Below are 72,089 nucleotides of genomic sequence, written 5' to 3' on the forward strand. Positions count from 1 at the left end.
CTCGCTTGGGTTGTTGGGAAGCCTCAGGTGTACCAGGACAAGTGTCCTGGTCAAAGAGCCTGGCTGAAGCCTCAGGTGTACCAGGGCAAGTGTCCTGGTGAAGGGGCCTGGCTGAAGCCTCAGGAGCACCGGACCAATTGTCTTGGTGAAGAGGGAAGGCTGATGAGGCACCCACTGGCCCTGACACCTCCATGAGAGAGCTGAAGCCATCCTGAAATGTACAAAATATTGTTAGTCACTATATAGTCCCTCACCTTCCGAATCTGTTATAATGTCAGTCACTATATATATTCTCCCACACCTTCCCTCTGTATTATAATGTCAGTCACTATACTCTCTCACCTTCCATCTTTATTATAATGTCAGTCAGTATGTAGTCTCTTTCCAAACAGTTCGTATCATATTGTACTGCGTTATATTGGGACAAATGTGGCACAAAATGGTACAGTCTGCTACAGTTATTTTTATTACTTCCCGGGGTGACAGGACACAAAAGAAGTTGACTCGCCTGTCACTCTTTGCCAGATTTGTACAATTTTACATATATATTTATTTGCGTATTTTCAGAACTATAATTACTGTTGTATAAACGTATCCAGGACCATCAGTGTAAACCTCCTGACGTTCAGCTGATAATCTAATTAATAAATAATATTGTTTGTGAGCAAAGTTTTGACGTAGACAACAAGACCGAAGGTAACCTCACACCTTGGTCACTGTTGTTACCTGGAAGTCCTGCTGGTTCCACTGGGGCGCCTCCTTCCACTGGTTCTGGTTCCACTGGTTCTGGTTCCTTTGATTCTTATCCCACTGGTTCTGGTTCAACTGGTTCTGATCCCACAGGTTCTGGTTCAACTGGTTCTGGTTCCATTGATTCTTATCCCACTGGTTCTGGTTCCACTGGTTCTGATCCTACAGGTTCTGGTTCAACTGGTTCTGGTTCCACTGGTTCTGATCCCACTGGTTCTGCTGGTTCCAATGGGGTTCCTGATTTATCTGGGGGGTCTGGTTCCACAGCATCTCCTGGTTCCCATGGTTCTCTTGGTTCAACTCGTGCACATCCTCAGCCTCGTTCGGCAGGTTCCACTCAGCACCATCGTCCAAATCATCGTTGACGACATAGTCAACCAAGTCTTGTATGGACGGAGGCTCATCCAAATCTTCCCCCGTCAGGTTGGCAACCAAGTCAAGATCTATGGACTGAGAGTTGAGGGCGGTGGGTGGGATGGAATGGGCAGTGGGCGGGTCCGGGTGGCTAGTGAGAATATCTAGGTAGGAAGTGGGCGTTTGGAAGTGGGTAGTGGGCGGCAGGACAGTAGAGAGGGCGTGGAGCAGGTCGCTGGTGGTGTAGGGGTCGCCAGGCGATGAAGGTTGGCTGTGTGATGTATTACTGTCTGTTGGACACTGGAAGTCTTGCGAGGCTGGTAGACTTTGTGGTGGTGGTAGATGGTGCACTGGTGGTTGGTGGCCCTGGGATGGTGGTAGATGGTGCACTGGTGGTTGGTGGCCCTGGGATGTGGTAGACTCTGGGATTGTGGCAGGAGGCGTCTGGGCCGTCTGGTTCGTGTCCCCCTGGCATTGAAAATACTTCTGTTGTCCATGTTGCTGGCTTCTGAGCGGTGGAAGCTGCGGTAGAGGGTGGTGCCAACTGTGGTAGGAAGTGGTGGTTGTGGTGGCAATGGATGGTGAAGCTATGGCAGTGGATGGTGGCAGCTGGTGGTGGAGTGGTGACAGATGGTGGTGGCAGAGAGTGGTGGCAGCTGTGGTTGTCAGGTTATTCCTGTTATCGACAGTGATAACTCCAAGGTGGTGTCAGTGGTGGCAGCAGTGTTGGTATTGTAATGGTTGGTAGTTGTGCTCGACATTGCCTGAGTTGGTATGCCAGTTTCCGCCATGGCATACACTTATATACGCCGCTGAGGCCGTATCAATACGTATGAACAATTGTACAGGGACGCACGCGGCTTGTACTGGTTGGAGTGTGTGTACTGGTTGGTGACTGGTGGGTTAATGCAGAAATGAAAATAGATTGATCAACAGACATACAGTTACAGTAGATATATTTATAGATAGATATTTATGTATTTGTGTGTAGTGGTTGGTGACTGGTGGGGATATGCAGAAATGAATATAACTTGATTAACAGACATACAGTTAGATATATTCATAGATAGATATTAATGTGTTTGTGTGTACTGGTTACTGACAGCAATATCTGACTATCTATCTATCTGTCTTTATCTAATTTGCTGTCTGTTTATCTGGCTGTCTGTATCTGCTTTTGTATGGCCTGTATGATTCTTTAAATGTATGTATGTAAGTATGTTTGTATATATTTATGTATGTATGTGTGTTTGTCTGTCTGTGGTGGTATATATAAACAGGAAAATATATGATTGTGTAAACAGCAGCAGCATTTTTTTTTTTTTTTTTACGTGGATGATGATGATGATGATTGTGTGTGTGTGTGTGTGTGTGTGTGTGTGTGTGTGTGTGTGTGTGTGTGTGTGTGTGTGTGCGCGCGCACTGCCTTCACCAGCTAGTCATGCATTGGTTAGGACATTCATCTCTCAACCATTAGAGCCCAAGTTTGGTTCCCGTGCCGGTCAGATTAGTGGACAAAGTACGTTTAGTCCTTATCCCAGTTCATGCCACAGGTTGACTTGAGATGTGGACGTGATGTGATTGTTGTGGTTGTGTTCCAGGTACGATTGTAACAATGATGACAATCCCAGTCTGCCTTAACGACCCTACCTACTTACCTACCTACCTACCTACAATCCCAGTCTGCCTTGACGACTTTCGTGTGGTTAGCAGGCAGCAGTGTTTACCGTTTCGAATGAAGAGAGAAACCTGTACTTTGCACAGGAAAAATCATCCAATACAGTAGCAATATGCCGGGAATCGAACCCGGGACTCTCAGGTGAGAGCCAGGCAGCATACCACTACACTACGACCAGGTAAAAGTTATCTCACATCGTCACAATCTTGTAAGCAATGTCCCTCCGCCCCCACTGTGGGCCTGAAGAGGCAGAGATAACCCCCTGGCACTCGGGCAAGTACAGCAGATGCTTTTAATCTATCCCAATCACTGACGGCAGGTCATGTGAGATAACTTTTACCTGTCGTGGTGTGGTGGTATGCTGCCTGCCTCTCACCTGAGAGTCCCGGGTTCCATTCCTGGCATATTGGTAATATACTGGATTTACTGTTTCCTTCACCATATATACCTACCTACTTACTTACCTACTTACCCACCTGCCTGTCTACGTACCTGCCTACTTACCTGCTTACCTACCTACTTACCTACAACCCTAGTCTGCCTTAACGACGCACGTGTGGTTCATAGGCAGCATTTTTTACTGTTTCGTCATATTTACCTGCCTACCTTTTTACCTAGCTGCCTACCTGACAGCCTACCCACATACCTACTTCTTATCTTTCATACCTACCAACGTACTTACCTCCTTACCTACCTACCCTCTTACTTACCTACCTACCTACCTACATTTCCATCCGCGTACTTACCATTTTTCACATCTATCTACCTACCTACCTACCTGCTTACCTCCTTATGTACCTACCTGCTTACCTCCTGATTTACCTACATGCCTACCTCCTTACCTATATACCTGCCTACCTCATTCTTACCTACCTGCATACCTACTTACCTACCTACCTCCATGCCTTCCTACATGCACACCTACCAACCTTCTTACCTCCCAACCAAGCTACCTGTCGACCTACCTACTTCCCTCCCTACCTACCTACCTACATACCTGCCTACGTACCTGCCTACCTACTTCCCTTCCTACTTACCTACCTACCTACCTACCAGTCTTCCAAACTACACAGTCTCGTCATGTCCTCAACGTGATCGTGCCAAACGTACAGTAGGCTGACGCAAAACGAGAGAGAGAGAGAGAGAGAGAGTTTATTTTCACATACATGACAAATCTGTGTCTCTGTGTGGTGGGCTGTGTAGTACACTATGTGTGTGCTCAGTGTACATGTGTGTATTTGTTTGTTCTGTTAGGTGTGTGTACGTTTTTTGTGTATATGTGTGTGTGTATCTGTGTATGTCAATGTGTTTGTGTTTATGTGCCCTTATGTATATGACCGTGTTTGTAGGTGCATATCTAGGTGTGTGTGTGTGTGTGTGTGTGTGTGTGTGTGTGTGTGTGTGTGTGTGTGTGTGTGTGTGTGTGTATCATGTGCGTTGTGTGAATCCCTCGTCAAGATCAGCGGTACCGTCAAATCACGTCACTTCCATATCATGTGTGTGTGTGTGTGTGTGTGTGTGTGTGTGTGTGTGTGTGTGTGTGTGTGTTTATCATGTGCGTTGTGTAAATCCCGCGTCAAGATCAGCGGTACAGTCAAATCACGTCACTTCCATATCATGTTTCCCTGACAAGATCGGGGCATTTTCGCGAGACTGATGCGTTCCCCACCACACAGGCCTTTACCATCCTATCTTACGCACCCTCCACAGCACTTCTTCGTGACTAGCAAATCTTTATCTATGGTACGTTAATCTCGCTTTGGATATTTCTCGCTGTGTCGATAGGTGATCGTTGTAATTAATGCAGCAGGAAATATAACCCTTCATTACACTTCTTCGTGACTAGCAAATCTCTATCTATAGCACGTTAAGGCCGCTCTGGATATTTCTCGCTGTGTCGATAGGTGATTGTTGTAATTACTGTAGGAAAAAATATAACAATACAATATGTTAGGTCAATGGCAACAACAAGTGCCATTGAACCGCGTAACTGTATAAGAATTTGGACCTTATTGCCACACAGCAGGCTCCCTAGCAACTGATCCTTAGCGATTTGTTTTGTGTAATGCATGTTTTAATTTTATGCAGGTTATGTGCGGTGTTTTTATGCATGTATATTTCCTGATAAACAAGAAACTAAACACAGACAAAAAGGTGTTAAGGAAGACGTGCTGTAGATCTTTCACCTTAACTTGGACCAGAGTTTTGTCCTTCGCATCTTACCTCTCTCTCTCTCTCTCTCTCTCTCTCTGAGTGAGTGAGTGAGTGAATGTGTGTGTGTGTGTGTGTGTGTGTGTGTGTGTGTGTGTGTGTGTGTGTGTGTGAAGTAGTTTACTAGTGTTGGCCATAACTTCAGTCTTACACAAAATTGAAACAGTCAGGCATAACGCGTTCTGTTAGCGCTAAGAACTGGATTAGGGACCTTGATGTTGAAGTGAACAGTTGTGCGTCTTAATCAGAAGGAATGTTTTGGTGCTTCTCTTGTCAGGGCTTCAGCGGAACTTCATGAACCCCCACCCGTTGTCTAGGTAGTACAGAAGGCTTCGGAGCACCTCTTTCTAAGCAATTTATTGTGCATAACGCGTCACCTCTGTAGCTGTTTCTTCTACTGATAAAGCAGAACTCTTCGCTCGGAATTTCTCCTTCAGTTCCACCTTAGACGATTCTGGTGCTGTTCCTCCATCACTTCCCCCCTCTGACTTCGTCATGGCTGACATTAACATTTCTTCAGTTGATGTGTTCTCTGCCATCACAGGCCTCAATACTAACAAGGCATATGGGCCTGATGGGGTCCCTCCTGTTGTCCTCAAGAACTGTGCTTCTGTGCTTACACCCTGCCTGGGTAAACTATATATTTCACCTTTGTCTGTCAACTTGTACCTTTCCCTCCTGCTGGAAGTTTGCTCTCATTCAGCCTGTCCCAAAGAAGGGTAACGATTCGTTGCCCTCAGACTGTAGCATAATTGCTTTAACATCTTGTATTTCTTAAGTTTTTGAATCTGCTGAAGGAAAAAATAATAATTTAAAGCATCTTTCCTATCACAACCTTCGTTTTGATGGTCAGTATGGATTCCGCCAGGGACGCTCCACTGGCGATCTTCTCACCTTCTTTTCAGACTCCTGGTCATCCTCCTTTCGGAGCTTTGGCGAAAGTTTTGCCATTGCACGTGACATCTCAAAGGGTTTTGATCGAGCCTGGTATAAATCATTAATTTCCAAAGGCCCTCTTAAGGTTTCTATCCTTCTGTCTGTGCCTTCATCTCTAGCTTCCTTCCTGGTCGTTCTATAGCTGCTGTTGTAGACGGCCACTGTTCTCGTAGAGCTATCAAAAGTGGTGTTCTTCAGGGCTCTGTCCTATCACCAACTCTTTTCCATCTATTCATCAACGACCTAAGCAGTACATCGAACACTATCCACTCATACGCTGAAGACTCTACCCTTCACCTTTCCATTTGCTTCTCCAACGTCCATCTCAACAGCTACTTCGTCAAACAAGAGATCAGGCTGTGGCACAACTGATGTCTGACTTGGCTATTTCTGACTGGGGTAAAAATAATCTTGTTTTTATGCGTCAGAAACTCAGTTCTCACATCTTTCGACCCATCAGATCTGCAGAAGTATCCTATAATTATTAGCAACCTCCAACTCAGTCCTGCATCACCACTGAACATAATTAAGATTTCATTCTCTCGGGATTTATCATGGAAAGGTCACATTACCTCACTTAAAATCAGCTTTAAAAAGTTTAGGTGTGCTAAGCCGACTCCGTTTCTTCTTTACCCCTGCACAGTTGTTGACTTTATACACGTGTTTTATTCGCTCCTGTGTTGAGTACAACTCTCATGTTTGGGGTGGCTCTCCACATGCAGCTCTTCGCAGCAAGGTGGAACCAAAGGCTTTTCATTCATTAACACTTCTCCTCCCACTGGCTCCCTGCAACATCTGTCTCTTCGCTGCACTGTTGCATTTTTATCTCTTTTCTTTCTTTAGTGGTCACAGCTCCACTAAAGTTCTGAACTGTCTGCTTGCATCCCTCCACCACTTCGGCGTTCACGTAGCATCCTTCTTGTAGCAGACTCTCATCCCTTTTCTGTCCAACTCTCTAATGCAAACGTTAACCGTTACTCCCAGTCCTTCTTGTATGCAACAGGTCAACTCTGGAACTGTCTTCTTTTGTCAGAGTTTCTTACTGCCTATGACCTCCAGTCTTTCAAACTCAGTGTATCCAGGCATCTCGAAACGAACGGATCTTGAATTTGTCTCTCTGTTATCTTGTTTTTGTTTTTTCTTGGAGGGAACACTCTTGTAGCCCTCTGGCCTTTGATTCCTTCCTCCTTGCATTGAAAAAAAGAAAAAGTATCGTCTTCTCTGTTAATTATATTGACAGAATTTGCATCAGTAACACCCAAGGATAAGGAGCAGTTGGTAGGAAGGTTCCTTTGGCCACAAAGTACAAGCGATGCAGCCAGACCGTAGTCTTTGGCCAAACCACTACGGGTACCAGTGCTAATGGAGGAACCCATGCAAGTACCATATCACTTGTTGTTTTACTTGTACTAAATACCTGGACGGCAATGGACCACCGTCCTGAGTGAGGGTGAGGCACACTGATGGTTGAGTGTATGGTATGGAAATACAGTATTATACACATAAATATGTTTTTATTATACAGTATAAACATCTAGTATACAATATATTATAACTTAAAGTGAAGTAAGGAATGAGGTTGAGCTACTGCTGGTCGGACGGCTGGTGTGAAGCCATTTGGTCGGTCAGCATCTGAAGCAGCCTTCTGTTGATATGGGGAAGGAGTTGTTGCACTGCTCGCAGTCTGGTGTTCTCATGTTCCAGCTCCTGCTTTTGCTGCTCCAGTTCCTCCTGTTGCTGCTGCTTCTTCTTGTTTCTGCGGTTGCTGGCTTCGTTGTTGAGGAGTCTTCGCCTCTGTTGCTTCTCTGGCCCGTCAGGCAGGTACACTCGCGTGTGGTGGTGCTTGTAGCCCCTCCTGGTGCCTTGGGCGGCTTCCTTGGGTTGTTGGGGCAAGGCTGAAGCCTCAAGTGTATCAGGGCATGTGTCCTGGTGAAGGAGCCTGGCTAAAGCCTCAGGTGTTCCAGGACAAGTGTCCTGGTGAAGGGGACTGGCTGAAGCCTCAGGAGCACCGGACCAATTGTCTTGGTGAAGCAGCAAGAATGGTGATGCACCCACTGGCTCTGACACCCCCATGACACAGCTAGAGCCACCCTGAAATATACAACTTAATGACAATATTGTCCCTCACTTTCCATATCAATTATAATGTCAGTCAGTACTTAGTCTCTGCAAACAATTCGCTTCATGTTGTAATGCATTATATTGGGACAAATCTGGCACAAAATGGTACAGTCTGCTACAGTACTTTGTATTACTTCCCTGGGTGACAGGAATTTGTGTAATTATATATATTAATTCATTCATCAGAACTATAATTACGGTACTGTTGTATAAAAGTATCCAGAACCATCAGTGTAAACCTCCTGACGTTCGGCTGATAAACTAATTATAAACAGTATTGATCATGAGCAAAGTTTTGACGTAGACAACAAGACCGACGGTAACCTCACACCTTGGTCACTGTTGTTACCTGGAAGTCCTGCTGGTTCCTCTGGGGTGCCTCCTTCCACTGGTTCTGGTTCCATTGATTCTTATCCCACTGGTTCTGGTCCCACAGGTTCTGGTTCCACTGGTTCTGGTTCCATTGATTCTTATCCCACTGGTTCTGGTCCCACTGGTTCTGGTCCCACTGGTCCTGCTGGTTCCACCGGGGTTCCTGATTCCTCTGGGGGGTCTGGTTGCACATCTGGTTCCAATGGTTCTCTTGGTTCAACTCGTGCCCATCCTCAGCCTCGTTCGGCAGGTTCCACTCAGCGCCATCGTCCAAATCATCGTTGACGACATAGTCAACCAAGTCTTGTATGGACGGAGGCTCATCCAAATCTTCCCCCGTCAGGTTGGCAACCAAGTCAAGATCTATGGACTGAGAGATGAGGGCGGTGGGTGGGATGGAATGGTCAGTGGGCGGGTCCGGGTGGCTAGTGAGAATATCTAGGTAGGAAATGGGCGTTTGGAAGTGGGTGGTGGGCGGCAGGACAGCAGAGAGGGCGTGGAGCAGGTCGCTGGTGGTGTAGGGGTCGCCAGGCGATGAAGGTTGGCTGTGTGATGTATTACTGTCTGTTGGACACTGGAAGTCTTGCGAGGCTGGCAGGCTTTGTGGTGGTGGTAGATGGTGCACTGGTGGTTGGTGGCCCTGGGATGGTGGTAGACTTTGTGGTGGTGGTAGATGGTGCACTGGTGGTTGGTGGCCCTGGGATGGTGGTAGGCTTTGTGGTGGTGGTAGATGGTGCACTGGTGGTTGGTGGCCCTGGGATGGTGGTAGATGGTGCACTGGTGGTTGGTGGCCCTGGGATGGTGGTAGGCTTTGTGGTGGTGGTAGATGGTGCACTGGTGGTTGGTGGCCCTGGGATGGTGGTAAACTCTGGGATTGTGGCAGGAGGCGTCTGGGCCGTCTGGTTCGTGTCCCCCTGGCATTAAAGTTACTTCTGTTGTCCATGTTGCTGGCTTCTGAGCGGTGGAAGCCGCGGTAGAGGGTGGTGCCAACGGTAGCAGGAAGTGGTGGTACTGGTGGCAATGGATAGTGAAGCTATGGCAGTGGATGTTGGCAGCTGTTGATGGAGTGGTGGCAGATGGTGGTGGTAGAATGGTAGCAGAGAGTGGTGGCAGCTGTGGTTGTCAGGTTATTCCTGTTATCGACAGTGCTAACTCCAAGGTGGTGTCAGTGGTGGCAGCAGTGTTGGTATTGTAGTGGTTGGTAGTTGTGCTCGACATGACCTGAGTTGGTATGCCAGTTTCCGCCATGGTATACACTTATATACGCCGCTGAGGCCGTATCAGTACGTATGAACAATTGTACAGGGACGCACGCGGCTTGTACTGGTTGGAGTGTGTGTACTGGTTGGTGATTGGTGACACTTGTTAGTGACGAGACACATACTGTAGAGACAGATACTCAGATAGACAGATAAATAGATATAATAATATATATTCATGTGTATTTCCATATGTGCTGGATGCTGACAGGGGTTTCTAACAGTGTATTTACCTATCTGTCTAGATGTCACTCTATCTGTATATACTTATCTATCTATGTATCTAGCTATCTGTGTATAGGTTATAAATATGTACATGTATACGTTTATGGGTAGATAAAGAGATCGATAGACATTCAGATAAACATGGAACAACCATCACCATCTTTGTTAAAATCATGCTATTTACCCAACCCCTGTTTTTCCCTTTTAATATTGCACTTGGCTTTCTACATAACCGATCAGTATTCGATATGTATGCAGCATGTATAAATAGATAGGTAGATAGATAGATAGATATACAGGGCGTCCCGGGAATTATACCACCTACCTACCTCTCCCCCTTCTTACCTATCTGTCTACCTGCCTACCTGTTCACCTGCCTTCCTACCTACCTGCCTGCTTACATTCATACATACCTTCCTTCCTACCCAACCACCTACCTACCTACATATTTACTTACCCACCCACTTACCTCCCTCCCTACCCACCTACATGTTGGCTTCCCACCCACCTACCTCCCTTACTACACACCTACCTACCTGCACACCTGCATACCTACCTATATACCTGCCTGCCTACCCAACCTCCTACCTACCTACATTCCTACCTAACTACCTACCTACATATTTGTGTACCCGTCCACCTTTCTCTCTACCCACCTACCTACTTACCAACCTACCTCCCTGTTTGCCTACCTACTTACCCACCCGGCACCTCCCTCCCTTCCTACCCACCTACCTACCTACCTTCCTGCCAGCCTACCTACCCATCGACCTACCCACCTACCTACCTACCTACCCACCCACCTACCTACCTACCCACTCACCTACCTACCTACCAACACAATCCCGTCAGGTCTCCCACAGGAACGTTGCTGAGGTAGAGTTGGCTGACGCAATAGAGATCGGCAGAGAGAGAGAGAGAGAGAGAGGATGGCAGGTAGACAGATATGCATGCCTGTAGAAAAGATTGGTAGATAGACAGACAGATAGAAATATAGACTGATAGATAAACTGATTGATATAGACAGAGGGAAAGATTCTGACAGACAGACTGACAGGTTGACACAAATATTTAGGTAGAGAAATATCATGCTCTGTGTGTGTGTGTGTGTGTGTGTGTGTGTGTGTGTGTGTGTGTGTGTGTATACAGAGAGAGAGAGAGAGAGAGAGAGAATTTCATATTTATCATCGTGTTTTATGTTTGTATGTATGTATGTGTATGTTTATGTTTAGTGTTTACACGTTTTTGTGCGTGTGGAGTATACGTACCTGTGTATATACGCATTTGTTTGTGTGTGTGTGTGTATGTGTGTGTGTGTGTGTGTGTGTGTAAGTATCGTGTTCGTTGTGGGAATCCATCGTGAAGATAAGCGGTACACAGTCAAATGACGTCATTTCCGTATCAGGTTCGGGCGACGAAACCAGGGCAATTTCCCGCGTCGAGTGCGTTGTGCCGCCCCGCCACACAGGTCTGGGTTGTGTTGCGTGTCTTTACGTTCCTAGCGTTGCAGAACTTCCGACTCGGATGGCGCGATTTTCACCGGTGGGTCTCTCGTGCACCATGCGAGAGCTGTGAATGGTTTAGATCCTGCGTATGTAGACGATGAAGTATATGTACCTGCAAGCATGTTTTTCGTTGCATTTAGTGAGTAAACGTGTTCTGAATAACTGCGTGTTTGCAATGAAATATTTGTTACAATAGTACCACCATGTACATTAAATAAGAAGTTTTTACATATTGAAAATAAACGCTTTGCGAATCTAAGATGCATGTGTTGAGGACCGTGCTGACAGTTATTCCCGCGAAAACCCTACTATGAACATCCATATCTCATCTTGGCGATGGATACCAAAATTATCATGTCGTTTCGTTTCGTTTCATTTATAAAGGCTCCAACATGCTTGTATGCGTCGGTCTTGGTCAAGTAATGGCGGCTGTCCGTGCTGCTTGAACTCTGGCAGCCTCCATATTCAGTCCCTTAACCCCGAGACTACACTCACTGACTTCGTCCCAGGTCCTCTTCGGTCTACCTCTCGCAGCCCTGCCCCTAACGTTAACACTTCTCACTTTCTGTACCCAATTGTCATCCCTCAACTTCTCCACATGCCCAAACCACCTCAATCTACCTCTCCTCATCACAACACCAACACACTCCAGTATCATCCTGCCTCTTAACTTTTCCATCGTAAACCTAGCCCCCCCCCCCAGACCTCGCACTCAAGGACGCATTGCTCATCCACCTAATCAGTGTCTTTTCTGTACATTTGAGCCTGGCAATATCCTCTTCCTTTACTGCCCAGGTCTCGGTACCATACAGCATTACACTCGTATATACTCGTACACATGCCGCATACAAAGATCCCTTAGCACGGAGTGAAAGCCTTCTCAGGGTCAGGAGAGGCAACAGCTCCCAGACCTTCTTCCAACCACTCCTCACTCTAGCGGCCTAGCACCACCTCCAGCGCATAACATGTCTCCCAAATTACAAAACTTTTCCACACACTCAAGAGACTCACCAGCAAGATCAATCCATTCATGCCTGACAATCTCCATCTGCTCTCCCTGACACACCTCACACATGAAAACACATGTAATAAGCATTATCTCGCAGTCTACCCTTAATACCACTACATCACTCATGCACCCACTTATCACAAACACTGCACAAGATGAAATTACTTGTCACGTCCTTGTGGCAAACCGCACATGGCCGCTGTCTCTCTTCTTTGACAGTAGTTATCGGTGCAATAACTGTCAGTGTTTAGTGTTTGGGCAAGAATGCCCATGATAGTCACTATAAGGATCACTAGACCATATGACTATAAACGGACGGTTTGGTTTGGTTCATCGATACAGCTTAAATATTATCTATCTATCTATCTACTGCCAGACGCCTCAATCCCATAAAGGTGGCCACAAACAAATCGCCTCCATTTCGCCCTATCCAGTGCCATTTCACTGTCCTACTTCCAGCTCGTATACCTCTCCACTCCATCCCTCCATCTCATCCTTACGATTTTCCTTGTATCATAGAAATTGTATATAATCATTTGGAAATAATAGAGGAACGTATGAAAATTGTTGTCAGTGATGCAGATCTACTCAGAATCATGACGGTATCCTTCCTATTCTGTCTAAAACGAAAATGAAATCCTGTTTCCTGTGCTTGGTGGTTGCACTACCACCCCTGCAACCCCAGGGGCGATCTTAGGCGCTACGGTCTGGTGTAGCAACACAGCCCTGTATTATCGTGGATTAAAGAGGCTCCTCGCAGTTCTTCATTACAAAGTTTTTGCCTTCCTTACGCTGATAATCAAGCCAGTGATATTTATAGCTGTGTCCATGGATAAAGGCTGTGTTTAATGCAGGACAAAATAAAACTGTGTAATATGCCGAATGGATAGGTGTTTGGAAGCCTCCCACGTCTCCTACAGTATGATTCTAATGCCTAAACGGTCATTGAGTGAATAAATTTTTGCTAAGCGTAAATCTTGCGCTAGAATAGGACACGCAGTCACTGAATACACATCAGGTGCCCATTTGTGTGAAGAAGGACAAAGGGGAGACAGTGGCCAACTGGCTGCCCGGCCTCGCCCCGTTATGATAGGCGATAGAGGGGGACGTGTGAAATAAATCTGACCTCTTCCTGTGAGGCGTAGGGCCCCAAGGCTAGGCCCTTAATACTACGTGCAAGGGAAAATGAAAAATCCATTTCTCTTGGTGATATGTGGCTTCATTAGGTGGTGGCGACCACCATCCATTCACTTGATGTACTACTGCTTACTTCTTCCTTCACCTTTATCATTCTTTTTCAGTATCTGCCCTCCTCTCTTCCTTTTTCTCCTGTTTCCTGTCACTTTTTATTACTCCTCTTTCCTTTCAGGTGACTTTACACTGAGTGACAAGCCTAACAGTTTCCTGTAAGCCAGGAAACAATTTTCAGCGTTGGGTGGTAACCATATAACCAACCCACAGGTGTTCCCTACGTGTCAACAAGTGCATCGGAGAAGGGTTAGTGCCCCTCCCCGTAAAACAACTGACTTAAACACACACGGCCACCCCTTACAGGATTATGGCGTCTGGCTGTAGATAAATAGATAGATGGATAGACAGATGGACAGACAGAATTAGTTATGCCTGTACACTGTGCAATGGTTACAAGAACAGATGACCACTGTGGATTTATGATGTGCAGAAGTGAGCTGGTTTGGCGCCCTCCACCCTCTTTACGGTCATTATACACAAAAAGATGGTTGAAAGAGAGAGAGAGAGAGAGAGAGAGCAGGAAATTGTGTGTGTGTGTGTGTGTGTGTGTGTGTGTGTGTGTGTGCGATCAAGGATGGGATAGGATAGTTCAGTAAGGCATCACTCAGTCAGTGGCCTAATTGAGTCTGTGATATTACGAGCAGAGTCAAGTAGTCCCATGAGCACCACTTGACTCTGCTCGTAATATCACAGACTCAATTAGGCCACTGACTGAGTGATGCCTTACTGAACTATCCTATCCCATCCTTGATCGCACACACACACACACACACACACACAATTTCCTGCTCTCTCTCTCTCTCTCTCTCTCTCTCTCTCTCTTTCAACCATCTTTTTGTGTATAATGACCGTAAAGAGGGTGGAGGGCGCCAAACCAGCTCACTTCTGCACATCATAAACCCACAGTGGTCATCTGTTCTTGTAACCATTGCACAGTGTACAGGCATAACTAATTCTGTCTGTCCATCTGTCTATCCATCTATCTATTTATCTACAGCCAGACGCCATAATCCTGTAAGGGGTGGCCGTGTGTGTTTAACCCGTCACGTCCCGAGGTTTTCCGCACCTCCGACATCCCCCAGTCCCGAGGTATTTTCGATTTTTTTTTTTTTGGCTAAAACCTTCGCTTTTGGTGAGAAAAATCGAAAATTCATAGAGAAATCGCTCACCTGAGGTTTAAAGTGCCCAATCCAGGTAGGAGTTCCTCCTTACCTGAGTGGGTTTTCTAACATGCTGGCACCAAAGAAAACGAGTTCTATGGAAGGGTAACTATTTTATCCACTCATAAACGGTATTTATTTATTTACTTGGTACGAATGTATATGTAGTATGACAGTATATTGGTTTTCAAGCAGTAATAAAGGCATTATAAGCATTGTTTCACTCACTAACTAATCACCATACCTGACCTGTTTTTGCCACACTACCTGATCATTATTTCTGGCTGTTTCTTCTTCTAATGCTATGTAAACATTGTCCTCCACATTGTCATCGATTGAAGAATCACTCTGGCCCTGAATAACTTTACTAGCCAGGTCACTGGTAACAGGTCCTTTGCCAAGACAATGGCGTGAGGGGGGGAGGGGGGAGGTTATGCAGTGTAAGGCATTGTCCCTGCTTGGTAACTTGTACAGGAATAGAGGAAGGTGTCCCGTGTATACATACGAAAAATCACGTGCGAAAATTGAAAATTGTGCAAATTAGGTACCTTGCAATTGCACGACGTACTGGTACGTCGCCGGGACTGGCAAATGCAAATCGTGGTGACGTACCCATACGTCGTCGGGACGGGGCGGGTTAAGTCAGTTGTTTTACGGGGAGGGGCACTAACCCTTCTCCGATGCACTTGTTGACACGTAGGGAACACCTGTGGGTTGGTTATATGGTTACCACCCAACGCTGAAAATTGTTTCCTGGCTTACAGGAAACTGTTAGGCTTGTCACTCAGTGTAAAGTCACCTGAAAGGAAAGAGGAGTAATAAAAAGTGACAGGAAACAGGAGAAAAAGGAAGAGAGGAGGGCAGATACTGAAAAAGAATGATAAAGGTGAAGGAAGAAGTAAGCAGTAGTACATCAAGTGAATGGATGGTGGTCGCCACCACCTAATGAAGCCACATATCACCAAGAGAAATGGATTTTTCATTTTCCCTTGCACGTAGTATTAAGGGCCTAGCCTTGGGGCCCTACGCCTCACAGGAAGAGGTCAGATTTATTTCACACGTCCCCCTCTATTGCCTATCATAACGGGGCGAGGCCGGGCAGCCAGTTGGCCACTGTCTCCCCTTTGTCCTTCTTCACACAAATGGGCACCTGATGTGTATTCAGTGACTGCGTGTCCTATTCTAGCGCAAGATTTACGCTTAGCAAAAATTTATTCACTCAATGACCGTTTAGGCATTAGAATCATACTGTAGGAGACGTGGGAGGCTTCCAAACACCTCTTTCGTGGCGATTCATTCTGCATATTAGCTACACGTTAGCATTATTTTATTTATGTAATTTTTATATAGTTTTAACATGGGCCAAGCTTCCATCAGTAACATGCCAGAGGATATTGTGGTGTGATGTACAAAATAAATCGCTGAGGAAGAGGTGCTACGAAGCTCCCTATGCCGCCTTTTAAGTAATGAATGCCGCAAGTCACTCTCCCCTCCCCTCCCTAGCCCTCTCCCCCGTCCCACCCTAACCCACCCACCCCCACCCTTGCCCTGTCCCGGCCATGAGGTTTACAACCAAGTGTAAGCTTGTGCCACTGAGCTTTTACCTAGGCAACAGCACAAATATTTTGACATGCAGGGGTGCATACATTTGCAAGTGTGTTTACACAAACCAACATGTGTTTGCGGGAATTTCTAACAGTGATGGGTTCATGTAAATAATAAATGATGTGGGATTGTCAGTACAGTACTTTAATGTATCTTTAATAGCCTGAGTAAGGTAAAGTAAGCCTAAGCTCCTTTACCTTTTTGAGATTTTGTACATTTTGTTGTAATGTACAGCCACAAAAATTATCGGCACCCCATGCGTCGATAAGCTTTGCAACTATCATTGGCACAGAAGCCGTGAATACGCGGTAACATTTGGTACACTTGATTCTCCTCCCCCCCCCCCTCCTTCTCTCTCTCTCTCCAGATACAGTATAACTACATTTGCGTCACGTCGTGTGTAACGAATTCATAGCCATGGACATAATGCACGAAGGAAAGTCTCAAAACATATCCACTAGATAAAACATAGGAATGAAAGTGCTGTTTGACTGCTTGGCACTCATCTCATCCGAGGTTACCACCTTAGGATTTTTTGACACGTTGTATTACAGTGACAACCACCATCAGCATTTTGAGAATGGGATGATGGTAAACCAAACACATCCATTTCCAAAGTACTGTACCATAGCATCATATCTCTGAGCAGCCTCATGTTGTTTCTTATCTCTACATCCTTCCCTTTCAGGGTTCCTAAGTGACAGCCGAGTATCCCGATGATTTCGGTCAGTGATAATGCACGTACTCTTCCTTATATGTTTACAGGGTGAGACCTATTATTTAAAATTGTTACGGAGAACAATAAGTAATTGCTAGAATACCGGTATATTTCAAAATTGTCGGAAGCATTTCGTTAGTTACGATAAAAGGAAAACTTAAACGGAACTAATTGAAATTTCAGAACTGTCGCTCAGGGACAGTCGGAATAATTTGCGGAGTTAGTCAAATCTACTATGGTAACAGGCAGTAATTTTTAGTTGCGTGACTGAAAAGAAAAGCTTCAATAAACAATTGAAGTTAGTATTATTTGTAAAATAATTTCCGTTACAACACCAGGGAAAAATGTGAAGCCATTTATTTCCGTTTCTGTTTTCTCCATGGACGACGACAGAAAGGGGGAAAGCGGCGTAAGTTAGTAGGCTATTTTTAAAGGTTTGATCAACAAGCAGGAAAGAAGACAACTGTTACTTAAAAACATGTTGTAATTACACTGCATTTGGCCAGTTTTCCATTAAGAAAAATCTCTAAGATTTAACATAAGCCAGAGGACTAACAGTGAATGAAATACGGAAAGAGAGCCTCGAAAATATACTGAGTCGGAGCTCCTTCGAGAATGCCAACTTGTCATAGCCGTGAGAGCCTAGTATCCTCAAAGCATAAACGATTGGCAAGAGTAATAAAATGCAGAGGCTCATAAACAAGTCACTGATTTCAAAACTTCCAATTCAGCATTTTCCGGTAAGCAGGACAGCGATTTATTTAATTGAAAGAGAAAGATATTACAGATTAAAAGATAGAGCAAAAAGTATGTGCATTTGCGTTGCAAGAGTTTATAACTCATGTTTTGGTCTTCTTTATCGCTTAGTGTAAGAGAAATTGGTAAAATCTGTCATACCTCCTTACAACTGAAAATAATTTAGCATCATATTCTGGATAACCTAATTATAAGCGAGGGGAAGACAAGGAGTAAAAGGCAGAAAGGTCTTGCTGCTACCTCAGGTAGAGTATCATTACTAAGGGTAATTTCATTTTTGTTGCATCCATGTTGCTATATCATCACCATGACATTTGAAAATAGGGTAGTGTATTACAGTCACAAGAATTTTCCTTAACTGGTCCTCGAAACTAAAGCATCTGGATTTGAAATCGTGGGAAGCAAATACATCAGGAACACTGAGTAATAGGCTACATTACACATTCAAATCAGGAAACTTAACTTTTATGAAAATTATGTTGATACTCAAACTCTTTAAGTAATGTAAAAGTTATAATTATAGGCCAAACAAATTGCTTAGTAATCCACCACTATTTTTTGTTACTTGTAAACCACTGATTGCATATGCATATCACTGGACAGGTATTTGCTGAAAAAGGTGTGTGGCAAGAAGCATCACCTTTTGTTGTATAAGTACTCTGTAACATTCAAAACAATAAATATCAATTAATCAGCAAACGGTGCAACGAAGCCTCCGATGCCACTCTGAATATGGTCCCAAGGCTCAGCAGATCAGGGATACCAACCAAGCATGTTGACTCAGTTTATTTTCAGATCTCTCGTCCGGTGTTAAAATTTATCACACAAAGGGAGTGCCGATAATTTTTATAGTGGGTGTACATTATACTAATCTCAATAAATGCTTTCAAATTCAAATTCAGAACATACCAACGCCCAGCTTCACCCGCACCTAGACACTGGAAAGGGAAAGGGAAAATTATCCCCTGAGCTAGACCTTATTATATCATATAGGCGCTACCCCACCCGACATGGCAGCTACCGGGCGGGGCTTGGGCTCAACTCACGACCCCACGGTCCCGAGTCCGACGCTCTACCACTGAGCCACCCTGACGCCCCTAGACACACGAGACATTTCCGCCACACACACACACACACACACACACACACACACATACATACACACACACACACAAAGCAAGAGCCAAGGAACATTTGGCCATAAAATACCAGTATATGAAATTATCAAAATGGCTGCTTTGTCCATTTTGGGCGCATCCACCTTGTGGATTTTCCAAAATTCCCTTAATGAATTCCCCGCATATGGAAACCCCAATATTACATCGTTTTACTATTGGCATCGTCTGCATCAGCAGCATAGAAGAGGACATGCAGGTGTAGTATTATGCAGAATAACTCGCCAAGGAAGAGATATTACGAAGCCTCCTGAGCCACCTGTAATACGGCCATTAATCCTAAACCTCCTTTGTCAGAGTGTGTGAAGGACTGTGTAGCAGCTCTTGCTTGGAGATTTATAATTTTTCACCACACTATTCCATGCTAGACCACACCACACTCTCCTTGAGTATTGGCGATGCAGACTGTCGATATCAAAGCAGTATACATTCCATACATTAGAACGGTAAGGTGTACCCTGAAATACAAAATAAATCGTTGAGGAAGAGATGCTACAGTCTCCTATGCCACTGAGAATACTGGGGTAGGAGGCTCCTTAGCACCTCATTCTATCCACTTAATACCTTAATTCCTGTGGGCGATGGCGCGCTTTATATTATCTTCCTGCCTGCTGCTGGAGAGGGACACCACGTGCTGGCTCCGTGATTGATGAGTGGACGGCTGCTTGGTAGCAGGAACATACCGGTACCTCTGCTTACTCCCCCTCTCTCACAGGAGGACGGCGGAATGTAGGAGTTTCAGCGTGCAGTCCGAAGTTCACGTTCAAATGAGCCTGACACAAAACAGCTGCTACATTCTTCCTGTCCCTTGATTATTTTATTCAGCTTAAGGGAATCTGGTCAGTTGAGTTGCGACTATACTTTTTTTTTCTTTTTTTTTAATCGAGGCGAAGATGCACTTGACAGGTTGGTGATGACTGGCTGAATGCAACATATATCTGAGGAATAAATTTTAATCAGTAAATAAGTTTCCATTTACATTAGGCTACCTGATATTTAAAATACGACGATGTTATTCGGACATGTTGCATTCAGCCAATCACCACCAACCTGTCAAGTGAATCTTCGCCTCAATTGAAAAAAAAGTGATAGTCATGAAATCCCTCACCGCACAGCAAGTATGTAGTTTTTAAATTGCATAATAGGGTAGAAGGGGTAAACCTGCTCACTGGGATTATATATGAACTTTTATATAACTTAGCCATGCTGCCGCCAAACCTGTTTTCTATCTAGGCTATATACCTAGGCTGTTTCCCCCAAGAAAGGGAGGTAGCCGAGACAGGACAACACACTCCCACACAAACATTAGTTCCTGCACTGAGACTGGGAACCATAGTTTTACTCCTTCAAAATGGTTTCGTAATGTCAGCCAAAGTATCTCTGCAGAAAGTAATGTTTTTGATAAGGCTTCATGCTTTTGTATCGTTTGTAAACACATTCAGATAATTGTCTGTTCAGTGCCAGTCATCGTCACCATCATTATCATTAACCAGACCTCTTTTTTCCGAGTCAAGGATCTAGTGAGGTAGGATCCAAAAAGCAAGAAAACACGACTGAGAGAACTAATCACATGGACAGTGAAATGGGCCACACACTCATTCACTTACCACTCAGGACCATGGATTCCTGACTCCATTATGTCGATTATATACGATTTATCAGAATCATAAATGAAGCTCATACTGATCCCTATGGAACTCCAGTAGGAATCTCTCCAAACTGAGTTATTTCCTATTAGCTTTAATTTTCCTTTTATTTATAAGGTTTCAATTTCAGTCATGACCAAATGTAGTCAGACTGTGTTTGACTAGTAACCAAGGAGTTCATTCCAAATACAACGATTATGCGAGCTGCCTAGTTTCGTCAGTGAACAAAGGCATTCATGGCGTTGGTATAAACAGTAAACAAAGGCATTCTTGGCGTTGGTATAAACAGTAAACAAAGACATTCTTGGCGTTGGTATAAACAGTGAACAAAGGCATTCATGGCGTTGGTATAAACAGTGAACAGACATTCTTGGCGCTGGTATAGTGAACAAAGGCATTCATGGCGTTGGTATAAACAGTGAACAGACATTCTTGGCGCTGGTATAGTGAACAAAGGCATTCATGGTGTTGGTATAAACAGTAAACAAAGGCATTCTTGGAGTTTAGCGACATGACTTAGCAGCTTTGGGGTATTTGTAATCATTAACCCATTTTTTAATTTTCTTGTTTTGCGTATTCGTGCAGGAACAACAGCAGAGGTTGAAGTAATACAAAGTACAGTATAATATTTTTATTAACCAACATCAATTAAACCTTGTCTCTCACTTCCTACACTGTGAGAGGCCTCCAGGAACAAATACCTAATTATAAAAATGTAAAATCTATGAACGAAGTACTAGAAAAAAAAAAAAAAAAACGCCAATGAACCCGAGCAAACTTCCTCCACCTCACAGGAAAAATCAGGCTACAAATGGCGTTTAAATCTTGTCACGTAATCTCCCGTCATACTTAAGCCACTACTTATCATTTATCAGTTTTCTAGCTTCACCACCTTCACAAATACACTTTTTAAAAGCCATTCTCTTAACTGATAGGTAATCCAATATTACCCACACATATAATGAAAGTTACATACAGAGCAGTAAAGAACAAAGCCTAAATCAAGACTGCTTCATTTCAGAAAAACATGCATTCAACTCCCTCACATCACAGACTTATATCAAACCCCTTCAGTTATAAAAACATCTATTAAAAAGAAAAAAAAAAGAAAAAAAAAAAAAGCAAGACTAACCTCAGAGACATTAGCGGATTCATGTCTTTCAAAACATTGCAGGTGAAGGGTAGCACCGTGGCACAGGCAGAGTGAGGAAGACAGTTCCTGAGTTGGCCAGTTGTGTACAGAAAAACAGCGTAGGCTACCGGCTGACTCTGGCATTAGACAACCGAACAGAAAGAGGTACAGTATAGCCACATTTTCATTTTAAAAGTCAAGATATTTTGACTAGTCTTAATATCGTATACTGACTGTCGTGCTGATACCCGTTCTCGCGAGCACCAAAAGTCTAAACGATTTTGAATCTTGAGTATGACTGGTCAAGATTAATGTTCCTCCCAAGGTATTTTGACCGATATTGACTTTCCATTTTGTAAACCCATCACTGCCAAAGTCGAGCCAAACTCGATAAAGAAAGAGCTTATGGCTTATTGGCATAAAAATGATCACATATAAGATTATTCACACGGAGAATTCAAACTTGCTGTCAGCTGACACCTCTGGTGGCACCAGCTAGCAGCAACTTCAGTAAAAGTTCTTCATTTAAGCCCATCTGAGACAGAAGTGGTCACATATAAGGTTACTTGACATGGCTAGTTACTTTTTTGCAGCAAACTGTTTGAAAGCTTCGCCGCAGGTCCCAGAGCAATTTTTTTTCTTTTTTTCCTAATTCTACCACAACGTGAGGGTCTTGAGGATTTTCACAATTGTGTCCAACAACAATAATACAGCTGCCACTTCGTCTGACGCCAAAATTTCAAGCAAAAGCCCCATCTGATTGGTCACTTGAACTATTTAATTACGGTACGTGCAGAAAATCTCCCAAGGCAGCCATATTGCACACGAACGAATGTTTATAGATGGCTCTGAGGTAAAGGCAATACAATCTTGCCAAACCGTTTTGCGAAACTTGAAACTCAGTACCAGTATCAGTCAAAATGGATATCAAAATAATCTTCAATTGAAAATGTCACGAAAGTGCGACTAATGTTTGGGAGGGGGGAGGGGTTGGACGGGTGCTGCTTCCAGCTTTCCTGGGGAGGTATGCAAGCAAAGCTCAAAATTCATGAGCTTTTGAAAGTTAAAGTCTCACTCTCAATTCAGTAAACGTTTTCTTCGAACTTCTAAAGAGGAAAGTTAATTTGTTGCGGAACACCTTCCCATCATTTAGAACGGTATGTTAAATTCTCTTACAAACGTAAATCAGTAAACATATTCCCCTGTTTTTGAAAGTTTAGCTGTTACAAACCAATAAACACTTCCCTCAAATTTTAACAAACTCCCAAACATAAACCAATGTCTTCTCAGCTAAACAGTTACAAACGTAAACCAATATTTCCCTGTTATTAAAACTTACTATCCATCCATCCATCATCCAATGCTACGTTGCCCCATAAGAAGCGTAGGAGCCCGAGGCTTGGCAAGTTGGTCTTCACATTTAACGTACGGTAAATTAAAACGTGCTGAATAAATTAAGTAAAACTTAATATCAATAAACATTTTCCCCTAGCATTTAACAAATAAACTACGAGTATTACACCAAACCAATACTTAAAAATTTTATTAGTCTAGTTAATAGTTCACCTCTTCAGTTGGATGACGTACTTTTCGATATACATTATTTTGTGATCTCGACAATCATATTTAGCTTTGGAGAAAAAATTCGAACTGGACAGGTTACAAACAACTTTCCTTCACTACAAATCGTCTCCTAAATAAACTCAGCTGGTGGTACAAAGAAATTTTGAAATGCGTCATCGGACTGAAGAAAATAGTTCAGTAAGTTTTGATTGTACATTCTTATTTTCTACTTTTTCCATGTTACGGAAAAAAATATAAACTCTACATTTAAGATAAACAAGAAAAAAAAAAATTACTGAGATCTAAGCCCCCCAGAACTTGCCAGGATACCGTGAAAACTTTTAGTTAAAACTGGTAATTGGCCTGTTTTGATTAAGGCACTTGGACTGGCCATATAACTCCAAATTACCTAATATCACATAAGTACTTCATATCACAATGCATGATCACAGCCAGTATTAATGGATTATGACCAATTTCTAAAATATAAACTAGAATATATCAATCTGGAATTTAAAGCTTGTGATCTTTGGTTACGATAAACAAAAAAATTAGTTCGTTCAGTTCCTAGTCCCCCCCCCCTTTAGCGACTTAGTATCCTTATTACAACACGGTATTCTCCTCTATGCTATCTACTTTGCTTTATTATCAACAAAGTTGCATTAGTAACGTACAAGAAGATACTGAGGTCTAATGTGCAGATCAAATACCTGAAGATATTACGAGGTCTGCAAAAGACGCCTCAGGTTAATTTTAAAAGCGGCTTTTGCAGACTTCGTAACACTTCTTTAGCTATTTATTCTGCACATCACACCTCAATATCTTCTTGTATATTATTAATGCAATTTATGTTGATAATAAAGCGAAACAACATACAGGATGGTGCCGAGTTACACCATGGATACTCAATCGCAAAGTAAAGGAAGCTACGCAGCCTCCAGTGCAACCTATGACATGTCCGGTGTACTAAGATGCCAGTAGTGCACTGTTTCAGCACCATCTGTACTATTATTACAACTCAATGCTAACCACACCAAAACAAACAGGTGGGGCAAAAAAATATAAAGCTAGATCCTCCGTGTCGGCAACACTGAATTATTGTCATACACCACTAACCAGATTCACAATCGTGTGTCACAAAGTTTTCATAATCCTTAACCTAGCCCGAGAATGGTTAACATTGTAATTCACAGACATGTACCTATAATAGCACCTCCACCATACACCAAACAGTTTATAGATGTAGTTATACAGGTACAATCTCAAAATATAAATGCCCTGACTTTCCGTCTTCTTTCATTTGGAAACACTGGACGAAACATTTAAAAACATCCCTTATCACTGAACAAAATGTAACTCAGCTGATTCAGGCGACATATTTATAAAGACTCCTAACCAGTAACAGCTGACTTTTAACTTTACTATGATGTGTTTGGCAACTGTATGAATGAAGACAGTACTGCCTTAACGAAATCTTTTGGCTACAAGCGACGCTAAGTTTATAGGTACGTCCTGACTATATAATTACCGAGGTACAAAGTTTTCATACATCGCCAGAAAGGAAAAGGGGTCGTATTCTGGCTTTCGGCATTTCATGGCACCACTTACGAGTCGATTTATTTCAAACATTACACCCCAGTAACCTCCTGTATGTTACTGACGCAAACCATGTCGACAATATATATATACCATACAGCAGCATGCTAGGGTGTAATGTGCAATACAAAATAGCTACAGGTGCTACGAAGCCTCCCGTGTCACCTACAATACGGCCCTTCACAAATAGCTAAACACCAGCACCCTCAACACAAACCAGTAGTTACACAAACCACACATCTAAAATTATGCTCACTGCACACGAATTTTTTTTTTTTTTCCAGGATTTCTTTGTGTACAGATCAAATGGAGATACTTGTTGAAATATGTACATCCTGGGACAGAAATTAATGACGTTTGAACTTTTAATTTGTACTGACTACTGTACTGAAAATATTGACGAATAGGTTCGTCTCGTTGGGACAGCAAACCTTCGTGTTAAGATTCTTAGATTTATCTTCCTTCAAACACCGATCATGCAAAATAACATGCGTGTGGGAGAAAACAACTACTTATGGCAAAAAAGTGTGTGGGGGAGGGGCAACGTCGGGGAAAATCGAGTGGGAAAAAACGAACTGGAATATCGAGTGAGGAAAAGGGATAGGAATAACAGAATGCTAATAAAAGATCAAATCCGAGTCGTACTCTAGCTGACAAAAGAGACTTCGAAGCACTTCTTCCTTAGCCACAAGAGGATGCTGAAGTGTACGGCTCAAAATAAACAACTAAGGATGAGGTGTTGCGTATTCCCCAATGCCACTTCGCAGTGCGGCTTGGAAAACTATGTGCTTACCTCCTCTATCAAGACGGCCTGTCGCCTGTAGTGATGCAAGGTGTTATAAGAAAATACTACAAGAAATACTGTAATGTGATAAAATGCTGTAGTTTAATGTAACAGCACCATGACCCACGCAACAAAATAAGTATTGAAAGACAAAAAATGTAATCTGATAGTAATATGAATACACAGGAGAGTAAGACAGGGAAAAAAAATGATGAAATATGAAGCAAACAACTAGAGAATGAAAAGGAAACTCGGACGATATTGGAAAGGAATGTACGGCAGACCTCAATGGTGGCTGGAGGACGCTGGCAACTTCTGCTCGTACACGGCTGGAGTATGACTGGCGCGTGTTCTTGGTTTAACTTTCCCTCTCAGACCAATTTACTGACCTCAGGAATGGCTTCTTGTATTGAACTGGCATGTTCATAATATATCTAACCCCTCCTGTTCAAAAAGTTTATCTCAGCTGAAGAAAATCGTGGTTAAAATAATAATAATAATAATAATAAATCAATGTCCTTAGTGTTGCCAGATGCTTGATAACATTGCTTTCAACTGTTAACGTTACTAATGACAAAATCTTGGTAAGCGCTAAGCAGTAGGCTAAAATTACTGAAATATTGCATAAAGATTCCTGATAAACTGTTACAAAACTGATTTTACCTCAGATCTGGCAATCTGTCTGCTTACTTGGCAACACTCACCACTGAATGGATTGTACCGTGTGTGTGTGTGTGTGTGTGTGTGTGTGGAGCCACGTGACAAAGTTGGTCCTGTCTTGTTGCTCTCTTGACTACTCGCCTTGTTCCTCTAATTCGACATCCATCCTGTTGAAGAGAAAACAGGTGTTAATCTCTCTCTCTCTCTCTCTCCGGTAGCCTTGAATAACAGGTGTTAATCTCTCTCTCTCTCTCTCTCCGGTAGCCTTGAATAACAGGTGTTAATCTCTCTCTCTCTCTCCGGTAGCCTTGAACAACAGGTGTTAATCTCTCTCTCTCTCTCTCCCCCCGGTGGCCTTGAACTTGACTTGGTGATGCAGTGGCTTACTCACAACCCGTTACCCACCGCTGCTGGCTTGCATTGTCCTACCGATGTATCTATAATCTTATTTTCTGTAAACTTTAAGGGCCATATTCTAGCTGGCATAAACTTCGTGGCACCTCATCCTCAGCGATTTATTTTACGTATTAACACCAGCATTCTCTTGTATATTACCGATTTTTTAAGACTGCATCAGTAGTAGTCTGAACAGGGATATTATAGCGTAATGTGCAGAATAAATCGCTAAAGAAGTGACGTTACGAAATCATCAAAGCCAGTCCAGAATACGAAGTGACACAATACTCATCATTTAATCCAGTAACCGCATCTTGAATGAATGAACCATAATGGTCCTTCATGTAGTCAGTTATATACTACTGTACTCTGACAAACTTGGGCGACTCTCAGAACATGCCAACACCCATTATATTTTTGCCAATACTTTGGTCAATGCTAAACTTTACTCTGGCCAACTTCACGATATAATTTCACACATGGCTCATTTGCATTCTCCGCTGAATTTTCATGTTCCTTCCTTCTCTCTCTCTCTCTAAATTAGGATCGAAATTTCAGTTATTCGTACACTATATATATATATATATATATATATATATGTATATATATATATATATATGTATATATATATATATATATATATATATATATTTAGGGGCACACGTGAAATAGAGAAGTGAATTCTCCCGAGCTAGGCCATGATTAATTTTCGGTATCGATAAAATTTTGCTACCAGTAGTTAATCAACTGAAATGAATTTTCTACTGTGGCATCTTTCGCAGATTGGTACGAGATGAACAATAATCTGGGGGGGACGATCATAAGGGACTCATTATCGAACGAAAATGAAAAAAACTCGAGAAAATCAATTTGAACGTAAAAACGCGTGAAAGTGGACCTATAAATCTTCTTGGGACATCAGTTATTTGGGATATCATTGGATCCCTCCTGTGCCATGTTCTTTGATCGACGGTTCACTATATAAGTAACTTCCCCGAAGTGGCACAGCCGACTCGCAGTAGTCAAAATTAATGGCCGTGTTGACTGCAAACTTATGCACAATACTGTATAAATATCAACGGAACATTATACTTTGAATGACAGTTTTCCATTAAACTCGCAAGAATCTAAGCCTAAGTTAGTGTGATCTTTATACTCACTGGAAGTTGTAGGCTGCAAGGTCCAGTTGAATCAGTTGTTCGCGAGATAACTGATCATTACGCTCCCTATGAAGCAAGGATGTCACATCCAGGATTGGTACCTCGTTGTCCGGAGCTTCCTGTGCCTGGTTCACCGGACCTTGTGCTTGGTTAACCTGTAGACGACCAGCCTCGTTTACTTCTAGTAGTATGCTGCGATCGGGTATGGCAGCAGTATCGGACCGTTCCAGTGATTTGTTATTTCTTTTTTTATGCTGGGACATGTTCCACCGATTCCACAAACTGTCACACGCGAGTCCAACTGAGCGTGTGGTAAGGAAAGTCACCTCGGACCTCACCACAGAACACAACTTACGACGTACCTTCTTCCACCTCCTCTAATCTCGCACTACGGCGTGTCCGTGATGGCACTGGCCCGCTCTTTCCTATGTGCATGTGTGAAGCAGTGTTGCCGCGTCTTACTGGGCAACCCGACCAATCAGGAGCGATCTTCAGAGGTGGAGGTGAGAAGTTGCAACTAGTGCTCTAGTCCATATTTTTGATGGTTGAGGACCCATCAGTTTCTTTATACAGCAGTTTGATGCTGTCATGTTACATTTATGCTGTAGAAGCCGATGTTCAAAAAGACATCAAAAGGATAGGATGCACAGGGAAAAAAAAAAAAAAAGCGCTAATAAGCGGTGTTCCTTATAAAGTGGCGAAAATATCCAATACAACCTTTCCCTTCCAAGATATTGTTTTTGCCATAGGTCAGTCTAAATTCATGGTTGTGTTTGTGCTATTGTATCGGCTGATAACCACAGCACATGCACATGACATGAGTACCCTATGTATATTTCGGAGGTATACCTGGTTTTATGGCAACAGTAGCCCAAGCTTTGGAGCTGTGGCCGCAAGATGTCACCACGAGGCGAGTTGCGACCGTAGCACCTCTACAGAAGTTGCTTTGCAGCCAGTGTCCCCGCTTTAGTAAATAGGCCTGATTTTCGTGCTGCCGATTTGACCTGTCAAAAATAACCGTCAAGATATTCCTCCACGTCATGTCCCAGGAGACCGGAGTTTGCGGCCGCTTAAATGGCCGCAGGAAAATGCGGCTGTATTTTGCTTTTTACGGAAGAAATACGTTTTGTGTTCCTGAATCAGTAATATTTGGATTACACTTAGGTGCTTAAGTGTGTTGCACATGCACAAAAGTTTTAATCTAGTAAAATAGTTACCTATGGGATGTAATTGATCTGAGCAGACTGTAGCACGTGACTACGGAATTAGCTACTGAAGAAACGTTTGACAACATAGTGCAACGTTGCCATATCTTTCCAGGACTAAAAATACCTGAAGGAATGTTATACAGAAAGTAAAATCTTTGAGAGTTCTACATATTAATTCTTTCATTTGAAGAGACCTAGGAATGGTGGTAGCAAGAATAACCTTGCAAGTACTGCGTGTAGGCAAGAATGCGTCGTCATACTGATGGGATGTAGTTCGTGTTTCTTCATGTCCAGGACGACATCGAGGTGGATTCTTACCCTTGGATTGTTAACTACCTTGAGATGATTTTACTTTGCTGAGGATTTATGTTGTAGTGATGGGCTTCATGAAGGGTATATCCCACCCCGGAATTCGAAAATAAGTGAATTAAACTGCTTTCTCCCCTCTCCCTCTAGTCCCCTCCCTTATTGATTCTCTCCTTCCATGCGATACGTCCGTTTTTACACTTTATTTCTTACTGTGTTTTACTCTTCCCAGCATCAGATGATTGTATTTAGCTTAAGAAACCTTACGTAGTGAGAGGATTCGTCTCCGTTAACTCAGTCAACCCAAGGACGTATTCTTATTTCTGCTCTCACCTGAAGATTTCTCCCCTGACGGCGTTCCAGTTAGGCAGTTTGTGAATAATTGATTTGTTTATTGTTGTAAAGGTATACATAAGGAGGTGGTGGGTCTTGTTACACACCTCCTTCAGTAATACATGGGTATACACAGGTGCATAGTGTATAATAATAATAATTAGTAATAGTAATAATAATAAAATTGCTGGGTCTTGGCACACACAAAGGAATCTATAATAAATATCACATGGGGAGAAAACATTTCACTAGAGTAGTACAGAATTATGAACATAGCAGCGGGCCGTCCTGTATGTGGTTTGTAGAATTTCTTCCTTAGCGATTTATTCTGCATATAAATTCATATTCTTTTAAGTCATGTCTGTCACAACCATATCGACAGTTTGCATGTTTACCATTCCAGTGGACACTGAGGTGCAATATGCAGAATGAATCCTAAATTCATCATAAATTCTACTAGGCTTCCAGAGCTCTGTACAAAATGACTCACACTGTACTACTACAAAACACTTATTTCAGTTTGTATAATAATATTGTTAATAAAATAAAGTATGATAGCTTATAGTTTATTTAAAGAGTAAAAAAATATAAATGTATACAATACCCTAAAAAGATATGACTTCATTTTATTCTCTCTCTCTCACCACTTCAAACTAGCGAGTTGATAATATACTCTTCGCATCTCATCTTTGTAGGCGTGTTTCATTTCACAGTATCAACACATTGACTAATAGTGCCACTGGGAACGTACGGGTCTGCTGGTTATGAGTCACCGGGAAGGGAGGGGAGGGGGGAGGGGGGAATAACACCGGGGTTCAGGCTACTCTGCACCTTCACTATTGAATATTGTTTAGGTCTCCCTAGCGTGGCCTCTGTACCGACATGAACTGAACCAGGCGATGTAGGGACAGGGCTAGGGGTGCACACAGGGGCATAGCTAGGTGTTATATATTGGTGTAGCCAAGCCTGATTCTGGGGTGGCCCGAAGAGATTACTTTTAAGGGGGTCGAAAGGTATTCCCTCAAAATTCCGGGTGGCCACAAGGTTTGACATATATTAGGGACGGCCAGTATCATCCCGGCCTCTCCTCTGGCTACGCCACTGTTGTTCATCGGGGCATTGCCGCCCCGTAAGGTAGCTGGCTGACGTAATTATCGTAGTCACCTTTGAGCCTGGTCCAGTTGTCCTTCAACTGCTGCAGACCCTGACACTGTCGCAGCAACTGCTGCTGTTTGGCTTGCAGCTGCAATTCTTGCTGTTGCAAGGTCTTAATTTTTTCCACTTTCTTCTGTCGGTACACACGGGATGCCTCATTGTTCAGCTCCCTGACCCGCTGGTGCCTCTGCTCCGGCGTTAGTGTATCGTAGGACACCCGGGGAGCCCTCTGGCGTCGGCCGGCTTCCTCGGGCAGGCCCAGGGCGGACAGAGGCGGGTACTGAGCGGCAGGGTCACTGTACTGGGTGGCAAGGTCAGACTCTGGGTCGGGGGCGTCCTGCAAAACCTGGGCCATCATAGCCCTGGCGTTGGCGGCGGCGGCACGGGCACTGCGGCGCCTTGACTGCCTCGGTGGGGAGGGCTGGCGGGTGGAGGCGGCGGGTTGTGCAGTACAAACGCCCATGCCTAGTACGTCGCCGAAGTCCAGCTTATCCTCCTCCAAAGTGAGACCAGACATGTCCTGCAGGGGGAAGAGGAGTGAGGTGTGAACATAACCTTTATGTAAGAAAAAAGAAAACTGCAGTAGCATGATTAGCACATGCTAGGAAACTCTTACAGGCATGCTGACACTGTTTATTCATCCTCCAAAGTTTCCTGCCGAAACTGGCACGGAAAAGTGACAAGGAACACAATTACAGTGTGTGTGTGTGTGTGTGTGTGTTCTAACATGCACCATGTTCTCATCAGCTTAGGAGGGGTTCTTGCACCTTAGCCCGAACATTGAAATTACACATTAATACCATACTTTTATGAAACTCGTTTCCTTAAGGTCAACGCAGATTGCATAATTAACATTAAGGATGTAGAAACGGCAAAAAAATAAATAACTAGTAAGAAAAAGTGTTAGCGAGCTTTCTTAACAGACAAGAATATGAAGGAAAGTGTTAACTTATGTGGATGGTGGTAACAAACTTACCAGAGCATCGTACTGGTCGCCGTACTGTAACCCCAGGTCAAGGTCAGTGGAGTTGGTGATGTCAAGCTCCTGCAGTGGGCTGGAGTCAAGGCCACGCAGCATAGGGTCCACGAATTCCGTCAGAGCCAGCCCTGTATCTCCAAGATCAGTCAGACCAGAATAATCCAGGTCAGTTGACTCGTGACCAAGAACATCTCGATTGAAGTTTAAATCCTCCTGCATGGATATCTGAAGGATGTCACCGCCCTGAAATCCGAAGCTGGGGTCAGCGGAGGGAAGCTTCAGGTAGGTCTTGTCCGGGTCCTCCTGATAGCAGTTGAGGGTGGTGAAAAAATCTTGATCCTCGCCAAACATGATACTGAAGATTATAGAACTTGTGTATCGTATATACTGGATTTATATCACACCTACTATAAGCGTGAGATGTTGCCGCGCGTTGGAAGTGTGTAGCCGAGATGGCAAGAATATGAAACTGGCTGTGATGTGGCTGTAAGGTGCGTTCCGTCACCTAACGTTATACCAACTCAGTTACGGAGCGAACTGACTGGCGGTGGGGGCAGCGCGGCGCTTTTATTGGAGGCTCTCAACAGTTCCAAACGTGTTGGCCAATTGCGTCATGTGATGTTGGCGTGAAAACGTTCTTGCTTCGGGCGTCATCAATATATACCCATTTTTACCTTCCTGCAGCCTCGTCAGACATTGAAACTTGTTTATTTTGCACCTCGATGTTACGTGTAAGTTGTCATTTGAAGGGATTATTCTAATTTTACTAAAAACCTTAGAGAGTATCAGTATTTCCGGTCATCGGTACTCGTTCGTTTTTGAAGAGGAAAATGCTTGTATTACTCAACGGTTTGCAATTTACGTGTGCGTAACGCCTCACATGACTCAAACAAACAGTGTATCAAAGACATTCTTGTTTCGTTGATCTGTAGTAAGTTAATAGCAAAGTTAAAATGATACTAAAATCGTCCAGGGAAGAGGCGAACGGCACTACTGTGACGTCACAAGGACATCCGCAGGCGCGAACACGTCAGTGGAGCTTATGTGTCAAGTTAGCGATTTTCCCGCTAGATCTAACTAAATTTACTTCAGTTTAGCAATAACTTTAAACGTTTAGCTGCAAAAAGTTTAGAGGTACTGTAGACGTTTGCACAGTTTTAGTGATGATGTAGAGAGCTTAGCACTTTTATTTTCCGGATTTCCGGGAATTTTTGTATCTGACGACATTCTGGGGGCCTCTAAAAACAAGTTAAGCAACAATTGTGACTGGTCTTGGCAACTCCGATCGAGACTGTGGTATTACTCAGACTCGGCTGTAGTTGACGGGCGTACGAATAGTAGAAATTAGGCAACTATACGTTTTCTCCCGAGAAGAAGTTAATGTTTCGTACGTCATAAGCCATTCTATGACGTTCGGAGTTGAAAAATAATAGGCGTTCGGGAAGGCACGAGTCACATCGAGCAGTATTTTCGTCATCTTGTGAAAACGGCTTCATAGCAGGTATTAGTACTTCTTCCTCACTGGCTTAATTTTCTTTTGGAACGTTCACCTTATTTAAGCAGTATAAAACATTAGAAAGACATAAATATAGTACAATAAAATATTTGTATGCAAAATGAATGCCTCCCCCAAAAAAAAATAACACGAGAATATTAATGTATATTCACTACGATAAAACTTGCAGAGATAGAGATGAACGGTAGTATGCAGAATAAATGGCTTGAGGAATGATACTGAAAATTACTGATACTGTGTACATAAGAGGAGTTCATGCACCTAACAAGTAGTAATAGTGATCCAGTGATAGAAACTGGAAGTACTTGGCAACGACTTTCATGAACAAACAGATAATAGAGTTACATAAGCCCATCAAAATATTCTAGATGACAGGAGGCCTCGTAGCACCATTTTGATAGCGATTTATTTCGTATATTAAACCTTAGCATTTTTTTTTTTTTTACGAGTGATATTAGAGTAACATAAGCCCAGCATTATATTCTGGGTGATATAGGAGGCTTCGTCACACCATTTTGATAGCGAGTTATTTCGTATATTACATCTTGAACATTCTTTGGTAATATTGACGTACTTGCATCAATAACATACGAAAGGATATTTAAGCGTTAAGTTCAGAATAAATCGCTAAAGAAGCTTTGTTCGGTTTTTTCTTTATATATATTTTAGTACCGATGTAGTTTTTTGCTGTTCTTGATGGCACTAGAGGCTCCGTAGCACATTTATCCCAGCGATTTATTTTCCCATTTTTCCCAGCGATTTATTTCCTTATTCCATTTTGGTATTTCATGTCCCTTTTATGTTTTTGGTACCGACTTAACTTGCCTTTGAGACATACAAGGGGAAAAAATGCGTGTAATAAAATAAATCGCTTAGGGAGAGATGCTACGAAGTCTGTTGTGTACAATTCGGCTACAGTTTAATTCTTTCTTTTTTCTCATATATAACCTCTTTCGTCCCGTGACCCATATCAGATTTTATTCATGTTGTTGCCTCAGGGTCATGTGAATTGTGAACCCGGTGGAGTGCAGGCTTAAACTGACCTTCTGCAGTCTAACATTCTTCTTTCATGGGATGGGGAAGTAGTGGTGGGGACGTCTTTGTAACCAGGCAGGTGAAACGGCCGAATATATCAGTGCCACCACGTCAAGGCCTCCAACACCGTATTTTATTATTTTTATCGGTTTTATTTACTTTGGGGACAGTTTATCGGTTTACTTTGGGGACAGTTTATCGGTTTACTTTGGGGACAGTTTATCGGTTTACTTTACTTAGGGGACAGTTTATCGGTTTTAATTTTGGGGACAGTTTATCGGTTTTCCTTACTTTGGGGACGGTTTTGGATCCTCTAAATTAGCCCTTTCACCACCCTGGATCCTTTTTATGTTAAATATAATCGTACAGGGGAGACAAGAAGAGCTTAAAAATAAACAAAAAGACACCGGAATGCAAGTGTTAATTCGTGCGAGTATGGGGCGATTTGAGTCAGTATGTATTGTAGCGCTCGGCATGTACACGCCTGAGGTGGTGCTGTACAGATTCTGAAGGATGAGGGATCCCTGGGGCGGAGCAGCACCACCTTCTGTCGCTGGGGAAGTAACTCACCCCCGCCCAGTGCTTCACGCATGGGTATAGGTGTGGAAGGCCTTTGGGGTGTGGGGAGGAGTGCATGTGAAAATTGTGTTGTGGCGGAGGAGGAGGAGAATGAAGAAGAAGAAAAGGAGGAGGAGGAGGAAGGAGAAGAAAAAAAGGGAGGAGGAGTAAGAACAAGAGGAAGAGAGGAAAGGAAGGAGGTAAAAAGAGGAGGAGTACCAATAAGTGAGGAAAAGTGGGGAGGACTTGGACAGGATATGGGAAAACACATGGAAGGACATACTACTGCAGCCTCCCGAATGTACGACGCTGGTGAGATGAAACAACTGGATACTAAAGCCGTTAGTCCCTCCCCTTCCTCCCTCCCCTCCCCTCCCCCTCCCTCCAATTGCCTCCCTCTCCCTCCATTACCCTCCATCCCCTATCACAGTCTGCTTTACTACAATCGGCCGTGGGTAACAGGAACGAAATACACAGCGCGTCATCGCAGTGAAAGGGTTAAGACTTTCGCTGTTTCAGATGTCATCGTTGTCACCACCACCACCACCATCATCATCATCATCATCATCTCCACACCCCTACCACCATCACCATGATTATTACCACAACCACCACCACCACCACCACCTTAAGAAACTCGTTGCTTGGAGCGGTGGGCATGATGCAGGGGAAAAATGGTGCTTGTCTGATCGTGTCTTTTCAAACCTTCTCAGTACGACTCTCTCTCTCTCTCTCTCGTGACATAGTTGTCTTCATAGCACTTTTTCTGTGGCCAATTATTTTGCACATAACCCTTTACCATTCCTTTGCGTGTCACTTTTTTTTTTTTAAGTATATCGACAAAGCTCGTGTCAGTAACATACATACAAGAGGTTACTGATGTGCAATGTGCAAAATAAGTCACAAACGAAGAGGTGTTACGACCCCTATTCCCTCGCTTTGCCTCAGAATTTATGGTCAGTAAGTTTCTCCACATCTTCGTGCACCCAGTTTTGATGGCTCTGTGCTGCCCTTCCCTTACGAGAATAAAGTCCTCTGGAGATAATCGATTTCGTATTATTTTATTTATATTAACGCTCAGAGTAGGGAAGTGTATGAAAGAGAGGGAGGCGTAAGCTGGGGGGAGGGCAGCGAAATGGCAGGGGACAGGGCGATATGGAGGCGGTTTGTCTGTGGCCACCCCTTACATGGGATTAAGGTGTCTGGCTGTCGGTAGGTAGATAGATAAATAGATAGATATTAACATTCTGGCTCCTATGACTCCCTCTCAGCTGAATAAAATCGTCTGGCGTTGGGTGGAATAAATTAGCCTACTAATTAAGAGTTGTTACGACTGGGAGAAAGTTACTGATGACAGGTAGCACTGAGGCATCGTGACCCACGCTGAGGTGAATAAAAGGATGATGATGACGATGATGATGATGATGAGCAGGAGGAAGAGGAGAAGAAGATAAGAGACGGGGAGAAGGTGGAAGAGAAAGAAGAGAGGGAGGAGGAGGGATAAAAGAGGAAAAGGAGGAGGAGGAGAAGAGGAAGAGAGGAGGAAAGGAAGCGGAAGAGGAGGAAAGGGAGCGGAAGAGGAGGAATGAATGAGGAAAAGTAGGAGGAGGGGGAAGAGGAAAGGGAGGAGGAGGGGAAATAAGAAACAGTGGAGGAGGAAGAGGAAGAGGAATAACAGTGGGAGAGGAATGGTGGAGAAGATGAGAAGGAAAATAAAACGAAGAGTGAAGATGGAGGAGGAAATATCTAGTTTGTTTATTATTTTTGTAAACAGCGTAATTTCCTCTCGTGTTTAGTGTTAACCCTTCGCCACAACACGCCTTTATGCACCGTACTAAAACTCTTCCTATTTCTTATCACTAAAATCTTCCAATTTCTTCTCATTTCTTTACAACAAATGCTTTGCTTGAAGTGCGGTGTCGGAAGGAAAGCATCCATTCCATTCTATATTTATGCTTCCTACGCGTGACGTCATAGGATCGGGTTTTTTGTTGTATCCGCCTGCCTGTGGGCGTAACCATCATGGCCCCCACGACCCGAATTGAATGTAATCTTTCCTTGTTGAGGGCTTAATAAAGCGACTGCCAACGTCACACCCTCAGCGTCACTGGGAACGTCATGCTTACAACGTCACACTGGCCACAACGTTCTCCCAGACGTACAGGATTCTTAGCGCTGTGTTCTGGTGCGGCTAAAAGCTTTCTAAAACCTCTTCCCTCGCGATGTATTTTGTATAGTGCATAATATCCTCCTTTGTATTAATCATAGGCTCCTAATATTGATATAGTTTACCGGTATATTATTATGATGTAAGAATATCTGACGCTGTACATACTTCATAATGTACGATATACGAGTATCATGCTAACATTCAGGAGTAAATATTATATATATATATATATATATATATATATATATATATATATATATATATATCTATATATATATATATATATATATATATATAATATCATCAGCCGTTTGAATGTCCACTGCAGGACCGGCCTATCCCGGCAGAAGTGGGGACGATACAGCTAATGTATCTCTACCCAGTGGCTTAGGCTGTCTGGTGGAGATTGTATGTAGGGTGAGAAGTGCTTGTGAGTGTAATTGTAGTGTTGGAGTGGCTTTGAATGTGTGTGTAGTCTGTGAACCAAGCGCAGGCCGACTGGGAGCAAGCATACTTTATAGTATGGGACACTGGTTCAACCACAGCACCCCTGATGTCCGCCAAGAAGTACGTGGCCAGAAGAACGCTCCCAAAGTTTATTACCCTGGCGGGGCGCGAACCCTTGTTCTTCACTGTACGAAAAAGCACACTTTACCACGAAGGCTCCATATATATATATATATATATATATATATATATATATATATATATATATATATATATATATATATATATATATATATATCAGCCGTTGAGGTCTCATCAGCCGTTGAGGTCCACTGCAGGACCGGCCTATCCCGACCGAAGCAGGGACGATACAGCCAATGTATCTCTACCCAGTGGCTTAGGCTGTCTGGTAGAGACTGTATGTAGGGTGAGAAGTGCTTGTGAGTGTGATTGTAGTGTTGTAATGGCTTTGGATGTGTGTGTAGTCTGTGAACCAAGTGTAATCGGCCCGCCTTAAGCCGAATGGGTGCAAGAATACTAGTATGCGACACTGGTTCAACCACAGCACCCCTTGTGTCCGCCAAAGTAGCAAGTGGCTTGGTGAACGCTTCCCAAAGTTTTTACAACTCTGGCGGGAGGCGAACCCTGGTTCACCCGTGTACGAAACGCACACTCTACCACAGAGGTATATATATATATATATATATATATATATATATATACAGTATATATATATATATATATATATATATATATATATTAACGTGTCCGACTCTGGGCAAAGGCTTCAGGGGCCTATTCCCAAGTCCCAGTAGTTCTCTTACATCTCCACATGTCACCACTTCGGCGCTAACACCCACCGTCCTTGTTGAATACATGCTAGGGTTGTCTCCTACAGGACTGGTGTATTGGTATTAGCGAGGGTATTTTTACGACATGTCGGCGGGTCATCTGGTAGATCAGGAAAGTCTGCTTTTTAAGAAATTCAAATCCTTAAACTGTTCCCTGCCCCAGCCGGGATTCGAACCTGGGTCCATTAGGACTGCAGGCCGCCTCTCTACCGATTCTATATGATGTACAGAGTAGTAGCTGAGTGTTACATATGATTAATTAGCCCGAGTTCAAAGTATTCTACGACGTTCAGACAACGTTGACATTGTTCACTAAATGATCTGCACACATGACCTACGTTACTTCCCTTGGTTGTTACATTGTTGCACGTTTTCCACCGTACACGTTATCACTATGGTAACCCCACAAATAAGTTCCTGTACTTATATTGATTACCCCTGGGAACGTTGGTACAGTGGCTCTGGGGTTTTTGTAATACCTATTCCATAGCGAGTCATCCTACATATTACACTCGGTATATTATATGTTACTGATGCAGACTATCATTATTAAAACTATAAGATACAAGAGAATAGTAAAGTATATATAATATGCAAAATAAAACGCGGAGGAAAAGGTGTTACGACCATCATACACCACTTAAAATACTGCATTAACATACGATAAAAATAGAGTGGTTTAATAAGTCAAATAAATCGCCAAGGAATAGGTGCTAGGAAGCCTGCACAACTGACGTCATACTTGCACCATCATTATCCCAGCGCCACTCCTTCAAGGTCAAGTACTCAAGTCAGCTGCAGCGTCACAATTAACGTCACTCTTACATCATTCTTTCGTCACTCGCACAGGTTGCAACATGACATTTGCGGCGTCACTTTTTGGTTCCCTTCTGTCATCCTGCGTAACCTAATTCTTTTATCTTTGAGCTGCGTTTATTTGAGTAATTGGAGGGCCGCGTTCCCTGGCACTTCTGATTGATTGTTTTTCTTACAAGCAGTTTTTCTGTGTGACATGAAAATACCTTCTTCCTTTACCATTTACGCAGCTTGTGTCGAAATCAAAAAGCCATAACGAACATACAAGAGCATAACAAAGTGTAGTACCGGGTATGCAAAATAAATAAAGGAGGAGGAGGCATGACGAACTGGAATATGCAAAATAACTCGCTAAGGAAGAGATGCTCAAAGCCCCCGATGATTTTAGGAGGCTTTCTATAACACCTTTTTTTTTTTTTTTTTTGCATATACAAAAAAGGTCGCTGTCCCTTCCACCTCAGTCATTAGCCAAGAGAAGTCAGACTGGAAGGGCGATTTGGCTAGCAACCAAGGAGATTCATTCATACCTCATCCATGGATCATATTCTGAATGACATAGGAGGCTTCGTAGCACCTCTTCCGTTACGAGATATATGCATATTCCGCTTTTAATATTCCTTGTGTATTATTTAAATCGTGTTAATATTGACACAGCTTGCAATAGTAATAAATCAAAAGGATACTGAGGCATAATATCCAGAATAAATGACTAAGAAAACGGTTCTATGAAATTCTAAAGCCACTTCGAATACAGCACTAAGGCTCATTGAATTCCGTGAAACAATGATTTAGTCTTCAGGCTGTGGGAGTGGCCCAGTTGTCACGTGGGAACAGACCACCTAGAGTCCCTCTTTCTTAGCGATTTATTTTATTTATTTTACCTTAATTTTCTCCTGTACATTATTGATGTCTTTTGATAGGGACATAGATTGCATAAACAGAATACAATAAACAAGCTGGAAAAGAACAACGCTCTGGACCAAGTTAAGGTAAAATAAAAAGTATAGGATTTCTCCTGCTTGAACAAGATCTTAAGGTATAGCCTAACTGGTACTGTCAGCCCTTGATGCATATCACCGTATTAAGGGCCGTATTCGACATGGTATATATATATATATATATATATATATATATATATATATATATATATATATACTGTATACTGTATATATATATATGGTAAATATATGCTTTCTTTGAGCCAGTAGAAGCACCTTACCAAATCAGTTCTTCCTAATAGTCAGTTGTTTTTCTTATTATTTCTAGGGTGGTAAATGTTTCATGCGAAATCTGTTTCCCTGTTGTTTTTAGCTATATTCCACTGTGTCAGCTCGTTTGATTCGTCAGGGTACTGACGGAAGGGACTGTCCTAACCTAACATAACTGTACCTAGTAATTTAATCTTACCTGACCTAACCTAACCCAACCGAACCTAACCAAGCATCCAGTTGGGAAGCTGGGAAACGAAAACCACCTTTGAGTACGTTAAGATAGACAGTCGCAGGTTACTAAGGAACGTGATGATAAAAAACAGTGGGAAATATTTCAGCAGAAAGTGGTAATTTAGCACCCTGAAAATAGAAAATAACAGAAAACAAACTGTAAGAATATGAATTGAGTAGGTAAGGTCCTTCTGCGGCGGAGAAGCGCAGGTTTGGCCATATATTTCACTAATATTCGTGGCCTTAGTACCAATCTGTATTTCCATTCATTTTCTTCCTCCAGTCCATATCCCTTCTGGCCTTGTTCCTCACACAAACCCAAATCTCTCCCTCTACTAACATATCCCCATTTTGTTTTTCTGGTTACCATTTCCTCATAAACTTTCGCGACAAGCAGTGATGTACTCAGAAAATTGATTTTTTTTTTTTTTTTTTTTTTTAATTGTGCAGTCCATGACGCGAGCGCAGCGAGCCCGTACAGCTGGGGGGTTCGGGTGGGCCCTGTAAGCGCCCCCCCCCAGAAAATTTTGCATTTTGGCCAGTAACCTTATACTACTAAACTTCAAACGCTTACATTTCGATGAACAACTGTAATAAACTAATAAAAATTTGTATATTATATATATATATATATATATATATATATATATATATATATATATATATATATATATATATATATATCCGTCCATCCATCCTTCCATCATCCAATCCTACGTTGCCCCATGAGGAGAGGAGGAGCCCTGGGCCAGGCAAGTTGGTCCCGATATATAAGATGAGAGTGACCAGCCTCACTCATCCCTGGGCGGCATTACATGAGCAATAAACCACACCCACCCCTTCACCGGCCCAATCCGATTGGAGTGCCGTAATTACCCACTAAGCCACCAGGCACCAAAATCTGGTTAAATGGTTACCACCCAGCGTAGTAAATGGTTTCCTGGTGTAAAGGAAACCATTTGGCTTGTCGCTCAGTGTAGAATCACTAACAGGCAGAAGGAAGAGGAAAGAATGAAGGAAAGAAAGACAAAAGAGGGAGTGTCAAGTCACCCGTTGGCAGAAGGACGAGGGAAGAATGAAGGAAAGACAGAAGAGGATGGAAAGAAAGAAGGATGGAGGAAAGGAAAGTTCAGACATCCGAGAGCAGCACTACATCGAGTGAGTGGATGGCGAGCGTCCCCCCCCTACCATTAATTTTGCAAAAGGGGGGTGGGGCCATGGCTGCATGCCCCCCCCCCTCGGTACGCCACTGGCGACAAGGGTGGCACCTGTTGTTATATCAAATCTAAATTTGCGTTTGACACTGTTGAACGTCACTTCAGCTACTTTTGATTATTTACTAAACTAAATTATCTAAATATTACCAAATATATCTGTGTAGTTTATCGCTCCCCCAATGCTTTTTCAGAACATAGCGTATTTGGCTCCATATCCACACAGCTGGCAAACCTTAACATCACCCATAGCACTGGCATTACCCTTTTGGGTGATTTTAACGTCCATAATGTAGAATGATTATCCAATTCTGCCTTAACTGACGATACTGGTGTAGAATGCGAGCTGTTTGCAGAATCGTTTAATATAACGCAGTTGGTAAAACAGCCAACCAGGATACCAGATAATCCTGACCATAAATCCTATCTCTTGGACCTATTCCTGACAAATAATCCAGATCAATACAGGACAGAAGTACTGTCACCACTTGGATCCTCCGACCACAATCTCATCAAAGCCTCATTAGTCAGTTGCCCCAAACCTCCCCGTTGTGAACCTGTCAGGGTGGCACTTGATGGGGCCGACTGGCATGGATTCAGAAATTATGTTGCTGATATTCCATGGCAGTCTTTTTTCTCCAGTGACATCAGTTCTACCCAGTCCCACATTAATGACTTAACACAAGCTGGTATGGAATTGTTCTTACCCAGTCAACAGTTCACTGAAAGACTGGACTCACGAAATTGGTTTGACAGCAATTGTGCCAGAGCAACGACCGAACAGTCTTTAAGATATAACTCTTACTTAAAGTAAAAAACATCTGAATCGCTCAGTCAATTTAAAATTGCTAGAAACCATTGCAAAATCAGTAATAAATCCCGCTAAATCGAACATTGTTCATAACCAAGCATCCAAACTATTAAACAATCCTAATGACAGTTAAATAAGAAACCGATAAGGTTTTTATTTCCAGTAAGTAGTACTCATCAGTATAAATGACTTTTCTGTGGCACTTCCTTCATAAACTGGTCAGTGATTACTAAGCTTCGGGTGACTGGGCGGGACGAATCTTCCCCCCTCCCAGGTAGATGTCACGCGATACAACCCCATATATATATATATATATATATATATATATATATATATATATATATATTATTTGTGTGTGTGTGTGAATTCCACAAATCACAAAAACCTGTCGAGAAAGACAAAACGTACAAAATTTGCCCGGGGTGGTTGGAGAGCATTTATCTACCAATCGGGGACGTGATTCTTCGTTGTCACCTTAATGTCCGAAATAAACTTAACCTTTGTCTTTACGCTCCAGTGATGGCCAAGAAGATTACATTATATACTTCAAGAAGAGGACACATGGGCGGATCCAGTGGTGCTGTCCACGCTGCGGGCAACACACCAGTTTTATTACCCCGGAGAATAGTACACTGCTGCACAGTAGGTACACCCACTAAAAAAAGATTTCGGTTCTCTTTTAGCGTGATAAAATTTGACACACCGGACGATACGTCTGAAAATATACTCTTGAGTTAACGTGCCTGCTGGTGCGGACGAGACATCTGAAAAATTACTCCCGAGTTAATGTGCCTGCTGGTTGGTATCGATTATCTGCTGGGTCGTCCTTATTCATAGTGGAATCAGAGGCTTCGTTGCACGTCTTACTAGGCAGTTTGTTGCTTCTAAATTACCACTTCTTTTTACACTACTTAGAGAGTTTTGGGTATCAGCATAGTATTCATCAAAATTATAAACGAGGATGTTCATGCGTAATGTAGATCTGGTTCAGTATCAACTTTAAACACCTACTGTTCAGAAGCAGTTTCGTAGGCAACATACGCCTTACATTATATGCATATCTGGAACCGACTGAGGTAAAAGTCTGTCCTAAAATAAACGTATTATGCCTGGCGATCACCCCATCGGCGAGGTTATCGTCATCGTTTTGTAAACCTTTCTGTGTTATAATCCGTGCACTTTTATACATTCATTGATGTGGTTAATTTTATGGCAATACTACTGTATTAACTGTACATACTCTGAATGCGTTGTTCATGGGGTGTTGTATAAACTGCACAGGTAGGCCATATAGTTCATCAACCCATTCTTAAAATGCTAATGGTGTATCATAATGTTTAAGGAAATCTAAGTGACAGCCACACCGAACGCGACGAGCGGGGAAACTTGAGCGGGGAGGGATATGAGGCGACACGCTATAACACACTGAATCCATGTCGGTGATCACACTGAATGCTCGGCAGCTCGAGGTGGTTTGTCGACCCGCTCACTCTCCACGCTCGTCGCTACGCGATGCAGCATGTTCCAAAATGTCGCACACTGCCTAGCGACATCCGCACTCCACTGGCATTTGCATCATCATTCAGTCGTGCTGGTACTGCGTGTCGGGGCGGCTGGGTTCTGGTAATTATGTTTATTGAACACCTTATTGGCCAGTAGTGAGAGTCGAGTCTATCGTTTTTGGTGGCTTCTATCCGGGTGCGGAGCTGATTCATCAGTGTGCGATGGCTGCGCTCACATATGGCATTTCCTTGTGGCCACAGGAGAGCTGTGTGAGATCTAAATGATCCACTGCACAAAAATATTGGAGTGTTGAAGAAAAACTGGGAATATATCTATGAATAACTGCATACAGATGATTAATTATTATTGAGCATTATTTTGTCATATGATTGCTTATGTAACGCTTGTTCCACTGTTTGTTATAAAACCTGTCAAGGACCATTAATGTCTGGAATTCATACTGTAGTCGCGGCGCACGACTCTGAGGTTGTCGTTATCGTACCCTGGCGGGCTACCATTCAAAAGTGCGTCTAATTTCGTATTGTAATGCTAGGTGTTTTCGGTCCGGCTTCCCGTCGAGGCAACAACCTTACACGTGTATTACTAAGTTGGACAGGGGAAGTAGATGTCACTGATACAGATACACTGGACAATTACAAACTCTTATGTCTAGATATGGGTTATCAGTATCGCGCAGGATACTGCTCGGATCACATTGAATAGCACTTGAGGCAGAGTATTATTAATTATGGGAAGTCAGGTTTTTCTATATTCGTGGAGTTACTAATGTTATTCCTTGCTGGTAAGTGTTTCATTGTCTCTGGGGTCTGAACATGGTCTTAGTATCAGGAGGTATTTTCTAGTGGTAGCGTGTTCGCTCTGGTAGACTAGACTCTCACCAGGGCCGTATTTGTGGTTACACTGTCACTGCTACTCGCTCCACTACTTTGGTATTATCACTGACTTACGTTAGAGGGTTAGATCACTGTTCTGCCTTTTAATTACTAGGTCACAATTTCTATACTATCACTGTCACTCCTTTCGGGTCGTGGCGGTCAGGTGCAAGGGCGGAGGGGTGTCACAGCTTCGCTACTGACGGGGCTGGGTACCACCGGGGGCCTCTATATCAAGAGGCCACGGGATCATGCGCAGGGACGTCCGTTCTCGTCCAGGGCTGTGGGTGGCGAAGGGTCCCGCGCTCTCGGGGCTGGGGACGGGAGTGCGCCCTCAGGGCTGGGGCCGAATAACTGCCTGAACCTTTCGTTCAGGCTCCTGACGGACGACAAAGATCTCCGACGTCGAGGTGTGGGGAATTCCAGCCCAGGAGTCCTGGGGGTGGTCTGGAGTTCCTGAGGGCTGCAGTCCCCAGGGCTTGGCGGCGCCGTCAGAAAGGGGCTGCGGCACCGGTCTGCATCAGGGTCTGTCTGGTGGGTCTCCTCCAGATCCGGTTGCAGGGAGCAGAGGCCAGGGGAGACCAAGGGGCCTCTCCAGTACTCCTTTAGGCCCGAGACTCCCTCTGGGTCATGGGTCGGGGAACAGGCGTCAGCTTCAGACGGAGGAGCGGCTACAGGCTGTCTCCTGCTGTAGGGCCTGGCTACTGGCCGTGGCTTCCTGGGGGCTTGGCTACAGGCCTTCGCCAAGGCCTGGCTACCGGCCGTGGCCTGGGGGAGTGACCAGCTACCAGCAGACCCAAAGGCACCTTCGGAGCGGCTACAGGCCGTCTCCTGATGAAGGCGGGAGCGGCTACAGGCCCTCTCCTTCAGGAGGGGTGAGCTGCTACAGGCCGTCTCAGGGGAGGCACCTTTGGAGTGGCTACAGCCCGTCTCCTGACGAAGGAGGGAGCGGCTACAGGCCATCTCATTACCCTCAGAGCGGCTACAGGCCGTCTCCTTATCGAGGGGTGAGCGGCTACAGGCCGTCTCCTTATCGAGGAGTGAGCGGCTACAGGCCGTCTCAAGAAAGACACCTTCAGAGCGGCTACAGACCGTCTCCTTATTGTCCTCAGAGCAGTTACAGGCCATCTCCTTAGCGAGGGGTGAGCGGCTACAGGCCATCTCAGGGGTGCTGGCAGGAGCTGGAGAAACTCCACCCCAAAGCTGGTTGGGGAAGGCTCACCCGGAAGGTAGTCTAGCATTCCTGCTATGGTGGTGGCAGGCGAGTTCTGGGTCATTGGGGTGCACGGCCTGGGCAGACTTGTGCCGTTGTCACTCTGAGTCCCGGGGCGCTGTCGTTGCTCCTCTGTGGGCTCCTTGTGGGGGTGTCTGGGCGCTTTCGGGGGCACTATACTGCATTTTACGTATATTATACATGAATCACGTGCATCTCATAGTATACTGTACATGAAATCAGACGCACTTTTGAATGGTAGGTTGCCAGGGCACGATAATAACACCCTGTCGCATGCCGCAACAACAGTATAGTGCTCTATTCCCTTTGTTACACCGTAGGCTTAAAACTAATAAACAGTTAAGTGTATACACTATATGTATATATGTAAGGAACATCAACAATTTTATTATTTATCAATACATAAGTCTATCAAATATAATTCAGTAGATAGTGAATTGTTCTATCTGTCGCCCATGAGATTGCTGCTTCCTATTTGGACACGCATCACGTTGACGCTGACCACTTATTCCTCTAACAGGAGTTGGGAACGTCCAGCCTCCGGGCCGTATATGGCCCGCAAAACCATTTGCTCAGGCCCGCGAGGCAATTCATAAATGCAATTTCATAAACTCATGAAGGAATGTATATACAAATATATATATATATATATATATATATATATATATATATATATATATATAGATATATATATATATATATATATATATATATATATATATATTAAAATGCCGGCTGGGGCAAAACATGTCGCCACCACACCCCCAGGAGGAGGACACGGAGGGCTAGACGGCGCGCGGAACGTGTCCGGGCAATATGGGCGTAAGTTCACCCGGGCCGCACGCCTCTGTTCCCTGGAGCTCACTTGCTGCCACCACCCTAGTCAAAGTACACTACCTTCCAGGCACGCTGACCACCGACAGGATCGGGATGGAACTGGCCTAACAGTTCAGAGCAGCACCCCAGCCATGGCCTGTAGCCGGGCACCTGAGATGGCCTGTAGCTGCTCAGAGAGTAAAGAGACGGCCTGTAGCCGCATACCAAAAAGGGCCATGGCCTGTAGCTGGGCACCAGAGACGGCCTGTAGCCACTCACCAAAAAGGGCCACAGCCTGTAACCAGGCACCAGAGATGGCCTGTTGCCATTCACAAAAAAGGCCACAGCTTATAGCTGGGCCACTAAGTAGGAGACGGCCTGTAGCCACTTTGGGGAGAGACCGGTACGTCCCCTCTCCTTCTGTAGTTGCCCCGGAGGGCACGACACTGGCGACGGCCTGTAGCTGCTCCTCTCCTGCACATCACCCTGCTTGCGGGACCGGTGACGGCCGGTAGCTGCACTGGCAGGCAGGTGACAGCCAGTAGCCACACTTTGCCTGTGTTCCCGTCAAGGAGTCGGGGCCTGGCGATGGCCTGTAGCCACTCTCCATCTGTTGCCCAAGGGAACCCATCGTGCTCAGTCCTGCCCTCCGGCAGGAGCACAGATTACCCTCCTGTCCACCCAGACCAAGGCAACCTCCAGGAGGAGGATCACTGCCCTGAGGATTGGTGAAGAGGCCCCATACTGTCCCCAGGGTTGTTCTCCCTCCTTCCGGAGGAAGAGTACGCCTATCTGACGGACTTCAGCAGGGAACGACGCTGCAGCCCAGCCCTGACGGGTGCGCCCCCAGCGGAAGACCGCAGCCAGCACCCCTCTGAGGATGTCCCCCGGACCCCCTGGTGGGCCCACTCCCCACCCTGACGAAGGCGACGCCCGTCCTCCACAAGGCGCCTGAGTGAGTGCCTCCAACGCTTGTTTGGCCCCAATCTTGAGGGCCAGACCCCAGTCCCCAGCCCCGACAGTGAGGGGCCCTTTGCCACACACAGCCCGAGCCCCAGCCGAGAGACGACGCCCCTGAGAGTGGTCCCGTGGCCACGGGACAAAGGGACTCCCAGAGGGCCTCCGCCTACCCCAGGCTGAGAGTTGTAAGCCATGGACCTCCCCTTCCACCAGTGAAACAAAGTGGACCTAAGGACAGTAAATTTACAGTGAACAGTGAGACTGGCACTTAAGGCATGAGAGCCAGTTTACCGTGATACCAGTGTACAGTGAGGGCTAGAAAAGACCGAGACCAGTGAGTGTAAAAGAACAGGCGCCCTAGTGAAATCAAGCTACACGTATACAGCGAGGCCAAGTAAGAACGGAAGATCCTAAGTACAAAAGTGCAGACAGTGAATATTACAAACAGTGACATCCCGCTCGCCCCCTGTAACGGCACCTGTAAAATAGTGCTATCAATTACTCCCCTCCCTTGTGCAGAGTCAGTAACACCCCCCCCCCCCTGCTCAGTCTATAGTGTCAGAATAGTGAACGCATCACGACAGTGCCTCCTTACCAGGGACAGTGTAACAGTGCCTTTGCCCTCCTGAGCCAGAGTTAGACTCCTGTACATCTAGTATCCTGTGTGATACTCTACCCACTAATACTGGCCTATGTATTGATTTTTGCCTATGAGATTGTGTAAGAGTGTCTACCTGTTCCACAGCAGTTGAATTTGTCAATATACGTGTAAGGTTGTTGTCATGTATTTTTGTCCTGGCCCTCTCTTGTTTGTTTAAGCTCCGGTCTAAAAAGGGAACCCAGCTACACTCTAGGCATTCTAGGGACAGGAAGCTGCCCCTTAAACACCTAGCATGATATATATATATATATATATATATAATGTACTGGGCTATACTTGATTTTATGTTGATAATTTTGTATGGCACGCAAATTATGTTAAAAATATCCTAATGGCCCTTAACAGGAGAAATTTCCCCACCCCTGCTCTAAGAATATACCGGGCTAATGGATGGCCTGGCCTTCACTATAGGTGAAGGGAATCTGAATGAACGATGATGCTGTCCTCGCTGCTCATTGCTCAACGCTACCTCCCCGCTCGTCGCGTTCGGTGTGGCCGTAGGCTAAAGAGAGTAACCTCGGATACACTGGGTGACAAGCAAATAGCACTGTTGATTTCTATATTATCTAGGAGTATTTGCAAGGAGAGTGGAAAGATTACAAGAGGATGAGAAAAAGGCAGAATATAAGAGAGAAGTGGAGGAGCGATTGGGCAAATATGAATTGGAGCAGATGGGGGACGTGGAAGGTGTGTGCAAGATATTCACAGAAGAAATATGTGCAGCATGTGATGTGGTGTGTGGGATGAAGAGAAGACGGAGGGGGGTGCAAGGAACAGCGTGGTGGAATGAAGAGGTGAGACAGGCTGTGCCACAAAAGAAGAAAGCATACAATGAATGGATGAGAAATAGGAGCGTGGAAGAAGTTGAGAGGCGGAAGAAAGAGTTATATGTAGAAAAGAAGAGAGAGGTGAAAAGATTAGTGAGAGAGAGTAAGAAGAGAGTGGATGAGGAATTTGGAAGGAATTTGAGGGTAAAGTGGAGGGATTGTAATAAAATGTTCTGGAAAGAGGTGAAGAGAGTAAGACAGGGTGGAAGTGAAGTTAGCAGGGGAGTGAATGATAAAAATGGTAGATTAGTAGTGGAGAAGGGAGAAAAAGTGAGCAGATGGAGAGAACACTTTAAGGAATTGTTGAACATAGAGGATGGAAGTAATGCGAGTATAAGTGGCTGGGGAATGCCTGGGAGAAGGAGGGAGATAAGAAGACAGGAAGATATCAGTAGGATAGAAGTTATGGAAGCAGTGAAGAAAGTTAAATTGGGGAAAGCTCCAGGAATTGATGGAGTGTGTAGTGAAAGCTGAAGCATGGGGGAGAGATAGTAGTAGAATGGATGTGGAAGATGTGCAGATTGGCCTGGGAGGAAGGTAGAGTCCCGGAGGATTGGAAGTCAGCTATAATTATTCCCTTGTACAAAGGAAAACGGGAGAAAGAAGTGTGTGGTAATCATAGGGGCATTTGTCTTCTTAGTGTAATAAGAAAAGTGTATGGTAGGATACTTACTGACAGAGTTAGAGAAAGAACAGAAGAATTAGTTGGAGAAGAACAGGGAGGCTTTAGGAAGGGAAGAGGTTGTGTAGATCAGATATTCATTCTTAGATCTTTAGTGGAAAAGTTTCTAGAGAAGGGAAAGAAGTTGTATGCGGCTTTCATGGATTTGGAGAAAGCATGTGACAGGGTCGATAGACAAGGATTGTGGAAAGTATTAAGAATATATGGAGTAGATGGGAAGTTGTTGAATGCTGTAAAGACTATGTATGATGGTGCTAAGGCTGCAGTGAGTGTGGATGGTGAACCGAGTTCATTTTTCTCTTTGAAGGTTGGGTTGAAACAGGGATGTGTCATGTCTCCATGGTTGTTCAATCTGTACATGGATGGGGTAATAAAAGAGGTACAAGGTAGGGTAGTGGATGTAGGAGTGGCCCTGGTGAGAAAGGGTAGTGTTTGGAAACTCTCTGTACTGTTGTTTGCAGATGATACTGTGTTGTTGAGTGAAGACGAAGGGGAGCTGCAAGGCTTGGTGGATGAGTTTGGGAGAGTGTGTAAGAAACGGAATCTAAAGGTGAATGTAGGGAAGAGTAAAGTGATGGTCTGAGAGAGGTGAAATCAGTGAATGTACAGCGAGGCTGAATGGTGAGGAATTGGAAAATGTGAGTACGTTTAAGTGCTTGGGTAGTGTGATGAGTAAGGATGGAGGTTTGGAGAGTGAAGTGCAGCAGGGAAGAAAGGTTGCTAGGTCCTTGAAAACAGTGATAAGAAAACAGGGACGTGAGCATGGAAGTGAAAAAGTTACCACATGACAGTATTGTGATACCAACTCGAACGTATGGAAGTGAAGCTTGTACGTTGTTGGAAGGACACAGGTCAAGAGTGAGCACAGTGGAAATGAGTTATTTAAGAGGAGCCTGTGGAGTCACATGGAGAGTTAGGCTGACAACTGAGGATATAAAGGAGCGTTGTGGTGTGGATGTGGATGTGATAGGAAGCGTTAGGAGGAATGCACTGAGGTGGTTTGGCCATGTGAAGAGGATGGAGGGTGAAAGACTGACGAAGAGAGTGTATCTGAGGTGGAGGGGGGGAGAGAGAGGGGGAGGTCGAGCATGAGATGGAGGGATGGGGTGGAGAGGTATTTGAGAGAGGGGGGTGTGAGCAGGGAGCAGGGCATTGAAATGGCAGAGGATAGGACGACGTGGAGGCGATTTGTTTGTGGCCACCCCGAACAGGATTCAGGCGTCTGGCAATAGATAGATAGATAGAGATAATGCTTTGCTGTTTTGAGATCTTGCTTCGAGTATTATGTCCATTGCTATGAATTATTCGTTACACACATGAATCTACGGGAGTTACACTATATTTGAAGGGAGAGATGAGGAAGGGGCGGACAGATTGTGTGCTGGGGGACAGGGATCACTCTTACTGCGCGTTCACGGCTTTTGTGTCAGTGATAGTTGCAGAGTCTCAAAGCAAGGGGTGCCGATAATTAGTGAGTGTACCTAGACAGCAACTTTTACAGGCCAGGATATTAATTTCTCCCATACAAATATCATTCAAACCATCCATGGTTGACAAACGCTGCCTAGTTTCTTGAGAAAGGGGATGCCAAACTCTCATTTCTTTGGGAAGTGATAAGAGCAACACCTCAGAAGTACCGGTATTCCTGGATCTGCACCTGTCATTGTGATACATGAAAAAATGATATAGTATATGCTTCATTTTTGTGTCCTATGATGTCTCATGGAAGAAAGTAGAAATATTTTGGGAGAGCTTTATCAAATGTTCTTAAAAATTCAGTCAGTTCACTATGTTATGGTCATGAAGGAGCAAGTGGCTATGTGTTATACTGGACCTTAACCTTCTTCTGTATGTTATTTCTCTTGTTTTAATATCAACCTAGTTTGCACTGATATCATACAAGAAGACAGTTATGTGTAATGTGTAGAGTTAATTGGTGAGAAAGAGGTGTGTTACACACTCTCCAAACCCACTTAATGTAACCCTTCATCAATACTGTATCTCATACCCAAGGATCCACATACAGTACCACACTTTGACAGAGGGCTGGACCCTAGTTGCTGTAAGACAGTGACCTTGACACATGCAGGAGAAAAAGTATCAGTATCAAAAGTTGATCACTTTTCAAACAATAGTAAACAGGTATGGATTTGGTCAGCGTCAGGATATGTCCCCCCTTTTTTGCACACCAGTTATTTATAATAAAGGAATGATGTCATGTATCACAACATATAGAGTAAAAACAACACAGTATCTTACATGAATGTCATCAGAAAAAAAATGGTTTGGCAATAAATTTAGAGGAATTTGGTTCTGAGTTAGCATGATTTCAAACATGGGGTTATTGTGGCAGGAATCATGTCCCCACCCTTCTTTGCAAAGTGCTAGATCTGACCCTGGTTAATGAATGAAACAAAATATATTGGATGCAATTTACTTTCTTACTGTAAATTCATACACTTCACAGTTATGTGAACTGATGTTCATTAACATCATACTGTACTGTTCAGAAACAATTACAGTACTGGGTATTTCTAAACATTAGAAAATACACACATGTATTTACATTATAACCACTATAATTACTGCTGCTGCCCACAACAAGGTGTAGGGAAAATGAAAAGGATCCTTGTGCACAATTTTTCCCCCTACTGTGAATTAGGAGGTACGACACTGTCTGTAATGGGTACAGATGCTGGGATGGGAATCCCAAACATATTTATGATCATTTCCCTCTCCCAACTCAGATGTGTTTTTGCAGGAGGAAAAGCCATGGGAAATTTGCACACTCTTCTTTTCCTTGTTCTTCCTGCTAAATAAATTACTTGGGATATTTTTTTCTCATTACTAGGAATTCTTTCTGCAGGAAGAACATGGTATCAGAGTACAAGCTGAGACTAAAATTATTACATATATTATTTCACACCTCATTTCTCTTTTTTCCCCAACAACTTTTAGCACTTGACTGGGTGTAATAACCTGGTTTTGACACCTGATTTAGCTTCCACATTAGTTGAGTAAAGAGGCATATGACAGGGAGAGGGAGGTGTGAGCAGGGCAGTGAAATGGCAGGGGACAGGGCAATATTGGAGATTTGTTTGGGGACATCCCTTATGGGATTAAGGCATCTGGCAATAAATAGATATACAGATCAGTTGTGCCATGGCCAGCATCAAAACGAATATTACAGTACTTTAAGATGAAGCATGCTGTTACTTTACTGACTTGACTGACTGAACACAAGAACCATGGAAAAATTTTGCACTCTCCTTGTCTTTCTGGTCAAACACATCACAGTTTTGACAGGGAACTGAATGTAAATTTGTTTGTGAATCTGGGCCATGGGCAGTGGAGCCACAACATTCATATGCAGGTTCAAGTGCAGACAGTAACATCAATCCACCTCCTTGCCATGTGGGACAGTGAGCAATGAGCTTTCAAAACCAGATGGTGCAATCTTTAGAGACCAACAAACTTTTCACAATCTTATGTAACTTTCAAAACTGTTTCCTACAAAAATTGATACATGTTATTGTCCACAACTTTAAGACAGATGGTTTAACTCCCATCCATTTTAATCCAATTGAGCCTAGGGATGTCTTTTTCATTTGGAATGGTCTGATGATTCTACTTGTTTTGGAAAAACTCTTTTATGCTGGAGGGGTTAGATACAGTCTTAATAAACTCCTTCAGTACAAGAGTCCATACTTATGCTGAATAAATTAACCTGGTAGTAGCAAGCATAGACTAAAAAGGACATCACCTACAGTCAAGTGGGTGGTTCATGAATTTTCACAAGCACAGAGCATGTGGGTAGCATTGTTCCTCCCTTATCACTACAAATATATAGGGTCTCCTGGGAAATGTCTAAGAAACTTCTGGGGTTTTCTGTTGGACTGGAAAAAAAAAAAAAAAAAAAAAAAAAAAAAAAAAATGCAATCAGTATAGGGCTAATTCCCAGCAATTATGGAGTTACGATGACCTTAATAATGTCTTATGAGGGAGATCATTCTCATTCATAAGGTAACTACGGGGCCATCATGGTTGAGACTTTGGACTCATGCTGATAACTGCATTTATGACTCAAAATTAGCCCAAAAATAACATCCTGAAGTTTCTCATTTTCTAAGATATCCTGTACAGTACATCATGTGTACAGAAATTACAGTGCAGTGCAATCTATCATTATTTTGTGCTTATCATCCAATCCCTGAGCTCACAAATAACAAAAACACAAAATGGTAATGGTCAATCCCATTTTACCCTCTCAGTGGTGTAGGGACCTGAGGCTGAGCTACCATGGTGCAGTACAGTAAAGGGTAGATGACCAGCCTAATTTCTGAAACAGCATTACATAACTGAAAACTCCAGTCTCCTCTTGGGGATAGAACATACAGCCCTCACTCCAACTGATGCATTCTAACCAATACACTTCCAGATATCCATTAAACAAAACACCATGCCTATTTATCCATCTGCCACTTCAAGCTGCCCACTCTCATGCACATGGATCACATCTTGTTCTATATTCATATTAATTGGCATTATCTTCCTCCTTTACTCCAATTACAACAAAATTAACTTATACAGGATGTCCTCTCAAAGGTGTGTTCGACTTCGGGAAGTTATTCTCGTTACCGATCAACCCATCTATCTGGCTGAGCAGACCCATCAACCACAGGCAAGCAACCACCCCTGTAAAGCCATCCTGTTTAGTACTGATAAGCAGGAAATGCTATATCAAAAACATGGGTCCAATTCTCAACAGCTATGGAACTACAATTACTGAATGCTGAGTCAAAAATGGTGTCCCTCATAAAATAAGTCACCCATAATGCAGCTCTGCAACAGCTGACAACTGGACCTATGATGATACAGCATTTACTATTCAAAATCAGCCCAAGAATACTCAATACGTTTGGCAAATGGTTCATGGGACACCCCTGAATAATACAGGAGATCCTCTTTATATGTCATAGATATAATCTAAAATATCACAACACTTTCCACACAGTTGTTGTTGTACTTGCTCAAGCCTAGTCTGTCTGTTCAAGCAGACTCAACCGCCAGTATGCAACTGCATTTATGGGGTTCTTCCATAGGTTCCCTGCACTGTTGATGTTGTGTCTGCATCTTAGTGTTGCATGTGCTGTGCAGTGCTTCATCATGTGTATTATGTTGTGTAGGCCTTTTATACAAACTGGGCACATGGTATTTGTGATTCCACCCAACCCAAATCTAGGCAACTGAGGTAGGTTGGGTGATGTCCTGTTCTATGCCTAGCTAGATGAACTTGATCATATCTATTTAAAACAAGCTCCAATAGGTGGATGTCAGGAAGGGACTGTATTACAGAGTTCTGATTGAGGTATTGTATGCACTGTGCATTAAATGAGAATAGTGTTTGGTGCTGTAAACCAGGGAAACTGGCAAATCAGCTTTATAGGTATCAATGCAACTTTAAGTAGAAGTAGTTTTGCAATTTACTAGGGAATTAACTAGAGAATACCGTATACAGTATATATATATATATATATATATATATATATAATGACTTCCTGTACTGACATGGGTGAAACAGAATATGCAAAAACCTAGCTGTAACATACTGCATAATTATTATACAAAGTGTGTAGTAGTAGTACTGGTAGTTGTAGTAGTACACTATAGTTGCAACCCCAGGCTTATTTGAGATGTGAACCTTCTCTACTGCAGGCTGAAGCTGTCCTCATCCTGGAGGCCACTATCCTCCTTTTAGTGGACAGGGGAGGAAACTGAGAGACAGCTGCATAACCAGGCAGAGGAATTGCTCAGTTAAACCGACTCATGTGAAGGTATCATCCAGCACCACAGACAGAATAGGTACTGTTATGAAATAAAGGACTGCAGGTACAGTAATGAGGGATTGCTTCAGAATAATGTTATGGTAAGTAAAGTCATCCACAAAAGTTGCATTGTTAATCCAGCCCAGAAAATATTAACCTTTCAAGCTGATGACAGTTTATTCCAGCTTCATCCAAACAATTTTGTTAAAACTTTGGAGAGACCACATGTTTAGTTACAAGGTTAAAGGCAGTCTCCATTAACCCATCCACAATGATGTATGTTTTCCTATGCCAAAAATCAAAGACAGCAAGAATAAAATTAAAAATATGTCATTGGAGTAATGACAGCAACATTTAAAGAGAAAAAAATGTCATCGGAGCGAAAGGGTACACCTGGGATGTTAGTAGACCATTTGCCCATTAACATCAAAATAATACAATTAACATAACAACTAAACATTAAATTATTGTACAAAGTAGCATTAACAATTTGAAACAGCTGACATTTCTTAAACTAATGTTTGCTATCCGGATATTATTACTTACGGTAGGAGATTTTTTCTTGTACTGTAACTGTCAACAAGTAGGGTCGTGGAGGGTTAATGCCCTTCCCCATAAAACAATTATATAATTTAAAGTAACAAATGACCATCCTTTATAGGATTATGGCATCTGGCTATAGATAAACAGATAATTATATTTTTTTACTGGAAGGGTTAGATATAGGTTTCATTAACAGAAGGCTGTCTTATATTGAATAAAGCTGTCCAGCACCAAAATAATAAGCAGAATAGGACATCACCAGATCACTGGGGTTAAATACAAACTAAAACTGATCATAGCCAGTACAGTACCACAACACCCCTTTCATCACAGTTTGTGGTATTCTGACACTCTATTTAATTCTTCCAGTTTTTTAATATCCCATAATATCTCAGTTTCGAGAGGTGGTGGTGAGTATGTTCCCAAAAACTGCAAAAAATAATGACTACTATGAAAAATGTCTCGGCCTGAATGGGTTAAGAAAGGACTTCTCATAACAAAGGGGTTGAGACTGCACTATTGAGAAACTGATCACTTCACATCTAATCATTTGGATTATCTCCTTCACCCCAGGGATATTTTGTTTCACTTTGTCCTATCTAATATCAGACTACTTCACATCCAACTTGTTTCAACCTGCAGTTTCTCTGTTTTAGCTTTCTTTGCTTAACATTCTCAATTTAACAAACATGGTTTCAACTTGATAAGCTCCCACTTAGGTGGTTTCAACTGTCATGGTTTCAGTATTCACTATTTTGATCTTAACCTCTCAAGACCGATGCCGCACAATCGTGCTTTTGTGTAATTTGACACGCCAGCCTATCCCGCACAATCGATAAAGACACACAAAAAACTGGGGAAGGGTAACTCCGCCCCTTTGGTGACGTATATTGGATCAAGCCAACGAGAGCTAAAGTGTGTGAGGTGGTATGGCGTGATTGACCCTCTAAGGTAGGGGAGAAGGAACCCCCCCACCACCGTCACTTTACCTCTCGCAGCCCCATTGCATCATCTCCACATTGTCCCCTGCCAACCCACCATACCCCATCATACCTACTACAGTGGTGTGTGTGCATAGGAACCCTTCTCCCCTCTCTCTCCTCCCCTATCCGTCAATCCTCCTCCCCCCTCCAGCCAGACACACTCCACCTACACTTTTAGCTTCGCTTGTTTTGTTGCAATGGGTGTATGCCGCACTGACATTTCATGCCTAAGGAACACTTCACACTGACATTAGTTATGTATATATATAATTATTTACCGTAAATAATGCATTTTCTGTACATTTTCTATTTTCGTCCATGGGTGATTGGTAACTTTTTTGCATCTTTGACGGGTGATTGTGCGATAACTATTTGGTCAATCTGGCTGAAACATACATTTTCAGGTGTGTAAATTCAGTCTCTTGAAATGTGGAAGAAAAATTTTTACCTTGGTGACAGTCGAAAAATCGACCCTGTTTTGCGGCTGCAGGGACAGACCTGCTGAGCGAATTGCGTACTTTAGGGGTTAACCTTCTTTTCACTTTCACTACTTTCATTTTATATTTCATCTTCTACTACATTCAACATTTAATAACATCTGCCGTCATTTTGCATTACCTTCTACTGTACTTCTGTGACTTTCAGTTCAGTATTTCATGTCTGTTGCTCAGATCTACAAATGTTCCACTTCTTTTAATTCAGACATCAACAGCCACTGCTTCAACTTTTTAACACCAATCTTCCCTTTAGTTCTTACAAACAATTAAGATCAAAGAGCTGAGAGGAAAGATGGGAGTGGAGTGTATTGGTGTCGTGATGAGGAGGGGAAGAGATGGTTTGAACATGTGGAGAGGATGGGGGATGACAATTGGGTGCAGAAAGTGAGACGCGTGAACACTGTGGGTAGGGCTGCGAGAGGGAGACTGCAAAAGACCTAGGACGAGGTCATAGAGTGTGACCTCAGGGATAGGTGATGAAATAGGGAAGCTGCCATGTGACCTCAGGGATAAGGGATGAAATAGGGAAACTGCCAGAGATCAAATAGCATGGAGAACAACCACTGGGTGACAATGGCTGACATGTGAGCATGCTGAAGCCTTTATAAACTAAATGAATGAAACAAATTCTCACTGTGGGCCATATCTTGGGTGGTGTAATGACTTCATGGCACCTTTTGATTTTTTTTTTTTTTTTCATATTATACTTTAACATTTTCTGGTATTTTATCAGCATCATTTTAATACTGACATAGTTTGCACCAGCAGCATACAAGAGAATATTATGCTGTAGTGTGCAGAATACATCAGTAAGGGGGAGGTGTTAAAAGGCCACTTAGAATATAACCAAGTAAGTTGTTATGAGCTTTTTTTTTTTTTTTTTTAATTAACAACTGAGGAAAAAATATACAAACAGGTATTTGTAATGAGGTAAATTAGTACCTGCCGATCACATATTACTTATCTGAGGTGCGGGAGCCCAAGGCTAGAGTACTGCAGCCCAGTGCATTTAAGTAATGTGACCAACCTACATCCCTGGTAACATAATGCAACAAAAAAATACCTCCAGTCAACTCTTGGGGATCAAACATACCATTTATAAGCTGGTCACTCGGACTGGGGAGCTCCAACCACCAAACCACTCGGACTTGCTGTATTTTCAAGCTTCACTATCTTTACATTTCAAAGGCAACTGGAACATTTCAACCACCAGGAACTGCTGTATTTTCGACTTTTAACTGTCCTCAACTTACAAATGCTCACTTTGTATTACTGTGAGGACTGGGCATATTAACCACTATAGATGGTTTGCTTGCACATGATGAAGATCCCTAACCCCTTTTTAGCCCAACTGATGGCCATGTGTAGTCAATTTGGATGATAAATTTGAGTAGTAACCAAGGAGATTCATTTCTAACATCTTAACAAAGGCTCACTGAATTTCATACAGTTAACAATTTGGTATCCACGTTGTCTGATCCAGGTCCACCGAGCAAAAACAAACTGACCATAGATCACCAGGAATTACTGTATTGTCAAGTTCACAGTCCTCAGCTTAAGATTTCAAAAGTTCTTCCTATAGTACTGTGATGACTGAGGTGAGGGTGGGGGTGCATAGTGCGAAGGTGTGTGTGAGGCTGTATGTGAGGGTTGGTGTGAGGGTGTGTGTGAAGGTGGAGTGTGTGTGGCTTGGGGAGTCTGGAGGGGTGCATTAGACCATTGTGGGGCCGGGTACTGCCCGTCATACTGTGCCCGGCCACCAGCAAAGGTGGTTGGGGGAGGGGCAACATTGGAGTACGGGGGTGGGGGAACATTGGGATTAGGAGGAGGACCTGCAGAAGGGGTGGGAGGGTATGTATATTGCCCAGTCTGGGATGTGTACGCCGTGGAGAGCGAGGCCAGAGATGTGGCATACTGCTGTGAGGGCTGTGATGGGTGAGGGTGTGTGCTGGACTGTGAGTGAGGTTGGGAGTGGGAGGAATGAGGTTGGGAGTGGGATGAATGGGCCTGTGAGTGACCAGAGTGAGGCTGGGAGTGAGAGGAGTGGCCCTGAGAGTGAGTGGAGTGAGATTGGGAATGGCCAGAGTGGGGTTGGGAGTGAGAGGAGTGGGCTGAGTGGGGTTGGGAATGAGAGTGGCCTGAGTGAGGTTGAGAATGGGCAGAGTGGGACTGCGAGTGACCAGAATGAGGTTGAGAGTGAGATGAATGGGGTTGAGAGTGAGCAGAATGAGGCTGAGGGTGTGCAGGATGAGGTTGAGAATGAGGCTGAGAGTGAGAAGAATGAGGTTGAGAGTGCGAAGAATGAGGTTGAGAGTGTGCAGAGTGGGGTTGAGGGTGAGTTGAGTGAGGCTGAGTGTGAGCAGAGTGGGGTTGCGGGTGAGCAGAATGGGGCTGTGGGTGAGCCGGATGAGGTTGTTGGTGGCCTGAATGGGGTTGGGAATGAGTGGAGTGGGGCTGGGAGTGAGCAGAGTGAGGTTGCTGGGAATGGGTTGCTGGAGGTGGTGGGGTGGTGAAGGAGTGTGCAGTGGGGAGGTGAGAGGGTGGGCCATGGGTGGGGGGGAAAGATGGGGAGTGGTCAGGGGGGTCCTGGATGGGCACGGTTATAAGGTTGGTGCGGGCGGTGGTCATGACAGGGATCATGGAGATGTGTGAGGCCCCTTGGTGCCCGGAAGGGGACTGGTGTGGCCCCGCCTGGCTTGCCCCAGCCCCATACTGCCCTGGAACCACTCCTCCACCCTGTCGGGGGAACTGTGGGGGTACAGGAAACGAGTCCCTGTGGCCTTCGTAACCCTCTTTGCCAACCCTCGGATCATTCATGCCCCGTGGGTCAGGCCGGGCTTCACCTCTTGGATCCCCCCTCTGGTCCCGTCCCTCACCACGTGGGTCACGGTGACTGAGGCGCTCCTCCTTCAGGTCTTCCTTGGGGCCCCCAGCAGTACCAGACATCTTCATGTGCCGGTGGTCTATGTGTGCCTGCAAAAGCAACAACAGTCACTATCAGCAACAACACTTGATTCTCATTAGGTCTCCTCACCATAATGTAGAGGCCTATAGTATTCACAATTTCTTATTTCTTTCATTCTTTTCAAAGACTTATTCAACTTGGTGCCATTCCTTTATTTCTTCACCAAATTACAGTTCTTCCTTGGGTCAATACCTCCAACCACCTTTTTCATTTTTTTAATATGTATTTCAAAGGGATTTATGAGGTGAATGATCAGGTTACGGCTGCAAACACAAATTTTGGGATCCCATGTTCTTGTATATTCATTAATATGACAATTAGCCAAGAACAGTTGTCTGGAAACCATCCTACATTCCTCTGGGAATGCTGGTAATTTTTATCTTATATACTGCAACTTGACATTCTCTTAAATGCTATTTACATCATTATAATTATGTATAGTGAGTGGAGAGACACTGGAATTGGTGAGAAAGTTCAAATACCTGGGTACAGTGATAGAAAAGAGAGGAAAGTGTGCAAAAGTGGAAAGTAGAGTAACACAAGGAAGGAATGTAGCTAGTGCAATGAAGGCCTTGATAAGAAACAGAGGCTTCAATGTTGCAGCTGCACGAGGCTTACATGAAGGAGTGTTAGTAACAACTTTAAGATATCGATATGAAAATATGGTATGGAATGAAAATGGAAAGTCAAGAGTGAGAGCAGTGGAGATGGGACTGCTGAGGAATGTACAGTCGTGGTCTTAAAAAATCATCTATCCTTCAGTACCTCGTGCCTCAGACTGCCTCCTTTATGCGCGGCAAGTCACAGCGGAGCAAGAGGGGCTGAGAGGGAGGGGCCAAAAAGAGAAGGGAAGGTGGGTGGGGGGTGAGTGAAGTGTGCAGGTGGAGTGAGGGAGGGGAGGGAGAATGAATGCCAAGTGGTGGTCATATTATTTGTCTATTTTCTTTCATTCAGGACATGATATAGAGGAGTTAATATTCGTAGATATTGCTGCATTACATCGTGTATACCGACGTCAGATAACAAGCTTTAGATTGGTGGTGATATCAAGGGCTCGCTTGTGAGAGAAATATACTGATGTGTCAGATCAAATATTAGTGCGGAGCCAGATATTTGTGTTTATCCGTATATTTTGATCTTGGACACAGAATGGAATCTGGATGGCTTGGACTTCTGTAATGCTTAATTAAGAAATGTCCTCTACCCTAACATGTAATTAATTTTGGAATTAAATATCATCTGCAACCTCTGATATGTCTGTGGCCACAGTAAATATGATCATCCTCTCGGTATACACTCCCTCTATACAGTCACCATCACCAACAGATAATCGTGCATAAAAGATAAATAAGTTTGATATCAGTGCACATGGGTGGATATATTTACAGAAGAAATATGTGCAGAATGTGATGTGGTGTGTGGAAGGAAGAGAAGACGGAGGGGGGTGCAAGGAACAGCGTGGTGGACTGAAGAGGTGAAACGGGCTGTGGCACAAAAGAAGAAAGCATACAATGAATGGATGAGAAATAGGGGCGTGGAAGAAGTTGAGAGGCGGAAGAGAGAGTTATATGTAGAAAGAAAGAAAGAGGTGAAAAGATTAGTAAGAGAGAGTAAGAAGAGAGTGGATGAGGAATTTGGAAGAAATTTGAGTGTAAAGTAGAGGGACTGTAAGAAAATGTTCTGGAAAGAGGTGAAAAGAGTAAGACAGGGTGGAAGTGAAGTTAGCAGGGGAGTGAAAGATAAAAATGGTAGATAGAGAGAGTAAGAAGAGAGTGGATGAGGAATTTGGAAGAAATTTGAGTGTAAAGTAGAGGGACTGTAAGAAAATGTTCTGGAAAGAGGTGAAAAGAGTAAGACAGGGTGGAAGTGAAGTTAGCAGGGGAGTGAAAGATAAAAATGGTAGATTACTAGTGGAGAAGGGAGAAAAAGTGAGCAGATGGAGAGAACACTTTAAGGAATTGTTGAACGTGGAGGATGGAAGTAATGCGAGTATAAGTGGCTGGGGAATGGCTGGGAGAAGGAGGGAGGTGAGAAGACAGGAAGAAATCAGTAGGATAGAAGTTGTGGAAGCAATGAAGAAAGTTAAATCAGGGAAAGCCCCAGGAATTGATGGAGTGTGTGGTGAAATGCTGAAGCATGGGGGAGAGATAGTAGTAGAATGGATGTGGAAGATGTGCAGATTGGCCTGGGAGGAAGGTAGAGTCCCGGAGGATTGGAAGTCAGGTATAATTATTCCCTTGTACAAAGGAAAAGGGGAAAAAGAAGTGTGTGGTATTCATAGGAGCATTTGTCTTCTTAGTATAATAGGAAAAGTGTATGGTAGGATACTTACTGACAGAGTTAGAGAAAGAGCAGAAGAATTAGTTGGAGAAGAACAGGGAGGCTTTAGGAAGGGAAGAGGTTGTGTAGATCAGATATTCATTCTTAGATCTTTAGTGGAAAAGTTTCTAGAGAAGGGAAAGAAGTTGTATGCTGCTTTCATGGATTTGGAGAAAGCATATGACAGGGAGGATAGACAAGGATTGTGGAAAGTGTTAAGAATATATGGAGTAGATGGGAAGTTGTTGAATGCTGTGAAGAGTATGTACGATGGTGCGAAGGCTGCAGTGCGTGTGGATGGTGAACTAAGTGAATTTTTCTCTTTGAAAGTTGGGTTGAAACAGGGATGTGTCATGTCTCCATGGTTTTTCAATCTGTACATGGATGGGGTAATAAAAGAGGTACAAGGTAGGGTAGTGGATGTTGGAGTGGCCCTGGTGAGAGAGGATAGTGTTTGGAAACTCCCTGTACTGTTGCTTGCAGATGATACTGTGTTGTTGAGTGAAGACGAAGGGGAGCTGCAAGGCTTGGTGGATGAGTTTGGGAGAGTGTGTAAGAAACGGAATCTAAAGGTGAATGTAGGGAAGAGTAAAGTGATGGTCTTTGAGAGAGGTGAAGTCAGTGAATGTACAGCGAGGTTGGATGGTGAGGAATTGGAAAATCTGAGTACGTTTAAGTACTTGGGTAGTGTGATGAGTAAGGATGGAGGTTTGGAGGGTGAAGTGCTTGAAAGGGTACAGCAGGGAAGAAAGGTTGCTGGTTCTTTGAAAGCAGTGATAAGAAACAGGGAAGTGAGCATGGAAGTGAAAAAGTTACTACATGACAGTATTGTGATACCAACTCTAACGTACGGAAGTGGAGCTTGGACGTTGTTGGAAGGACACAAGTCAAGAGTGAGCCGTGGAAATGAGTTATTTAAGAGGAGCCTGTGGAGTCACATGGAGAGACAGGCTGACGAATGAGGATATAAAGGAGCGTTGTGGTGTTGATGTGGATGTGATAGGAAGCGTTATGAGGAATACACTGAGGTGGTTTGGCCATGTGGAGAGGATGGAGGGTGAAAGACTGACGAAGAGAGTGTATGTGAGTGAGGTGGAGGGGGAAAGAGGGAGGGGGAGGCCGAGGATGAGATGGAGAGATGGGGTGGAGAGGTATATGAGAGAGGGGGGTGTGAGTTGGGAGCAGGGGAGTGAAATGGCGGGGGACAGGGCGACTTGGAGGCGATTTGTTTGTGGCCACCCCAAACGGGATTGAGGCGTCTGGCAATAGATAGATAGACAGATCTCTCATAAAATGTTAGAAGGAAAATAAAACAAAATCCTACCCAGACTCCCCAAAATATATCTATGTCAATGTTTACTGACACTGGTAAAGCTAAAGCAACAAGGAAAGCCTTAGTAAGTAGTTCAGTGGCCTCTTGCCTATTAATAACATCTTCCAGTCTTCTCGGCAGCGAGGAAACAATGTTGTTGATGGTTTGCTGGTTTCATCTGAACAGCTCCCGCTCGTCCATGGAGTGCTGGAGGAGGCGGGCCTGTGTCCCCTCGTTCTCTAGCTCCCACGCGTTGACAATCCGTGCCCACATAGTCTCGATAGTTCTGCACTGGTGTTTGATTTATCATGTCAGTCTATTTCTCTCGCAAGCCAGAAGCTGATATCACCACCTAGCTAAAGCTTGTACTCAGACGCTGCTATACATGATATAATGCAGCATTACCTTTACCTTTTACCGAAGTGCCAGTCATGTGACATTAGCAGGCATGGAGATCCATCTTCCTCTATCCTCAGCTATCCTGATTAACTCCACACTGCTGATTCTTTCATGTCAATTGCTTCGTATACAATCCAAATACTTTAAGCGTTGTCTTCCTTTTGCTCTTCTTCCCTCTATTCTTCCAAGTAAACTGTCATTTTCAAGTTCTTTTACTCTTATAACATGTCCCAAAACTTCCATCTGTCTTTTCCTTATAGTCTTCATCATTTCTCTTTCCACTCCTGTTCTTCTCGGAATTTCTTCATTTGTTACTTTTTCTATCCATGATAATTGCATCATTTTTCTCAAAAATCATACCTCAGCTGCTTGTAATCTCTCTCTCATTTTTTTCTTTACTGTCCACCTTTCGCACCCGTATAATAGCGTTGACCAGACAAAACATTTCAACACTCTTATTTGTGTCCTCATATCCATAGTTATGTTAGTTAAAATTTTTCTCATTCATCCGAAAGCTCCTTTAGTAATACCAATTCTTCTTACAATTTCCTTCTCACTTCCTCCGTCATCTGATATAACAGCACCCAAGTATTCGAAACTTCAATGCAGCATTATCTACCGAATATTGACTCTTTTATCATACCCTGAATGAAAGAAAATAGACAAATAATGTGACCACCAACCACTTCGCATTTCATTCTCCCTCCCCTACCTCCCCTCCCTTACTCCACCCTCGTACTATCACTCGTCCCCCCACCCACCTTCCCTTCTCTCTCTGGCCCCTCCCTCTCAAACCCTCTTACTCCACTGTGACTTGCCGCGCATAATGGAGGCAGCCTGAGGCACGGGGTACCGAATGATAGGTGATTATTTATGACCACAACTGTATGTGGAGTACAGAGAGTGGATAGGACACATAATAATGTGGTTCATGAAAGATGTGGAGTAAGGAAGTCTGTGGACACCAGAGATGATATGGTCAAGTGGAGAGAATGGATAACAAGAGAGTGGTGAAAAAGGTATAGCTGATTGAATTTCAAGGAGGGAAGAGGAGAGGTAGGTCAAGGAGAAGATGGAGGGATATGGTGGATAAGTATGTGAGGAAGAGAGGTTTGGAAGTCGGTGAGGCTAGGGGACAGACAAGAGATTGAGCTGGCTGGATGAATAATGTGAGGAGAAGTGAATGATCAAGGCTTTGGAACCCCTTTTAATGTGAGCATCCAGACTGACTCTATCAGATATGTTCATGTGGAGCTACAGCGCGTGGTGAATGTTTTTGGCATATCAGATTGAGCCAGGATTCCAAGTTCTTGAATGGTGAGTGAATGGAAGTGTGGACCATTGGACTGGGCAAATCTGAGCTCTCTGGATGTTACAACTCCTCACCCTGCCCTTAGGGTGGGAAAGGAAGTCCAGATGATGATAATGATTAATTATGTACTGCAAGTCCTTGTTATATACTAGTGATGTCTTCCTAAATATCACAAAGTATTACTAATCACAAGTTACTAATATTCCTATTAGTAGTCACAAGTTACTAATATTCCCATCTCGAAAAGTATTGAAATTCTCGGTGTCTCAACAATGCCCTCAGCTGGACCTTTCATGTCATATCAACTTGCTAAAACCACCTCAAAGAAACTTGGATTATTGTACAGAGTTGGTAACTTCTTCACTGACGAGCAGTTAGCTATAATTAATAAGAGCCATGTGCACTCTGAGTTGAATATTGCTCACCCTTGTGGAGTGGATGTGGAAAGGTTGCATTAAAACAACTAGATAAAATTCAGAACAAAGCTGCTGGAATTATTTATAACCCTGCTATTATAAATAAACTACCTCCCCTACAAGTAAGAAGGAATGTTGCCTCCCTTACATTATTTTACAGGTATTTTCATGGCAAATGCTCAGATGATGTTGCGTCCATCGTGCCAACTCTACACGCCTTCCCTTGTGCTACACAGGCATCTGGCAGCGCTCATGACTGGAACGTCACCCAGCCATATTGCAGAACTTCTGCCCATCAGAATTCTTTCATTCCCCGAACTGCATCTCTCTGGAACTCACTTCCCCAGAGTTGTTTCCCTCCAAGCTTCAACCTACAGCAGTTCAAGTCCAACTGTTACAGATATTTTATGAATGGAGGACACCAGTAGTCTGGTGTATGGATTATTTTTTTTTACTCATTTGTTTTTCCTTCCTCTGTTCTGTTATTTAAAAAAAAAAAAAAATACGAGTGATATACACTCCAAGTTGAGGGAACTCTATACGCAGCACTGGAGCTTTATTAGGCTTTTTTTTTTTTTTTTTTTTTTTTAATGGAGTTATGGGGAAAAAATTATGGTAACATTTAACAGGTTTTGGGATGAGCTGGATGAAGCAGCAAGAGAATTGCCTAGGAGCTCTGAAGTGGTCACAATGGGCAATATGAATGGAAGAGTAGACACCGATCCTGAGGATGACATAATGGGTTGCAATGGAGTACCAGGTGAAATGATAATGGGAAGTACCGGTAACTGAAGGATATGTGTCAGTAGAGGAGGTTGTGCATTTGTAACTCTTATTTCAAACACGAAGAAGCAAATAAATATGCATGGTATAGACAGAACTGGGATCGCGTTGGAAGGAGCCTGATTGATTACATGCTGGTAGAGAGGTCGATGCTGGGAATGGTTGCTGATACGAGGACCGTGAGAGGATGATGTGGAGGTCTGCCAGATCATATGATTGTGGTATGCAAGAGCAAGCTGAGAGGAGTGAGGTGGACCAGGAGAGAGATGAGCAGTCAGGGAGAAAGACCGAAAGTCGATAAGCTGAGGCTCAAAGAAATGGCAGAAGAATACAGGACCAAAGTAGGGGCAGTGCTGGAATCAATGAATTGGAATGAAATGGATCTGGACAGTCTGTGGAATGCATTTAGAGATTTCTTAGTTTGCAATGCTAAAGTGGTGTGTGGTATGGCAAGAGTAACAACCAAGAAGAAAGGTATGGCATGGTGGGATGAAGAGGGTAAGAGAGCAATGGAGGAAAAGAGAAGAAGTGGCTAGAGTGGTTACAGAACTGAGGTTCAATTGAAATACTGAATATACTTAAAACAAGAAAAACAAGATTAATGAAGAGGAAAAAGCAGGAGGTAAATGATGATCTAGGAAGAAAAATGAATGCAAATTACAGTACTCTGAAAATGGGAAGCTATTCTGGAAAGAGGACAGAGAAATGTAGAAGTGACAGTGGAAAGAAATGTGAAAGTGTGAAGGATGTAAGTTGTAGCCCATGGGGAAGAACCAGATGGATAGAATATTTTGAAAGCCCGATGAATGGGAATGGAGAGAGCAGAGAAACTATAAACATGATTAGTTTTGGGGGTGTGCAGAGAAGGAATGCAGTGTCAGGAAATGTGACACTCAAACAGGTGAAGAACACTGTGAAGCAGCTGAAAAATGGGAAAGCAGCTGCGGTTGATGAGGTGTATGCAGAGATAATTAAATGTAGTGGAGAAAGCATAAAGAAGTGCTTGTTCGAGATACATAAGAAGGCATGGATGAGTGAAACTGTGCCAGCAGAGTGGAAAAGGGTTGTGACCGTACCCCTGTACAAAAATAAAAGGTGAGCGAAGTGAGTGCAAGAATTATCGTGGCATAAGTCTATTCAATGTTGTAGGAAGGGTATATGGAAGAATTATCACACTGAAAGCAAGAGAGATATCAGAAGTCCTAGTGAGTGATGAAGAGAGTGGCTTTAAGAGTGGCAGAGGATGTGTGGATCAAATATTTGCAGCGAGAGAGATAGTGGAGAAGGCTTGTGAAAAGGACTATAAGGTGTTTATGGCATTTATGGATCTGGAAAAGGCATACGACAAAGAAGACAGAGAACAACTGTGGAAAGATTTGCGCATGTACTATGTAGATGGTAAGCTGCTAGGTGCTGTCATGAGTTTTTATGATGGTAGTGAGGCATCTAAGTGAATGGTTCACAATAAATGTGGGCGTACGACAAGGTTGTGTGATGTCCCCATGGGACATGGATGGGGCAATGAGAGAAGTAAAAGCACGTGTAATGGAGAGAGGGATGGAGTTGGTAATGAATGGTGGTAGATGGAATATCTCAAATTGGTTGAATGCTGATGACGCATTGCTACTTGGAAACACTGGACAAGAGCTTGGCACACTAGTGCAGTGTGTTGATGTCTGTGAGTGTCGTGCCTTGAGAGTAAATGAAGAAAAGAGTAAAGTGATGGTAATCAAGACAGAAGGTAACTCCCAGTGTGATGTTACAGTGAATGGAGAGAGACTGGAATTGGTGAGAGAGTTCAAATACTGTACCTGGGTACAGTGATAGAAGAAGGGAGGAAAATATGCAAAAGAAGTGGAAAGCAGAGTGACACAGTAGCTGGTGCTATAAAGGCCTTGATAAGAAACAGAAGCTTCATTGTTGCAACTGCGCAAAGCTTACATAAAGGAGAGTTAGTGCCAACTTTAACATATGGATGTAAGACTATGGTGTGGCATGAAAATGAAAAGTCAGGAGTGAAAGCGGTGGAGATGGGATTGCTGAGGAATGCATGTGGAGTACAGAGAGTGGGTAGGATACGAAATACAGTAAAAGCTCGATTAACTGGCATCTGATGCATTGGTACAGCCGTATAACCAGAACACAAAGTCGATCCGGCATGGGGTCGAAAATATTCCGGGTGCCGGTCTATTTGTGTGTATTTTAGTGTACACTCACGATCACTAATTTCTGCTCAGGGGTGCCCCCTTCGTACCCCCATATACCCAGGGAAGACGGGAGGGGGGGACAAAACGAGCTCCACCCGCCCCTACCCCAGCTCCCAATCCTCCCCCATACCCCTACCCCTCCCAGCCCCCCACTCGTCATTCTTAACTGGCAGTTACATCTCAAGCTAACCTCATACCTTACACTCATAGTCACGTTACTAATACACAAATATAAAACAGTAGGATATGTAAAAAGTATATAATATGACTATGAACATGCTACAGCAAGAAATTAATGCATTATAATGTTGACAATAAAACAAAAACATCAACAACGGCCATCCCAGGCCTCGTGCATTGTGTGTGTGTGTGTGTGTGTGTGTGTGTGTGTGTGTGTGTGTGTGTGTGTGTGTGTGTGTGTGTGTGTGTGTGTGTGTGTGTGTGTGTGTGTGTGTGTGTGTGTGTGTGTGTGTGTGTGTGTGTGTGTGTGTGTGTGTGTGTGTGTGTGTGTGTGTGTGTGTGTGTGTGTGTGTGTGCAAAGCAGTGCACCCAACACAGGAGGCTTGAGGTGGCCGTTGTTGAGGTTTTTGTTTTACTGTCAACGTCATAATGCATTAAAATCTTGCTGAAACATGTTGATAGTTATATTCTTTTAACATATCCAAGAGTGTTAAGCATGAAATCAGCTTGAGATGTAACTGCTAGTTAAGAATGACAGGTGTGGTGGGGGGTTGGGCAGGGGTATGGGGGATGGTTGGGAGCTGGGGCAGTGGCGGGTGGAGCTCGTTTTGTTCCCCCCTCCCCTCTTCCCTGGGTATTCTGAGGTAGGAAGGGGGCACCCCTGGGCAGATATTAGTGAGCGTGAGTGTACCTGTACTGTACCTTACTTGTACTGTATCTAATATTGAATAATGTACTTTATGAAATAAAGTGGAGAAGTATCTAGAGAAGGGAACAAAGTGTATGCTGCCTTCATGGACTTGGAGAAAGATTATGACAGAATAGATAGGCAAGGTATGTGGACGGTATTAAGAATATATGAAGTGGAGGGGAAGTTGTTGAGTGCTGTGAAGAGTATGTACGTGGGAGCTAGGGCTACGGTGCGAGTGGATGGTGAGCTGAGTGAGTTCTTTGATCTCAATGTGGGACTGAAACAGGGTTGTGTGATGTCTCCATGGCTGTTTAATATATACATGGATGGGGTTGTAAAGGAGGTGCAAGGTAGGGCAGTGGATGTGGGGCAGTGGATGTGGGGCAGTGGATGTGGGGCTGGCCCTAATGAATGAGGGTGAGATTTGGAATCTTCCGGTGTTGCTGTTTGCTGATGATACAGTATTGTTGAGTGAAGATGAATGGGAGTTGCAAGGTTTGGTGAATGAATTTGGGACAGTGTGTAGGAGGAGGAATCTGAAAGTTAATGTAAACTAAAGTAAAGTTATGGTGTTTGAGAGGAATGAAGTCACACAGTGTGCAGTGAGGTTGATGGTGAGGATATGGAGAATGTGAGTGCATTCAAGTACTTGGGTAGTGTGATGAGTAGGGTTGGAACTTTGGGGGATGAAGTGCATGAAAGGGTACAGCAGGGAAGGAAGGTTGTTGGTACACTGAAAGCAGTGATGAGAAACAGGGAGGTGAGTATGGAAGTTAAGAAGTCACTGCATGATAGTATTGTGATTCCTACCCTGACATATGGAAGCGAGGCGTGGACCTTGCAAGAGGGGAACAAGCCAAGAGTGAGAGCAGTGGAAATGAGTTACTTGAGAGGAGCATGTGGAGTGACGTTGAGGAACAGGTTGACGAATGAAGAAGTGAAGGAACGTTGTGGGGTAGATGTGGATGTAGTTGACAAGATTAGGAGAAATACACTGAGGTGGTTTGGACATGTGGAGAGAATGGAGAATGAAAGACTGACTAAAAGGGTGTATGTAAGTGAGGTGGAGGGAGGGAGAGGGAGGGGTAGACTGAAGATGAGGTGGAGGGATGGAGTTGAGAGGTATATGAGGGAGGGGGGGGTGAGTTGGGGGGAGGGTAGTCAAATGGTGGGTGACAGAGCGACTTGGAGGCGTTTTGTCTGCGGCCACCCTTTGTG

The 72,089-nt window shown here is 43.6% G+C and overlaps 2 protein-coding genes and 1 long non-coding RNA gene across 3 annotated transcripts in view; all 3 read right to left on the reverse strand.

The window, feature by feature from the left end:
• Positions 1-26,557: 26,557 nt before the first annotated feature.
• LOC145394726 (uncharacterized) lies at positions 26,558-28,379 on the reverse strand. The gene is made up of 2 exons (XR_013896479.1): positions 28,023-28,379; positions 26,558-26,633 (listed from the first exon to the last, which is right to left on the reverse strand). It is a non-coding gene; the product is annotated as an uncharacterized LOC145394726 (long non-coding RNA).
• A 2,054-nt stretch (positions 28,380-30,433) lies between these two features.
• LOC145394727 (uncharacterized) lies at positions 30,434-32,505 on the reverse strand. Its single transcript, XM_080268508.1, has 2 exons — positions 32,001-32,505; positions 30,434-31,544 (listed from the first exon to the last, which is right to left on the reverse strand). The coding sequence occupies exons 1-2, from the start codon at positions 32,352-32,354 to the stop codon at positions 30,978-30,980; spliced, it is 921 nt and encodes a 306-aa protein (XP_080124634.1). The 5' UTR covers positions 32,355-32,505; the 3' UTR covers positions 30,434-30,977.
• Positions 32,506-59,609: 27,104 nt separating this feature from the next.
• Positions 59,610-72,089, reverse strand: part of LOC145394685 (uncharacterized) — a 45,894-nt gene continuing 33,414 nt past the window's right edge. Inside the window, exon 6 of the mRNA XM_080268460.1 lies at positions 59,610-61,260. Coding sequence (XP_080124586.1) covers positions 59,851-61,260 — 1,410 coding nt within the window. The 3' untranslated portion in view covers positions 59,610-59,850. The remainder of the gene's footprint in view (positions 61,261-72,089) is intronic.

This window comes from Coenobita brevimanus, chromosome 28 (assembly GCF_032717465.1).
Source record: "Coenobita brevimanus isolate Jiangsu-jjx chromosome 28, ASM3271746v2, whole genome shotgun sequence".
NCBI lineage: Eukaryota > Metazoa > Arthropoda > Malacostraca > Decapoda > Coenobitidae > Coenobita > Coenobita brevimanus.

Coding starts and splice junctions, on each gene's coding strand:
- LOC145394727 (XM_080268508.1), bottom strand. CDS start 32,354: ATGTTTGGCGAGGATCAAGATTTTTTCACCACCCTCAACTGCTATCAG. Junction 31,545..32,000: donor GCGACCAGTACGATGCTCTG/GTAAGTTTGTTA, acceptor TTCCCCCTGCAG/GACATGTCTGGTCTCACTTT.